Here is a 72,089-nt window from a genome sequence, read left to right as displayed (position 1 = left end):
ATAATATGGGGAAGGGAAAGGCAAGCATGGTCAGCAGATCATCCATTCATGAAAACTCTTTCCAGGGCTTCTCCCAAACTTTGGAAATGTGTGCTTTGCAAAGCCAGTTCTTCATCTTCTGGTTCATTATCCTCTAGTACTCCATATTCTACTGCAACCCTCTCCTTCCACACTCACCCCTCAGTCCCTCCCCTCCTGTGATGGTTAATTTTAGGTGTCAGTTTGACTGGATTAAGGAATACCTAGAGATCTGGCAAAACACTCTTTCTGGGTTCTGTGAGGGTATTTCCAGAGGAAATTAGTGTCTGAGTCTGAGCAGACTAAGTGAAGAGGACCTCCCTCAATGTAGTCAGGCACCATGCAATCAACTGAGCATCAGGATAGAACCAAAAAAGAAAAAGAAAATATGAATTGATCTCTCTCTCTCTCTCACTCTCTCTCTCTCTCTCTCTCTCTCTCTCTCTCTCTCTCTCTCTCTCTCTCTCTCTGTGTGTGTGTGTGTGTGTGTGTGTGTGTGTGTGTGTGTCTCCTTTCCTCCCCTCTCCTCTCCTGGAACTGGGATGCACTTTTTTTTCTCCTGCTCTTGGACATCAGGACTACATGTTCTCTGGCCTTTGGACTCTAGAACTAGCACCAGTACTCCTCTTGACACCCTCTTCCCAGGTCCCACAGGTTCTCAGGACTTCAGTCTCAGGCTGAAAGTTACACTATAGGCTTCCCTAGCTTCTGAGGACATTGGAGATCCAATGCTCCCAACATCCCAGGGTCTCTAACTTCCAGATGGAATGTTGTGGCTTCTCAACCTCTATAACCATAAAACCAATTCCCATTATAAGTCCCCTCCCCTATATCTCTCTATACATATGGTAGGTTCATGTCACTTTGAAGTACCCTGACTAATAATACCTCCACTCCTCACCAAGACTGTGCCATGTTGGAGTCCTTTTCTTTGACCATTGAACAGTTCCAATCTGGACTTTGAGAAGTTCACTCTCAAGTGGGTGAGGAAGTGAGCAGAGACCCCAGGGCCATTATTAAGTTCAAACAGCTATGCTGAGAATATATGGCCCCTTTTGAAATAGAAAACGAGGGTCACAACACAAAGGATGAGAGATCTATACATTTTGAAAGAGGTTAATCATAATATCTAAAGTGTTTTCCACATCATTACTTAGGTATTTAAAGTGTAGCTTCAAACATCTCTTTATAATTATCTTCTGTGGCACTCCAACAGACATGTGAACACACACTCTCTTTCCAAAGGGATTACTGATTTCATTTGACAAATGATAAATTCCCTGTTGCAAATCATGCCATTAAGTTAGCTGGTAAAATCAGGACAAATTTTAAAAGGATCTGACTTCACACAAGAAGAAATTCAGAAAACAAAAATAAGTATGTGCACAAGTCAAAATGCTGTAAGAGGCTGACTGGGCCTTTGGGGAAGATGTAAACCATTTGGCACCTTCAGTAGTGATTTCTGTTCTAAGTTTTGGCCAGGATGGATTTTCCAGGGCATTCATGCAGTTCATTAAATATGTTATTATGTTGGCTTATGTTTCTCTTTCAATTTAAAAACCCAGCTCCTAGAAAACATTTGCCTGAAATGAGTCCAAATAGTTTAGGCCTCAGAAACAAATCCATTTTAACTAATAAAAGACTAATTTTCTAAATAAAGCAAGATGGTTTTTCTTAAATGAAAATCAAATTGTGAAATCCTATATCCTTAAATCTAGCAAATTACTAGCATAGACATTTCTAAACCTATGCAACTTGGATCAGGTTTCTCATCATCAGAAAAAGAATAAATTCTCTACCATCAGAATTCAGAATGAGCTGGAAGAACATTTTCAATTGCCTCATCTGGCAATTACCTCTTGAAGTAAACAAATCCATATGTTGAGGCCCTTGCAAGATTTGGGTCTCTTCCATTACTTTCCCACCCTCCAACACCCCACCTCATCACACCATCCACCAGCCTGTCACTTTCCAATTCCTAATCAAGCCTTCTTGCCTGCCCTTTATTGGGAACTAGGAATGGTTCCTGTCTTTAATGAGATTTTCTTCCCTAAACTCCAGACACAAAACATTATTGTTCATATTTTCATGCAGAGCAGCTAGTCAGGTGTGACTGATCAACTCTCTCAGCCCTCCAGTCAGAATTGCATAAATTGACACACTCTAAAAAAATTAGCATGTAACATCTGGGTCTCTTTTCACTCAGAAATGCATCCATTAAGAATTAGTCTTCTGGCCATAAACAAATAACTTGAAGCACTATATCTTATAAGGGCAGATTCTGCCACTCCCTCCTTGGGGCAATGCCTTTGTCCCTTGCATCCAATCAGCCATAAGAGCTGATCATTACCCAGGATGCATCCTTTGAATTTTTGCAAGCATTAGCATTCCAGTTCTGTCTTTTTAAATAGAGCCAAGGCTAAATTCTTTCTTCAAACTACTAGAGTCACCTGTAGGCTATCTTGCAATGTGGCATTTAGATGACAAAAGCCTAACAAAGGGGAGATTTGTGTAATGAAAATAAACAACAGAGCAGAACAGAATTTGAAAAAATGTCAAGGCTGTGCACATTATTTCATTGCCATGAGACTCGAGGGCATGTGGCTATCCTAGACTTCTCAAAGTAAATTCCTTTGAGCAGATTCTGAAACCAAACTCTATTCACAGTTATTCCTTCTCACTCATGTATACATTCATTGAATAAAAACAAAATGAGTACTTTCTATATGCGAAGTGCTATATTAGGTGCTGGGGACAGGATGGCAAAATTATCAACCTTGGGAAGGTCATAGTCTAACAGAAGAGACAGTCAATTAAATAAGAATGAGCATGTGTTGTTGTAACAGTGGTCCACCTCATGCTTTGAATATAGCCATTGCTGCTTTGCCACCAAGTCTTATTTAAAAGGGATAGTTTTTTTTATTTTATGTACATAAGGTAATGATGTTTGTCTCATTCTATTATCTTTCCTTCCCGCCCCCCCCCCGCCACCTCCCCACCCCTCATTTTACTCTATACAGTCCCTCCTTCCTTCACTCTTGCCTCCTACCCACCCCCTGTTATATGTCATCATCTACTTATCAGAGAAATCATTCAGCCTTTGGTTTTTTATCACTTAGCATGATATTCTCCAATTCCATCCATTTATTTGCAAATGTCATAATTTTATTATTCTTTATGGCTGAGTAATATTCCATTGTATATATATATACCACAGTTTCTTTATCCATTCATCTATTGAAGGGCATCTAGGTTGGTTCCACAATCTGGCTATGGTGAATTGAGCAGCTATGAACATTGATGTGACTACATCACTGTAGTATGCTGATTTTAAGTCCTTTGTGTATAGACCAAGGAGTGGGATAGCTGGGTCAAATGGTGGGTCCATTCCGAGTTTTTAAGGAATCTCCATACTGCTTTCCAGAGTGGCTGCACTAATTTGCAACCCCACCAGCAATGTATGAGTGTACCTTTTTCCCCACATCCTCACCAACACCTATTGTTGCTCGTATTCTTTTCTTTCTTTCTTTCTTTCTTTTTTTTTTTGTGTTGGGGATTGAACACAGGGCTTTGTACTTGCGAGGCAAGCACTCTACCAACTGAGCTATCTCCCCAGCCCATTGCTTTTATCTTGATAATAGACATTCTAATTTGATGAGATGAAATCTTATGGTAGTTTTAATTTGCATTTCTCTTATTACTAAAGATCTTGAACATTTTTTCATATATCTGTTGATTGCTTGCAGATCTACCCCATTCGCAATAGCCTCACAAAAAATAAAATACTAGGGCTGGAGAGATAGCTCAGTTGGTAGAGTGCTTGCCTTGTAAGCACAAGTCCCTGGGTTCGATCCCCAGCACCAAATAAAATAAAATAAAATAAAATACTTGAGAATCAATCTCACAAAAGAGGTGAAAGACCTCTACAATGAGAACTACAGAACACTAAAGAAAGAAATTAAAGAAAACCTTAGAAGATGGAAAGATCTCCCATGTTCTTTGATAGGCAGAATTAACATTGTCAAAATAGCCATAATACCTAAAGTGCTATACAGATTCAATGCAATTCCAATTAAAATCCCAATGATGTACCTTACAGAAATAGAGCAAGCAATTATGAACTTCATTTGGAAAAATAAGAAACTCAGAATAGCCAAAGCAATCCTTTTGTTTTGTTTTCATTTTTTTTCCTTCTCTCTCCCCCACTCCCTAACCTGTGGGAAACAGGATTCCCTTTCTTCTGTATTCTAGGCTGAGTTATCTGTCCTAGAGCACATACTCACCACAGGACCCAAGTAATTCAGACTTCAGGGATGGCACCAGAAGATCAAAGAAATGACTATTACCCAAATTAACAAGTGAATCACAGTCCCCCTACAGGGATCACCTGGAATGGAGCCTTTGAATCACCTCTTTTAAAACCCTCTAATCCTCTTGATGGGCAGAATCACAGCTTCTGGGACAAGAGTCCCCAGTGTTTTTCCTTTGCTAACAAAGCAATAAAACTTCTTTTTTTCTGTTTTCTCAAAACCACATCCTCATTATTGGATTGGCATAGGGACAAGGACTGAGCTTTTTTTGAGATAAAGATTCTGATGAAATCAAGTGTCAGAGCTTTGGTAATGAAGAAAAGAAAAGAAGGAGCACCTACTGCATTCCTGCAGGAGATGACAATGTTCATTCACAGTGCTGACCAGGAGGGGTGTATACCGTGTAGTGAGTGGGAGCAGGAAGAGAGTGATGGAGGAGGTAGAGAGAAGAGTGGGCTGAGACAAGGCAACAGTATGTATGTATAAGGAAGCCAATGAAGAAAATAGAGAGGAGAGGTGGTGCAAAAGTAACACAGGTTTATTCGGGTCAAACCTGTGTAGGGGGGTCCAGTGGAGACTACTTAGCAGGGGTGGGTATTTTTGTGGTCAGACCATTGCTTGGGAGTCCTAGGGGGCCAGGGAAGGGTCCTTGTGGTGTCACCTTCCTAAGGTACTAGGTGTTTTCAGGATTTCAGTCTCAGATAACAATTCCCTTTCTTATGATTATAGAGTGTTTGGAATTTCTTTGCATGATGAGGGAATATTGTATAGGGTTTAAGGTCAGGCTGAATCAGTGACCCTGAGGCAACTCTTGTTCTAAGAGGTTTCAAATTGGCTTTGCCTATGTCATGCCTAACAGTATGAAGGCTTGAGATTGAGAGTCAGTAAGTTCCATTATTAGAACTGCAAGAGCAGCAGGAGAATAGAGTGAGGAGAAGGCAGTTAGGGGGAGATATTGGAAGAGAAGAAAATGGAAGAAATTAGAGAAAAACAGAGTGAGATAGTTTGGACTTGACTCTGAGGTCAAGGAAAAATGGAATTGATTGAATTATGGTAGTACCCCCTTATCCTCATTTTTTCTTTTCTGAGGTTTCATTTACCTCCTACAATATTTTGAAAGAGAGAGAGCAACCACATCCTCTTAATTTATGTTACAGCATATTATTAGAATTGCTCTCTTTTATTACTAGTTATTGCTATGAATCTCTTGCTGTGCCTAATTTAGAAATTAAACTTTACCATGGGCATGTATAAGAAAAAGCACAGTATATATAGGGTTTTGTTCCAGGCATCCCAGGGGGCTGTCTTGGAATGTATACTCAACAGATAAAATTATTACTAGATTATTTCCAATCTGTTATGGTTTAGATGTGTTGTTCTCTAAAAGCTTGTGTGTGAGACAGTGCAAGAAGGATCAGAGGAGAACTGATTATGTTTTGAAGGTCTTAACCCAATCAGTGAATTAACCCCCTGATAGGGATTAACTGAGTGGTAACTTGTAAGAAAAATGCAGCTCAGTTTGGGTCCCAAGGCAGCTCAGACCCTTGAATCCAGGGGAGCAGGCACTCTGGGATGCCCGGTCTGAGTCATGGTTCAGCAACAGCACCCAGAAAGCCACTCCAGACATGGGAACTCACACAAGAGATTTTATTAGGTAGATGACTAGAGCTTCCACTCTTGGGGCTGGGAGAGAGAGAGAGAATGGCGGGGGAGCGTCTGCTAAGTAATGGAATTTCATGGGCTAACAACAACGGACCAATGACTGAAAAGGAAGCTCGCAGGCTGACTAGTGGACCAAAAACTGACTAGGATGTTCACAGACTGACAATCTAGGTTGTAAGATGGAAGAGGGAGAAATGGCTGCAGTGCAAAGGGTGGGGGAGCAGCTTTATATTATATAATTGAAGGCCAGTAATACCTGGCTGGGCCCTGGGGGTGAGGCTTTGGGTATATATTTCTATCTGGTATATATTTCTATTCTCTCTCTCTCGCTCTCTCTCTCTCTCTCTCTCTCTCTCTCTCTCTCTCTCTCTCTCTGCTTCTTGATCATCATGTGAGCTTCTTCCCTCTGCTACACTCTTCCACCATGATGTTCTGCCTCACCTCTAGTCCCAAGGAATGAAGCCAACCTTCTATGGACTAAGACCCTGAAAGTGTGCTCTGTCAAATAAACTCCTCCTCTATAGTTGTTCTGGTCAGATCTTTTAGTTACAGCAGCAAAAAAGCTGACTAAAACACAATTCTTCACTCCATTCTTGCTACAAAGCTATCATTCCCTGTTCTTTCCCATGGCCTCCTGATGGTCAGAGTGTTGCCAAAAGCTCAGTCATTTTCCCCAATGCCAATCCAATAATGAGGATACGGTTTTGAGAAAAAGGAAAAAGAAAGTTTATTGCTTTGCTAGCAAAGGAGAAACACAGGGGACTCCTTTCCCAGAGGTTGTGATTCTGCCCATCAGGAGGATCAGGGGACTTTTAAAAAGGTGATTCAAAGGTTCTCTGATGGAGTTGTAATTCACATGCTAATTTGGGAGATAGTCATTTTTTAGATCTTCTGGTACCATCGTCTGGATTACTTCATTCCTGTGGAGGGTGTGTGCTCAAGGACAGATAACTCTGTGTAGGATGGAGAAAAAAGGTAATCCTATTTCCCTTGAGATTAGGGATAGGGAGAGATTAGGGAGGAGCAGAGAGAGAAGAAGAGAAAGAAACATGTCCATTTAAAAAATAAGTTGCAGTGGCAGAGCAGCAAGGGCTATATTCAAAGCATACAGTGGGCCACTGTTACAAGAATACACTTCCCTGCCCCTTGACTTTGGGTTTAGCAACATAATTTGCAGTAGTCAAAGGAATGTTAGCAGAGAAGACCAGTGGAAGCCATGAATGAGCAAGTGTGGTTTAGCTTCCTTTCTTGCGCCCCTGTGAGCTTCTAGGATAAGAATACTTTTCAGGTAGCTGTTGTCCTTTTACACTAGCCCCTAAAGTGAATATTCATGACTTATACCTAAACCAACCAGAAGCCAGGGGTCATATGCAGCTGGACCTTGCCTCAGTGAGCCTGCTGACCTGAAAGAATGAGATAAATATTCATTTTGTAGCTATTAAGATTATGGGGTGTTATGTAACAAAAACTGAAATGCAAAAATTCATGTATTTCAGGAAGCTCCCTGGATTTACTATGATGAACAGATTGAAGTCGAGAAGACCAGTTAGAGGAGGTCTTCTAATTGGAAGACCAATTAGAAGATGACTTTGTTAATCCAGAAAGAAATAATGGTGGCAATGCCAAGGGTGTCAGTGGCAAGCAATAAGTAGAAGCACAGATTCCTGTTCAATATTCCTTTAGGGCACTCTTCATTTTTGTGTTTTTTTTTCTTTTTAATATAAAGTCTGATTTCCTCTCCGACCAAGATAATCACAATCTCTCTAAACCATCAGACCTCAACAGTTCCTTTAGCAGTCCAGTCCAGCTTCATTTGTTCATTCAAGCATACATTCTATTGCCATTTATTAAATGCCTGCCATATGTCAGAATAATAAGGTAGGAAATTCCAGCTATCCAAAAGTCCACAACCCAGGAAAGAGAGGCAGACACATAAACAAATAATTGCAATAATATGTGGTAAGAATTGTAATGTACTGTAATAAAAGTGAGAATAAACCCTGGAAGAACACAATGGAGAACATGATAGTAAAGTCAGCCTTTTCACTACTAAGACCAAAAGACCTGACAAGAACAATTAGAGGAGGAAAAGTTTATTTGGGAGTTTCAGAGGTCTCAGTCCACAGATGGCTGATTCCATTTTGAGGGAGCCTGAGGTGAGGCAGAACATCAGGGAGGAAGTGTGTGGCAAAGGAAATCAGTCGGGACATCTCACCAGGAAGCAGAAAGACTTCCTTCACCATGGACAAAATATGTAGCCCTAAGGCATGTCCCTCCACGACCCACCTCCTCCATCTACACCCTATCACTCTACAGTTACCACCCAGTTAATCCCTATCAGGGGATTACTGTACTGATTAACTCTCATAACCCAATCATTTCACTTCTAAGATTTCTTGTATTATCTCACACATGAGCTTTGAGGGAGACACTTCATATCCAAACCATAACTATGACCCTTTATTTAATGTTTCCAGAGACATTTATATTCCTTTCATGTGGGCAGAGGTCTTTGTTTTATTCCCTGATGTATATCCCAAGTATCTTAAAAAATGTCTAGGACCCAGCAGATACCTGAAAAATATTTGGGTTTTGTGATTAGTTTTCTGAATTTTGGCTCGGATTCACCCTTCTGTCTCTTTCTGGTCTGGACTGCCATGAAGAGAGTAAGTAGCATCCTACTAGCCCCTCTGGCTACATGCCTATCCTCAGATAGAAAACCCATGAAATGTAATGATGCCCAGGTGTCCAGTAGTTTTGTGCAGCAGAGTGTACAGGATGAAGACTAAGGCATTGCACTGAGTCACTAGGAGGTTGCTTTTGACATTTATTTTTTTTGTACTGGGGATTGAACCCAGGGGCACTCAACCACTGAGCTATATCCCTGTCCTTTTCTTTTATATTTTGAGACAGGATCTCACATTAAGTTGCTGAGCTGGCTTTGAATTTATGATCCTCCTGCCTCAATCTTCCAAACTGCTGAGATTTCAGGTGTGTGCCACCACGTGTGGCTGCTATTGACTTTTTTTTAATGTTTTTTTTTTTGTTATTGTTGTTGTTGTTGTTGTAGATGGACACAATACCTTTATTTTATTTATTTATTTTATGTGATGCTGAGGATCAAACCCAGTGCCTCAAAAGTGCTAGGCAAGTGCTCTACCACTGAGCCACCATCCCAGCCCCTGTTATTGACTTTCGATGGCAGTTTTGATTAAGTATCAGGTTAAAAATCCACACTGCAAACACAAGCTTCCTCATGGTGCTTCTTCAGGTTCAGTATGGATTAGAATATGCCCCAGATGTGCTGGAGATATGAGAAGGAAGGCACACAACCAGAGGGCCTAGCAAGATTCTACTCCTTTCATGACATTGAGACAGGGACCAAGGACAGGTAGTCAGCATAGATAGTTGGAAAGGTGAGGGCTGATTATCAAAGAAAAGGAAATGAGTTACTAATAATGAACCTCTAGGGATTGTGCTTTCCCACCCCATGGGTTGCTAATACCTCCTATCCATGTCACTTCCCAACGTAAGGAATTATCCCTAGGCTGCTCCTTCCTGTCTTTAGGAAGTACACAGAAAAGAAAAAAAAAGGTGGTAGGGAGGAGAGGTTCTTGGAATCTATAAAAAAAGGAAGACACACCCCTCTTGCAGGCACTCAGTTCTGCGCCCTCTTCTCTCTGGAGAAGTCTCTGTCTTTCTCTTCAATACACTTGCTTTCTAGGCTTGCTTCAGCATTTCTTAGGTATTTAATCTTCAACAATGGGCTAATGAGGACCTGATCCTGATTTCCAATACCAGTATCAATATTTACCTTGAAGAATTCACCCTGATCTAATTCTGACCCTTGGTTGCTACAGTCTTTAAACTTTAGCCCGGAGATCTTGATTCACACTAAATCAGCAAGGACTAAGTGATATACTCCAGTATGCTTCACAATAAATTTTTACTGAGAATTATAACTTCCATATGTGTTTTTATATTCTTATCTGTCTAACCAGTACATTTTTTTCTTTAGACAAACTATAGGGAATATGTAATTATCTGAAGATAGCTTGAGGCTTATGGAATTAGAGCAAAGAAAGAGGACTTCAGTGTTAAAATAAAATCAGGTTTTATTAGCCTGACATAATTTCAGAATTTATCGAGACTGGCAGGGGACCCTGTCCCCAGGGCACTGAATAGAAAGGGATGGCCCATGCCTACCTAGCTACCTTGCTGGTCAATCCTTGTTTATGATTGTCACTTGGGTTCCCAAGAAGCCTTCCTAGGCAATTGCCTGCATCAAGACCATGGGGCCAGTTTTGAGGTAGAATGCTTTCAGTTTTTCACCATTTAGAATGATATTAGCCATGGGCTTAGCATAGATGGCCTTTACAATGTTAAGGAATGTTCCCACTATCCCTATTTTTTCTAGTGTTTTGAGCATGAAGGGATGCTGTATTTTATCAAATGTTCTTTCTGCATCTATTGAAATAATCATGTGATTATTGACTTTAAGTCTGTTGATATGGTGAATGACATTTATTGATTTCCTGATGCTGAACCAACCTTGCATCCCTGGGATGAAACCCACTTGATCATGGTGCACTATCTTTTTAATATGTTTTTGTATGCAATTTGCTAAGATTTTGTTGAGAATTTTTGCGTCAATGTTCATTAAGGATATTGGTCTGAAATTTTCTTTCCTCGATGTGTCTCTGTCTGGTTTAGGTATCAGGGTGATATTAGCTTCATAGAATGAGTTTGGAAGGGTTCCTTCCTCTTCTATTTCATGGAACACTTTGAGGAATATTGGAATGAGCTCTTCTTTGAAAGTCTTATAGAACTTGGCTGAGAATCCATCTGGTCCTGGACTTTTCTTTGTTGGTAGGCTTTTGATGACTTCTATTTCATTGCTTGAAATTGATCTATTTAAATTGTGTATATACTTCTGATTCAGTTTGGGTGGATCATATGTGTCTAGAAACCTGTTGATGTCCTCGAGATTTTTCTATTTTGTTGGTGGATCAAGGACCTTGGAATCAGACCAGAGACCCTGAACCTTATAGAAGAAAAAGTTGGTCCAAATCTTCATCATGTTGGCTTAGGATCAGATTTCCTTAATATGACTCCCAAAGCACAAGAAATAAAAGCAAGAATCAATAACTGGGATAGATTCAAACTAAAAAGCTTTCTCTCAGCAAAGGAAACTATCAGCAATGTGAAGAGAGAGCCTACAGAGTGGGAGAATATCTTTGCCACTCATACTTCAGATAGAGTGCTATTTTTCAGAATCTATAAAGAACTCAAAAAACTCTACATCAAGAATACAAATAATCCAATCAACAAATGGGCTAAGGAAATGAACAGACACTTCACAGAAGAAGATCTACAAGCAATCAACAGATATATGAAAAAATGTTCAACATCTCTAGTAATAAGAGAAATGCAAATCAAAACTACCCTAAGATTCCATCTCACCCCAATTAGAATGGTGATTATCAAGAATACAAGCAACAATAGGTGTTGGCGAGGATGTGGTGAAAAAGGTACACTCATACATTGCTGGTGGGGTTGCAAATTAGTGCAGCCACTCTGGAAAGCAGTGTGGAGATTCCTTAGAAAACTTGGAATGAACCCACCATTTGGCCCAGCTATCCCACCCCTCGGTTTATACCCAAAGGACTTAAAATCAGCATACTACAGAGATACAGCCACATCAATGTTCATAGCTGCTCAATTCACAATAGCCAGATTGTGGAACCAACCTAGATGCCCTTCAATAGATGAATGGATAAAGAAACTGTGGTATATATATATACAATGGAATATTACTCAGCCATAAAGAAGAATAAAATTATGGGATTTTCAGGCAAATGGATGAATATCATGCTAAGTGAGAAAGCCAATCTCAAAGAACCAAAGGACGAATGATCTCTCTGATAAGCAGATGATGATACATAATGGGGGGTGGGAGGGAGGCAAGAATGGAGGAAGGATGGATTGTATAGAGGGAAAAGAGGGATGGGAGGGGTGGGGGGAAGGAAAAATAACAGAATGAGACAAATATCATTACCTCATGTAACTGTATGATTACATAAATGGTATGATTCATGTACAATCAGAGAAACAAGTTGTACCCCATTTGTTTACAATGAATCAAAATTTAAAAAAAAAAAAGTCCATGGGATCCTGCATGTGGAATGATTCGATAGGAAAGGGTTGAATACGCAAATGTAAAAGTAAATAAATAAATAAATAAATCAGCAAGTGAAGTGCTGCTAACTAAATAAAGTGGCTGCCTTTTTTTTTTGTACCAGAGATTGAACACAAAGGCATTTAACCACTGAACAACATCCCTAACCCTTTTGATGTTTTTTATTTTGAGGCAGGGTCTTGCTAATTTGTTTAGTGCCTCGCTAAGTTGCTGAAGTTGGCTTTCAACTCACACACTCCAAGCTGCTGGGATTATAAGCATGTGCTGCCAAGCCTAGGCTGGCTCTTCTTATAAAGCTGGTTGTAGTGTTAAAATGTTCGCACACCAATTTTAATTTGGCCTATACATCCATGACAAAGGATGAAGAAAACCTTAACTGTCTTTGAACTTTTAATGGAACATGAAGTAGTAAATCATTGTGTCAGGTGTGGTTCTACCTTTATTTCTCCCCCAACTAAACCCTAGCTGACTGAACACTCTCAAGAAAAAAATTATACAGCCTTGAATAAAATGTAAGCACAAACATGTAAACAATATCCCCATAGATCACCATTCTTGTCAAAATTAGCCTGTGTGCATCTATCCCTGCTATTATTGCTATTCATGTTATTGGGATACAATAGAAGTTTTAGATGGGGAGTGTTATGTTTTGGATATGAGGTGTCCCCCAAAAGCTCCTGTGTTAATGCAGGTGGTAAAATTATTAGAATACAATATCTATAACCTATTCAGTGGATTAGTTCATGTGATGGCTTAATAATTTGAATGGATTACTGGGTGATAACTATATGCAAGTGGGGCTTGGGTGGAGGAAGTATGTATCTGAGGGTCCCTGGCTCCTTGTGCTCTCTCTGCTTCCTGGCAACCATGAGGTGAGTACCTTTCCTCTGTCACACTCTTCCACCATGATGCTCTGCCTCATCTTGGGCCCACAGTCAAGGAGTTGACTGACCATGGACTGAAACTCTGAAACCATGAGCCCCAAATAAAGTTTCTTCCTATAAGTTGTTCTGGTCAGATGTTATGGTCTCAGTGACAAAAAGCTGACAAACTCAGGGTTACTTCACAATCACCTTGTATGATGAGGTGACTGTCTCTTGCAAATTTCTACATCATAATCAGAAGGGGAAGTCCTTTCATATTTATTTAAAATTCTGACCTTGTTTTTTAGTATTTTAGCAAAACTGGTACATGGTTTCCAGTTTTTTGTTTGTTTGTTTGTTTTGTTTTTTGTTTGTTTGTTTTGAGGTATCTGTCATCTTTAGATGCCTGGTTATTTGGGCCTATGAACTTACATTCCCACAGAAATACAGGCTCCTTTGCCTCATATTATCTGCAGGTAATAGCTGAAGGCCAGGTCCTAATCTGGATCAGCTTCAAAGTTCAAGGCATGCAGCAGAAAGGAATCCTAAGTCTGAGAACCTCAAAAGTCAGAGTTAATCATTCCTACCAAACTAATTCTCAGCTCAAGAGCACAACTTTGAACCTTCAGAGAGTCCTCAGCACTTGGAGAAGGTGGCCCACATAGGTGGCACTCCGCCAGCTTGGAGGGTTTGTGAGGGATGGTGGTTGCCAGGATCAGGCAGTTCACTTTTTTAGCTGCTCCTCACCCTGGGAACACTTGGGCTCTGCCTAACATCACTCCCATGTCCCCCAGTGTGTTAACTTTTTGTTGCTGTGACAAATACTTGAGAAAATCAACTTAAGGAAGGAAAGATTTATTTTTGACTAAGTTTCATACGTTTCAGTACATGATCAGTTGTCTCCAAGGCAGAAACATCATGGCAAGACAGTGTGGCAGAGTAAAGCTGTCACCTCATGGCAGCCACAAAGCAGAGCTCAAAGAGAGATAGGTCAGGGACAAGACATACCCTTCCAAGGCACACCACCAGTTACCCACTTTCTCCATGAAGGCACCACTTCCTACAGTTTCTACCACCTCCCAATAATGCCATCAAATTATTAATCTCTTGCTGGGCACAGTGGCTCATGCCTGTAATCTCAGTAGCTCGGGAGGCTGAGGCAGGAGGATCTCAAGTTCAAAGTCAGCATCAACAACAGTGAGTCCCTGAGCAACTCAGTAAGACACTGTCTCTAATTAAAATACAAAATAGGTCTGAGGATGTGGCTCAGTGGTCGAGTGCCCCTGAGTTCAATCCTTGGTACCCCCCACCAAAATTATTAATCTCTCTATGGATTAATCCACTGATAAGGTCAGAGCCCTCATTACTTCCCAAGAACTCACCTCTAAACACTGTTGCACTTGGGATCAAGTCTTCAACACATGAACCTTTGGGGAACATTCCAGGTCCAAACCATAACACCCTACAATCCTAGTTTGGTCTGGCTTGAGTGTGTCCCTGAAGAGAAGTCCTACATTTGCCTTTGCCAGGAGCCTTAAATATATCCCAGCCTGGGATCATTTTTTATATCAATTTCTCAGCTCAGCATAGCCAAACCATGTAGATAATATAAATTCAGACAACAAATCAACAAAACACCTAGGAAAGATGATGGTTGCTAATTCTCATAGGTATATAGTTTTCACTCAAAGTTCAGGCAAAAGCAGACAGAGACCTTTCTTTTCACTCAGTTGTAGCCTGCCCAGGATTTTTTCTTGTATTATAATACTGGGGAGTGAACCCAGCACCTTACACATGTTAGGCAAGTACTCTACCACTGAGGTACATCCCTGCATCTCTCTCCATTTTGAAACAGCATCTTGTTAAGTTGCCCAGGCTGGTTTGAACTTGCTAACCTCCTGCCTCAGCCTCTTGAGTAGCTTAATAGCTTTGGGGTTCAGGGGACAAAGGCCTGGGCATAGACAGGGTGAGTATTTAGAACTAAAAATCTTTGTAAACTTGGGACCCTGGAGGTGGGTGTGGTGGCAATCCCAGCTACTCAGGTATGTGTGTACATTCTATGATATTCACATAAATGAAGGACACAAAGCCATGTCCTTAGGTGACCTGATTATATTTTTATATTTCCCTTACTATCTTGTTTGTTTGATTTTGGGGTTGTGTGTGTGTGTGTGTGTGTGTGTGTGTGTGTGTGCTGGGGATTGAATTCAGGCCTTATAAATGCTAAGCATGTACTCTACTGCTGAGCTATTGCCCCAACTATGCATTTAAAAGGATGTTTGCCCACACATGAAGACCAATGGAACAGAATAGAAGACACAAAGACAAACCCAGAAAAATACAGTTATCTCATAGTAGGCAAAGGCACCATAAACATACATTGGAGAAAAGATAGCCTCCTCGACAAATGGTGCTGGGAAAACTGGAAACCCATATGTAGCAGAATGAAATTGAACCCCTATCTCTCACCTTGCACAAACCTCAACTCAAAGTGGATCAAGGAACTAGGCATTAGACCAGAGACCCTGTGCCTACTAGAAGAAAAAGTAAGTCCAACTTTCCATCATGTCAGCTTAGGAACTGACTTCCTCAACAAGACTCCTAAAGTGCAAGAAGTAAAATCAAGAATCAATAAATGGGATGGTATCGAACTAAAATATTCTTCACAGCAAAGGAAACAAGAGCATGAAGAGAGAGCCTATAGAATGGGAGAAAATCTTTGCCAGCTGCACCTCAGATAGAACATTCATCTCCAGGATATATAAAGAACTCAAAAACGTAACACCAATAAATAAATAACCCAATCAATAAATGGGTAAAGGAACTGAACAGGCACTTCACAGAAGGAGAAATAAGAATGGTCAACAAATATATGAAAAAATGTGCAACTTCTGTAGCAATTAGAGAAATGCAAATTAAAACTAAACCGAGATTTCATTTCACTCCAGTCAGAATGGCAATTGTTAAGAACACAAATAATGATAAAAGTTGGCAAGGGTGTGGGGGAAAGGGTACACTCATACATTGCTGGTGGGACTTCAAATTGGTGCAACCACTCTGCAAAGCAGTATAGAGATTCCTCAGAAAACTTGGAATGGAACCACCAATTAGCCCAGTTATCCCACCTCAGTTTATACCCAAAGGACTTGAAATCAGCAAACTATGGTGACAGCCACATCAATGTTCATAGCAGCTCAATTCACAATAGCTAAACTATGAAACCAGCCTAAGTGCCCTTCAACAAATGAATGGATAAAGAAAATGTGGTATATATACACAGTGGAATATTAGCCATAACAAAGAATGAGATAATGGCATTTGCCGGTAAATGGATGAGTGTGGAGACTATCATGCTAAGTGAAATTAGCCAGTTGCAAAAAACCAAAGGCCGAGTGTTCTCTCTAATATGCAATTGCTAACACACAATAAGAGGGAGGGGAATAATAGAAGTTCAGTGGATTAGACAAAGGGGAATGAAGGGAAGGGAGGGAGAATGGGAATGGGAAAGACAGTAGAATGAATCAGATGTAACTTTCCTATGCTCATATAGGCATAGAAGACCAGTGTAACTCCACATCATGTACAACCACAAGAATGGGATCCTAAATAGAATAAATTATAATCCATGTTTGTATATATGTCAAAATACACTCTACTGTCATGTATATCTACAAAGAACAAATAAAAAAAGATGTTTGCCTTATTTTATCCAGCACTGCTAGGTGTTCTGATGTGTGCCTTCACTTAAGAACCACTGCACCAGAAAATAACAAGACTACATCATTATATTGTGCAAGAGAACTTTTAATTTTACTAGAAAGTAATCTTTTGAAATACGAGTTTTCAAAAGAAATGAAACCAGACTGGGGATACAGCTCAGTTGGTAGAGTGCCTGCCTCACAAGCATAAGGCCCTGGGTTCAATCCCCAGCACCGCAAAAAAAAAAAAAAAAAAAAAAAAAATGAAACCTTTATTGACATCTGCCTTAAAGATAGAGTACTTTTGCTACAGGTGATTGCCTTTTGATGGTTAGATAATTTTATAGCTAATTGAATAAAAAAGATTTTGATGGAACGATAGATTATTATATAGTGGGCAATTCCATTTTCCCAAAGAATAAGAAAAAAATAGATGTTTACTTCGTGTTTCCTGCATGAAAAAATTTCCTTGGCCAAAATTTTTTTGAGCTCTGATTTTAAAACTTTTGCAACATTTTGATTAAGTTTACTTGTCAATATGCTGAAGCCCAGTACCATTGCATTCAACCTTTGGCAGTTTTTAAAAAAGCCAGATGGATAATAATCCAGTAATTTTAATAATGCCACTATTAAATAAGTAAATAAAAAATTGCAAGTACCAAGTACAGCTACCATCTAGTTTTCAGTTCTTACCAAAACCCATTAAACCCAAATGCATAAAATGTCCATTGTGAATATGTACAGAATATTGGACAAGACTTACACAGAAAGTGTGCTAATATTTGAATGATGTTTTTCCCCTCCAAAACTCATTTTGGAATTTGTTTGCCATTGTGGCAGTGTTAGCAGGTAGAAGCTTTGGGAAGTGGTAGCTCTGTGAGGGCTTTGGCCTTATGGTTGGGATTAATGCCATGTTAAAACATTGAGTTCTACCCCCTCTTGCTCTCTAGCTCTATGTTCCACCACATGAGGGTGCAGCAAGAAGGCCCTCACCAGATGCCAGTACCTTGGCCTTGGATTTCCCAGCCCTAAGAACTGTGAGAAAATAAATTTCTGTTGTTTATGGGTTATCCACTCTGTGGTACTCTGTTATGGCAGCACAAAATGGCCTAAAGACAAAGTGTAAGCTAATGTTTTCAAATGATCTATTAGTTTCATTGTTGACACAATGGATGCTTTCTGCAAAATTAATAAAAATCAGAAATTTAAAAATTCAATTTCTGCCCCAGGCGTGGTGGTGCAAGTCTGTAATCCCAGTGATGCTGGTGAAGAGAATTAATCAGAGTCGAGTCCCATTTTCCCAGATGTTGAAGACTGAACACCCAAGAAACTCTGAGCAGGTGTAGAAAGCAAGTTTTATTTAAAGGATAGAAAAGAGATAAAATTCTCTGAAGAGAAGGGGTCCCAGAGTTGTCCTGCCCCTTTTATACATTTTAGATTTCCTTTGTTTTTATGCCCTCCTCCTCTTATCTTACCTAGTGACTAGTGACCAAAAGGTAGGAAAAAAGCATTCCAGGGATGCCTCTCCGTGTCTGCCCAAAGAAGCAGGAAAGGCACTTCCCAGGAGGTACTCATTAACAACTCCCACAACTCCCTGTATGGAGGAATAATTCCCTGCATGCAGGTAGTCTAGGCAACAGGTTGGGGGAGGGGGCTCTGGAGGAACCAGCATTTTATTTCCTTTTGAACTAGCCCTCATCTTTTCCTGTCTGACTCGGTCATTTATTACCTACATTGACTGTCTTTTTGCTCCCTGGCCTTACCAGCAACTCAGGAGACTGAGGCAGGAAAATCACAAGGATTGCAAGTTCAAGGACAGCCTTGGCAATTTAGTGAGACCCCCGTCCCAAAATACAAAAAATTTAAAAAAGGCCTGGGGATATAGTTCAGTGGTAGAGTACCCCTGAATTCAATCCCCAATACCTCAAAAAAGAAAAACATAGATTTCTGCAAGTTTCATTATCTTATTAGAAAATAGGTGCAATTTTTTAGTTATTTTGTTTTGACAATTTGCATTACATATATAACTATATTCTAACCCCAAATTGAAAAAATTAAAAATCCATATTCCGGTGGGCATGGTAGCACAGGCTTGCAATCTCAATGACCCCAGAAGATGAGGCAGGAAGATCACAAATTCAAAGCCTGCTTCAGGGACTTAGCAAGGCCCTAAACAATTTAGTGAGATCCTGTCTCAAAATAAAAAATAAAATGGGCTGGGGATGTGGCTCAGTGGTTAAGCATTCCTGGTCCAATACCTGGTACGAAAAAAAAATCCATATTCCATATACTATGAGAAGTGTTTTACAGGAGGAACTCGTACCTTGCAGAAAACACTCACTAACATCCACATTTTACAAGTGAGAAATTAATTTGCAAAATTGCATGACTTATATTGTAGTAGAGTTGCCATTTAAACCCAGGTTATCTAACTTTAGACCCTTGTGTTTTACAACAAAACTACACTGACTCTTAAAATTTAAAAACTAAAATCGTAAACCACCACAACAAATATGTCAGGAACATGCTAAAATCTCTCTTATGGTGTGGTCCTGGGAATAGCAGAAGTGGTATCACCTGAGAAATTGTTAGAAATACAGATTCTTTAGTCCCACCCAAGACCTGTTAAATCAGAAATTCTGCAGATGGGACTGGAAAGCTGTGTTTTAACAACTCTTCCAGGTGATTTGGTGCACACTTAACGACCATCCAACAAGAAGATGCATTCATTTAGTCTTTTGATAGATTTGCCAACCTGTCTTTACTGAACCATTTTTCCTTTAGAAGACACTCTTCTATCTTTATAGAATAAAGTTTGACCTTCATGAACACAGGGATTGTACTGGGCACACCTGTAGTTCCATCTACTCAGGAGGCTGAGGCACAAGGATCACTTACATATAGGAGTTTGGGACAAGCTTGCTTATATAGCATAGCAAGACTCCGTTTCAAACAACAAACAGAACACAGGGATGTGTGCTTGCTTCAACACCGAACTGCAATGGCAAACACCTAAACCCTCAGCGTGCCTATGGATTTCCCTAATAATTTCTAAGGCTTCATGTACCCACTCCATGCATAGAATCCTGTATGCTAAAGGAGAGTTTAACAACCAAAATAATTTAAAAGAATTTCAAATCTTTGCTTGTGAGCCTCAAAAAAAATACTCAAGGTCACTAAAATTAAAGGACTAAAAATATTAAGTCCAGGCAAGAATATGGAGCAACTGGAACCTCTAGTATTGCTCCTGGGAATATACATTGGTACATCCACTTTAGAAAACTATCTGAGGACAAATGTTAAAAATACATATATGCCCAGTGTGTGATCCAGGAAATCTGCCCAGTACCTGTGGTCAAAAAAATGAGTGCTTATGTTCATCAGCACATATAAACAAAAGTTCATAGTGCTGTTGTTCATAATAGCCAAACTCTGGAACACCCAACTGTCCATCAACTATATATAACTATTTTGTGAAATACTACATAGTGCTTTAGAAAAAAACTTATTTGTGGCACTGGGGATTGAACTCAGGGGTGTTCTACCACTGAGCTAGATTCTTAGCCCTTTTTATTTTATTTTGAGACAGGTTCTCATTGAGTCGCCCAGGCTAGCCTCAAAATTATGATCCTCCTGCCTCAACTGGAATTACAGGCATGCACTACTGCACCCAGCTTAAAAAAAAAAACAAAAACAAAAACACTTTTGCTACATAGAAAACGTTGCTCAATATTACACTTATAAAGTTGAGTGAAAGAAATCAGATGAGTGATTACTTCTTGGGGGAGAGGAATTGTTGACTAAGAAGGGGATGTGGAAGACATATACAGTGCTGACATGTTCTATATTTTGACTTGGTTGATGGAAACACAGATATAGACACATGTAAATTCATTGAATTCAACCCTTAATACTTTGTGACTGATTGTACATGTCAAAATAAAAAAAATAAAAGTAAGAGCATTAAAAGCCATCCAAATCATAATGGACAGCAGACATTCTAATGTCCAGCAGGGGGTTCTTCCTTCATATCTCCCTCCTTTCAATCTTAATCCCAGGCCTTTTGTTAGATCCTTTCCTCTTGCTCACAGCCTCTCAGGTCCATCTCTATGTCCATCATGAAAAATGCAAAATAGGATAGCAAAGAAAAAATTCTCTTTACTATGGAGAGAGAGGTGGAGAATGTTCAGCCATTATCTTGTCCTCTCTCCTATCATGCATCCTGTTTTGAGCTTTTCCAGGGAAAAACACCACTGTGTAGATAATTCTTTTTAATGATAATGTGTACCAGTACAAACAATGAACCCTTCACCTAAAATGTAGTAAGATTTTGTCTTGGTCTTTTTGGCGATATCTACAAGCCTATACCAGGTATTCCATTTAGAATCTTTTGTTATGAAGATCACAAAGGTAAAATTGGAGAGCAGCGTGGCATCTGGAGAATGACAGGAGAACCAAATTGCAGTTTCTCAAATATGAATTTGAGCAGTACATCTCAGCTTTATAAATATTATTTTCTTTGTTTACATAGTATTTACACATCTCAACTTTAAATGGCACTGGTCATGGGCACAGAGTAGAGCAGTAACCAATACCATTTTCCTAGTGTAATTCCATGATTTTAAATTTATGGTCTTTGACCATCTTAACTTAGGGTCTGAGTTATGTAGGGTTTTTTGTTTTGTTTTGTTTTTGTATCAGGGATTAAACTCAGGGGCCATTATCCCCTGAGCCCCACATCCCCAGCCCTGTTTTGTATTTTATTTAGAGACAGGGGCTTCCTGAGTTGTTTAGCACCTTGTTAAATTGCTGAGGCTGGCTTTGAAATCTCAATCCTCCTGCCTCAGCCTCCTGAGCCTCTGAGATTACAGGCATGCACCAACGCACTTGGTTTATCTTGGGTTCTGAAGATACATTCTCAAAGATCTGCAGGAACTCTTCCCATAAGCCAGGCATGGCGGCGCAGGCCTATAATTCCAGCAATTCAGGAAGGTTGAGGCAGGAGGATCACAAATTTAAAGTTAGCCTCAGCAACTTACTGAGGCTCTAAGCAATTTAGCAAGAACCTGTCTCAAGATTTAAAAAAATTAATAAATAAAAGGGGCTGGGGATGTGGCTCAGTGGTTAAGCACACCTGGATTCAATCCCTGGTGGTACGGGGAGGGAACAGGTTCATAGGAAGCTTCCAGGAGCTGGGGGAAGGAAGAATAGGGAGTTGCTATTTAATGGGTAGAGTTTCTTTTTGAAAAATGAAAAATTTTGGAAATATATAGTGATGACAGTTATATAGCACTGTGAATGTACTTAATGCCACTGAATTGTACACTTAAAATGGTTACAATGCTAATTTTAATGTTATGTATATTTTACCACAGTTCATAAAAACACCAAGTACATAAGGACTTCCATTTCCTGCAATATGATATATTAGCCATTCTGGTGGGGAAAAAAACCATGAGTACAAAAAAAAAAAAAAAAAAAACCGCCAGGCACAGTGGCACATGCCTGTAATCCCAATAGCTCCAGCTGGATATGTAGCAAAAACAAAAACAAAACAAAAACATTTTTTTTCTTGTACTGGGGATTGAACTCAGGGGCACTCTACCACTGAGCTACATCCCCAGCCCTTTTTATTTTGAAACAGGGTTTCCCTAATTTGCCAAGGATGGCCTCGAACTTTCAATCCTCCTGCCTCAGACTCCTAAGTAGTAGTAGTTAGGATTACAGGAATATGCCACCCACTTGGCAATCTTTGTTGTTTTAAGCTACTGGATTTTAGAGTTTGTTTCCAAAGCATATCCTGGCTTATCCTGATTGGTACAATTCAGTGTTATAAATGTAGAGTTTAATGACCCCAGAAACAGCTTACAACTGATGAGAAATAAACAGTCTTCAATGTAATGTCAAACTTAAAAAATTTGAATACTAACATTTTAAAATTGATAAATAAAAGTTGTATATATTTATCATGTATAGCATATAGTTTTGAAATATGAATATATTATGCAGTGGCTAATGAATACTAACATTTTCAATTAAAATTATAGAAAGATTTTTAATTTTTATATTTCACATATTCTTTTATCTTAGAAGTTTATTATAAAACAGTGATATTCTGCTTTAGCCAGATAGATTTGTAACATTCAGACAAAATATATATTCAGGGCCCCTCTAAAAATAATACACTAAATTAAAATGATATGAATAAAAGCTTGGCTGTGTCCTTTATTTAAAATACTAGTTACTTAACTGAAACCTGAAATGATTTGTAAATTAAGTCACAAATTTTTTCTGTGAAAAAATACCATGATTTTAAAGAAAAATTTGGAAGTTCTTTGCCACCATGGTACATCTTCTATCATGTCTCTTCTGCTGCCACCAGCTGGCTTCCAGTACTGCTAAACTCCAATAACCAGCAGGATTCAATCTGTGCTTTGTTTTGACTGCTGGGTTCCTGAGGAGTTGAATAAGTAAATTTTAGGCTGGGAAAAGAAAAGTACAATCAACTCATTTCCTCCTTATTTTAGGTTATCAGATAGCCAGAGGTAGCTGGTACTGGTCTCAGCAAGTAGTCCAGACAAAGCTTCTGGCTAACAAAAGAGTAGTCATTTCAATCCTTTAAATTACTATTTTCTTCCCAGGGAAGAATACCGTTAAATGTTAAAGTCTTGGGGCTAGGGATGTGGCTCAGTGGCAGAGTGCTTGCCTAGCATGCGTGAGGCACTGAGTTTGATCCTTAGCACCACATAACAAATAAAATAAAGGCATTCTGGCTACCTACAACTACAAAAAATTATAACAACATGTACACACATATAAACAAAGAGATATAAACCTGAGTCAAAAGATTTGTGGAAGCTTGAGAGACATGTTCCTAAGTGACTGAAACATTAAGAAAAGAATGGGAGAATGAGGTGAATTAGTAGCATTATTTGTGAAACAGTTTTCCTGTATTATACTACATTTTCATTTTGAAGGGGGTTGAGGATTCATTTGTATTTGTGATATTTGTCCTAAAGTTAGTATTAAGACCTTGATATTTCGGTATTAATACTATTGTTGCTAATGATGCTGTCACAGGAAAGCAAGGGGCTGAAACTTCAAGCCTCGGTTCTTGTGTTCCCATGAAAGAAAATTTAAAGTCAGACACCAAAAGTCATTCAAGAGAACTTTATTATAAATGAAAGTGAGGTGAAAGTAAAGTAAAAGCAATGTGAGGCTCAAGCAGAGAGCACTCTCGAGAGGGTGAGTCGTCTCCAAGCGCAGAACAACAAGGAGACAATGCTGTCTCCAAGTTTGATGTTTATCAGGAGAACCGGTGACCAATCAGGTACTCTGCCAAGCAGGAGTTTTTCACCTTAGTAGGTCCTCTCCAGAACTGTCATGGTGGCCATCGTACTTAGGGGGGGCTTCATCTACAAGTCAATCCCATGCTAATGTGGGTGCTGGGGTCAATAGCTGGTCAGAAGTTACCTTAGTGCTAAAGGAATCTTCCTTCCCAGACAGATGCAGACAATTCTAGGTATAATTCCTAACTTTACATCAACATCCAGTGGACCCGGTCAAGAATTAGTCCCATTAATCCTCTTCTCTTGCCTTGTTTTCCCATTAGCTACGTTATTTCTCTTTATTTTCTACAAATTAACTACCACCCTTTACTTTCTCATCTACTTTGTAAGTAGTTTAAAGAAGACCCTAAAGTCATTTAAAGAACACTTGTGACCTTGCCATCCATTTCACTGCTCATTGCTAGCTACTACCTAACAATGTTTTTCCAGAAAAGCTGAAACAATTAACTTTCAAAGGTAAACATTAAAAGAATGAAATGGGACTGGATAGAGCACTTGACTACCATGTCTGAGGCCCTGGGTTCCAGTATCGAAAAAAAAAAAATTAGTTTTCTTTCCCTTTAATAGATTGTCTAGTTCAGCAGTTCTCAACTGTGGCTCCACAGTGGAATAACCCCTGAGTTTACAATGCTCAGATCTTGGGTCCCATGGAGCTTTTGATTTAATTGGTCTGGGTTATACAATGGGCATCCAGAATTTTAAAGCCCCCGGGTGATCCTATTGTGCAGCCAAGGTTAGAAACACTGCTCTAGTTCAGTATATAATCAAGTACATGTCAATATAAAAATATGTGCAGATGTTCTGAGCTCCAATTTTTTAAAGTTTTTTTTTTTTAGTTTTCAATGGGCTTTTATTTTATTTATTTATTTATTTATATGTGGAGCTGAGAATCGAACCCAGTGCCTCAACACATGCTAGGAAAGCGCTCTAAACCACTGAGTCACAACCCCAGTCCCAGAGCTCCAATTTTTAATAGTAGCATCAATCTCAAATTTTATATGAAAGAGGTTGAAAAAAAATCAACATGGATAAATCTAAAAAAAATATGTCAAGCAAAATAAGCCAGACATAAAAGGCATGATTTTATTTACATAAAGTTAAAAAAAGAAAACAGAACAGGGCGGAGGGGTGGTTTCAGGGAATCGACTGAGAAGCACGAGAGGGAAATTCCTGAGATGGAAAAGTTCTACATTTTTTATTAGGATATACGGAAATATACATTTATTAAAATTCATCGAAATGGACAATTGAGATCTGTATGTATGATTTCGCCATATGTAAATTACACTTCGGTAAAAAGAACGAATAAGCCTAATTAACTTAAACGTGGATACCTATGACCAGGTCCGGGAGGCTGCGATGATAATTACTTCGGATGACACCCAAATCTTTCTAGAGTAAAAGGCACTACACAACCCAGATCAGAAACAGTGAGAAGGGAGAGCAGACAGCAGAGAGGGCCAGAACCTAAGAAATCTGTACAAAACTGGTAGTCGAAGACGGGTTCCTGAGATTGCGGCGCCTGAGTGTCACAAGAAAATAAGCCCCTACGCCATTTTCCGGTACTCCTAAGTGTGACCGTGTATCGGCACCGGAAGGATCCGGAGGGAAACGTCTCCACCACCTTAAAGGAACCGCAGGTAACTTGGTTCCCGCGCGGATGTCGGAGCTGTAAGGCGCCCGGCGGTCGGCGATTGCGGCTCACAGGGAGGAGGACTCTGGGGCTCGTCTTCTCTCCGCTGCCGCCATGATTCCAGTGTCGCTGGTGGTGGTGGTGGTGGGCGGTTGGACTGCCGTCTACCTGACCGACTTGGTGCTGAAGGTGAGGGCCTCGGGCCTAAGACCCAAGCCGGTGGTGATCAGGGCCGGAACGCAAGGTTCTGGGTCGCCCGAGGTCTTTTCTCTTCCCCTACCAAGAGCCTTCGGGGCTAGAAGCTGCACCGCCGGTGCCCACGTGCGGTCTTTTGCGTGGCGCATCCGCCCGGTGGAGTACGGCTGGCTGCGGGAGGGGTGTGGCGGCCGGTTTGGCGGCCCGCACGGCTGCCGCTGTCGCATTGCGGGCGACGGTCATCGCTGCCTTTGGAGCTTGCCCGGAAGGCGACAATGGTGGGCTGGGGAGGCGGGGCGGGCCTTGCTGGACCCTAAAGCTGCAGTGTACCACGGAGGAAAATCAAACGTCCGTTTAGGAAAGGCGTTGTTTTCCCTCATTGTTTTAAGCTTACGACCCTCTAGAGACTATGATATAGGAATGTATTTAAATCAGTCTGATTGAAATCACTGGTTTCAAATTCAGAGGTGCATACAATCATCAGGGGTTCCGGTTAAGATGCAGATTCTGATTCAACAGGTCTGGTAAGAGTCCTGAGATTATGCATTTCTAATCAGTTCCCAAGTGCTACCGATGCTGCTGGTCCCCAGATCACTATTGAAAGTAGCACAGTCAAGTATCAAGGATTTAGATAACCAGTTTTCTATTATATAAATTGTGATTTGCACCCTGCACCTTCTTCACACTAGCCATGCACCCTCTGGGTGCGCAGTCCATATTTGAGTTATTTGGGAATGGTAGCAAAAATTAGCAATAGTTGTCTGACCACATGCTTCAAGAATCTTTTTGAATTGAATGTTAGGGGGTGAGGGTAACCAGATGTGGAATAAGATTATATACATTCTAAAGGGTTTAATGAAAATTCCAGTTATGAACAGGAAAATCTTTGTTATGAATATTGTTTTAAACAGAACATTGTAGTATTTCGTGTCTTAGATATAACAAAATGAAATGATGCTTTTTCTTCATTTTTAAACTTGACAAATGCAAGAGATTATGTACGTAGTTCTTAGGAGAGCTGGGTGCTGCCACTTCCTAACCATTTTGACTGGGCAAATTACTACTTGTGCCACAGTTTCTCATCTTTAAGTAGGAATAATAATAGGAAGGACTGCCTGAGATTATAGGGGGAATACATTAGTGCATCCACATAAAGGCTTGCTACTCAACCTGAGGTTTAAGGACCCCATCTCAAAAACTAAAAGGACTAGGGATGTAGCTCAGTGGTAAAGGTGCCCTGGGGTTCAATCCCCAGTCCCACCCAAAAAAAACCAACAACAACAAAAAAAAAAAAAAAATAGATTCAAACCTGTACAGCCTTTCGTCAAGTGTGTGAGGTGATCAGGATGTCTCTTGAATTTTAGTGACAGCCCTCAACTCCCTAAGATCATAAACCCCCAATCAAAAGACATAATGTTTCATTCAGTGTCTGCCTGGTGAATGGAGAGACCTTAACTTTAGGAGCCTGGACCTTCAGCTTCTCTGTTTCTAGCTTGGTCTGCTGTTCCACTCTTAGTTTTTCTAGCATTTTTGCAGTAGACATTTGCAGGAGGGGTATGTTGCTCTCCTTTCAAAATCCTGGAAAACTAGGAGGTTTAAAAAGCTACCCAAAGACTGAGATCAGAGAACCTTAGATATGGATATTCAGACTCAGGTCACTTTTTAATGACTGTGATAGTGCTGAAATAACCTTCTAGGACAAATAAGTCTCACATAGGTGAGCATCAGTTATAACTACTTACAGTCCTTACTGTAACTGTCAGATGTATAATGTAGCCTTATGTTATCTGTAAGCCTGTATTAGTCAAGTACTTCGAACTCTGCTCCACTCAGTGTCCTCTGTGCAAAACCCTTGGGGGACAGGGCCTGGGCCATTTTCAAATCAAATCATGAAAAAACAGGGGCTACATTTCTTTGTCACAAGCATATGGAAGGGTTAACCTGACAGGGGTGCTTTTTTAAGTCTGAAAATTAATTGTTAAATTGGTATTTTATCTCCCAAAGATAAGGCTCTTATTGTAACTGTGTGTAAGCACCTATCCCCACAACCCCTAGAGAATTTAAGAGATATTACTGAGACCAAGATGGCTTTAGGTAGGCTTTGTACTTTTACATGTTGAAAGTTGGCCTAACTTAGGGCTTTCTCAGAAGATAGAAAGCACAGATTCCAGCTGGGCATGGTGGCACGTATTTCTAATTCCAGTTACTTGGGAGGCTAAGGCAAGAGGATCACAAATTTGAGGCCAGCATGGGCCTGTCTCAAAATACAAAGTAAAAAAGGGTTGGAGATCTACCTCAGTGATAAAGGACCTCTGGGTTCAATCCCCAGTACAGCAAAAAGAAAATTAAAAATAAGGAAAGCACTGATTCTGACTAACCTGCCCCTTGTGTTAAAATGGTTGGGGATCTCTTAAAATTGTAACACAAGGCCTCTCCTTTCTATGATAACAAGGAAACCTGTGCTGTCCAATATGGTAGTTATTGACCACATGTGACTATTGAGCTTTTGACATGGAGCTAGTCTGAATAGAGATGTACTCTAAGTGTAAAATTGACACCAGATTTCAAAGAATTAACGTCAAAACAAGTATCTCAATAGTGTATTATACTGATTACATATTGAAATGATATCTCAGATATTTTAATCTCCTTTTGATTACTCCTTAAAACTTGACTGCTAGACGATTTAAAATTATATATGTGGCCTACATTAGTGGCTCACATTATATTTCTTTTGGACAGAAAACAGAGGTCAGCAAACTTCTTCTGTAAAGGATTTTAGGCTTTGTGGGCCACATAGGGTCTCTGTCACACATTCTTGTTTGTTGTGGTTTTTATAATCCCTTAAAAGTGCAAAAACTATTCTTAGTTCATAGGCTATACTAAAACAGGCTGTAAGCCATATTTGGTGTGTGGGCCATAGTTTGCCAGACCCTAACTACAGCAGCTCAGACCTTTAATTCTCTGAAGAATAAACAGAAAGCTTTAAAAGATATTTAAGCAGTTCAGCATCGTGATTTCTTATAGAAAATATCTTTTTTTTTCTTTTTATATGTTATAAATTGTTTTTCAAAATTAAGTAATGTGAAACTGGGGGCCGGGGTTGTGGTTCTGGTAGAGTGCTTGCCTGGCATATGTGAGGCACTAGGTTCAGTTCTCAGCACCACATATAAATAAATAAAAATAAAGGAGCAACAACAACTAAAAAAAATTTTTTTGTGTGTGGTGCTGGGGATTTGAACCCCGGGCCTTGTGCTTGTGAGGCAAGCACTCTACCAACTGAGCTATCTCCCTAGCTCAAAATATTTTTTTTTTAAATTAAGTGATGTGAAACTTTTTCTTTCTCTTATAGTCATCTGTATATTTTAAACATTCTTATGAAGACTGGCTGGAAAACAATGGATTGAGCATCTCCCCTTTTCACATAAGATGGCAAACTGCAGTTTTCAATCGTGCCTTTTATAGTTGGGGACGGCGGAAAGCAAGGATGCTTTACCAGTGGTACTCTTCATCTTCTCTTTTGGTTTAAATTAGTCATGTTCATGAGCAATAGCTTGTTAAATTAGTCATTTCCATCATTTTTTGATCCAAGTTTTTAAATATTGGCAGTAGAAAAATTTTCTCGTTTTTTATAACTTTATAGGATTGTGTTGTCGTGCTTTTACATACATTAAAGATCATGGTTGTACAACTGTAATGCACAAATAAAAATGGGAGAAATATTGTGTTTTATGGTTTGGGGTTTACAATGACCTCTGGGATACCCCAGATCCTGACAGGTTCTGTAGTTGAGAAAATGTGGGGTTAGAGGGTGGTCTGGATTCCTTTTTGTTAAAAATACAGCTCCAAATAGATCAGAGCTAAATGTAAACAATTAAATCATCAAAGAGTTTACAGAAAATGCAACAGCTAATCAAAGTATATAGTAAAATGAAGGAAATAATAAAGAGCAGAAATCAGTGAAATAGAAAGTATACAGTAAAGAAAATTGACAAAACCAAATTTTGATTTTTTTTTAAATATGTTTATGTATTTTTATGTGGTGCTGAGGATCAAACCCAGTGCCTTACATATGTGAGGCAAGTGCACTACCACTGAGCCCCAGCCCCAGCCCCAAAGTTTGGTTCTTTGAAATGATTAATAAAATAGATAAACTCCTATCATGAGTAATCAAGAAAAAAAGAAAATGAATTAAGAATTAGAATAGATGAATGAAAAAAAGGAACTGTGGTATATATACACAATGGAATATTACTCAGCCTTAAAGGAGAATAAAATTATGGCATTTGCAGGTAGATGGATGGAGTTGGAGAATATCATGCTAAGCGAAATAAGCCAATCCCCAAAAAAAACGAAAGGCCAAATGTTTTCTCTGATATGTGGATGCTGATCTATAATGGGAGGGGCAAGGGAAGAATGGAGGAACTTTGGACTGGCAGAGGGGAGTAAGGGGAGGGGAGGGGGCATGGGAGTGGGAAAGATGGTGGAATGAGATTGACATTATTACCCTGTATGGTATAACTACATCATGAGCAACCAGAAAAATGAAAAGTCGTGTTCCATTCATGTACAATGAATCGAAATGCATTCCGCTGTCACATATAACTAATTAGAACAAATTAAAAAAGAAAAAAAATCAGAATTAAAAAGAGGATGCAACTACAGATTCTATAGACATAAAAGAGACTATTATGAACAAGTCTATAATTATGAATTTGACAGTTTAGATGAAATGAACAAGTTCCTTGAAAAATGCAACTTATCAAAAAGTTAGAAAATGAGCTGGGTGTGGTGGCACACACCTATAATCCCAGCATCTTGGGAGGCTGAGGCAGGAGGATCTCAAGTTCTAGGCCAGGCTTAGCAAGTTAGCAAGGCCCTAAGCAACTTAGCTACTCAACTGGACCTGTCTCTAAAATTAAAAAAAAAAAAGGCCTGGGGATGTGGCTCAGTGGTTAAACGTCCCTGGGTTCAATTCCCAGTACCAAAAAACTAATAATAATAATAAATAAATAAATAAATAAATAAATAAAAACTTTGGGATACCACTCAGTGATTAAGTGTCCTTGGGTTCAATCCCCGGTACCAAAAAAAAAAAAAAAAGTCAGAAAATGGAACAGATTATTCTCAACTATAGCATAGTAACTTCTAATTATTAAAAAAGTAGAAGAAAACCAACTATTAAATCTTACCATATTAATATTTAGACTAATTTATCACAAAGTAAAGCTAAAATACAATGCAGACAATAAATAGGTGAAAAACGATTGTCTATAATGTCAACAGCTGTCCTATGTTCCAACAAGATCAAAATAGAGCTATGTAAATGAGCAAATACATGAGAGGAACCCAATTTTTTTTTCCAATTGGGATCAGTACTCAGCTTCTTTTGGTACCAGAAAATTGTAAATTATGATAACTGCTTAAAGTAACTAGTGCCAGTGCTTCAGTAAAGTATTTGAAGTTTAGTAGGAAAAAAAGGCAGAGTTGTTGAACATATTTAGCTATTATTTTAAAGTTGTGAAGTGTGGCTGGACAGTGAATTTGTTAGTCCACAGATTGTGAAGAGTTGTATATTTACATGATTTTTTTCCTCTCGACAGGTTCAATTTTGGAATGGTCTTTGGTGTAATTGCCATGTTTAGCTCTTTTTTTCTTCTTGGAAAAACACTGATGCAGACTTTGGCACAGATGATGGCTGACTCTCCTTCCTATTCTTCCTCTTCCTCTTCCTCCTCTTCTTCCTCTTCCTCTTCTTCCTCTTCTTCATCCTCTTCCTCCTCTTCCTCCGCTCTTCACAATGAACAGGTGTTACAAGTTGTGGTATGTACCTTCTTTTTGTTTTAAATAACTGTTGAAATGTAGATACAAGGTTTCTTTCTGACCAGTATACCTACTATCCATAATATAAACATGAAAATAAAAGCCTCAAAATTTTTCTAATTACCTGTTTAAATAAAAAATACTAATCAGAACAAATAAAAAATAATGAAAAAATACTAATTAGTAATTAGAAGGAATTGTAATATTTGGTGATAGTAGTTATAATCATAGCAGTAAACAAATGGAACATTGTCAAAACTGTCAGCAATTATAAAGATATTCAGCTTAATTCATGTTGTCATCTTAAGGTATTAAGTGATTATTGCTTTCAAGGAATAAGCATGCTGGCTTAAGATTTCTATAATGTATAAGTAAATTGCATTAATCTTACATCAAGTGTTTCCCTTTACTTTTGATGGCTTTCAGAGTATAACCAATAATATATTTTTAATTAAAAGTATAGCCAGATGTGGTGGCACATGCCTGTAGTCTCGGAGGCTGAGGCAGGAGGATCAAGAGTTCAAAGCCAGCTTCAGCAACTTAGGGAGGTGCTAAGCAACTCATTGAGACCCTGTCTCTAAATAAAATACAAAAAAGGACTGGGGATGTGACTCAGTGGTTAAGTACCCTGAGTTCAATCCCTAGTACAAAAAATTTTAAAAATATATAATTCCAGGGTTGTTGGGAGTTGCTCAGTGGTAAACTGCTTGCTGGCATTTGTGAGGCCCGAGGTTCAATCTCAGTACCACCACAAAAAAAAAAAAAAGAAACAAAGGTATAAGACCTTTTTGAACCATCACTGTGATTTTTTGATATAAAGAATAATGTGCTGAATTGTGCTCCTTTGACTGTAACCTATTTATAATTCTCACATTAAAGCACATGTGTATATGTATACCTTACTATTTCCCATTTCCATAGTGGATAGGAGGACTTGAGATTGGTTCACTTTTTAAATTTTTTTTTTTTTTTTTTTTTTTTTTTTTTTTTTAGCAGTACTAGGGATTGAACAACCCAGGTCCTCAGGCATGCTAGGCAAGCACCAGAGGCAAGTACTGTGCCACTGTGCTACATCCCCAGCCCTCACTGATTCACTTTTATTTCACATTTTTACATTTATAGTTCCTATTCCATGAAGCATGGATGTTGAGTTTTTAACCATGTTTTGTTAATGGAATAGGCTGTTTAAGGGTCAATAACAGTTTTCTTTGCAGACTGGGTTTTGAACCCAGAGATGATCTACTACTGAGCCACATCTGTAGTCTTTTGTGTTATTTTTTCATTTGAGATGGGGTCTGGCTAAGTTGCCTAGGCTGGCCTCAATCTTGTGATCCTCCTGCCTCAGCCTCCTAGAAGTAGCTGGGATTACAGTTATGCCCACCATGACCGTTCCCTTTTTCTGTTTGTTTGTTTGTTTGTTTTTTAACCTTTCATGATCTCTGCTAGGCTCAGTAATTATGGGAAGATTTAGAAGTCATTTATGGAGAACAATAAGATTATTGCTGGGCCCTATTTATGTGGGGGACAGAAACCCAATCCTGTCATTCATGGACCTTTTAGAAGGAGAGCTTCTATGATTGTACTACAGTTGAACATCATACAAGGTGCCATGGGAACAGTATAGGAATGCAAGTTGAGTCTGGCACTGGGAAGAGAATAAAAAGAGAATTTTAACAAAATAATGAGGAGAGTTCACATTTCCTGGGAAAGAAAGATAGAAATTGAGCATCCCAGTAATGGAACAATATTACATAGAAGGGAATAATCATAGTAATAATAAGACCTAGTTAACATTCAGTGCTTTCTGTGCCTCCTTTATTTTATTCTTATAACTGTCCAGAAGTAAGTATTGGTGTTCTCCCTGACTTACAGATGAAAAAAATCAAGGCACAGAGATAGTGACTCTATCTGTGGTCACAGCTAGTAAATAGTAGATCCATCATCACTGACCTTAGAGCCACACACATTATTCTGTATTCCTCTGGAGGGAAAAATGAGTCAAGGAACTATAAATAATATTGACCTCTATCTATGAATTATAAGGTGGAAGAATGGGTAGGAGTGTCAGCAAGAGAACAGGACAGTGCAGGAGATAAGATGGGAAATATAGGTAGGGTCTAGGTTAGGAAGAACCATTCTAGGAAGTTACAGTTTTACCTATACATAATAGATATGTGCAAAATGGAGCAAAGTTGACTAGACCAATGACAGGGAGACCATTGAAGATGGTTTTTAGAAGTGATAAATATCTAAACTAAATTAGTGGTAAAGGAAAAGGAAGATATGGATTCAAGTGATCCTTTTTTTTTTTTTTTTTCCGGTGCTGGGGATCGAACCCAGGGCCCTGTGCTTGTAAGGCAAGTACTTTACCAACTGAGCTATATCCCCAGCCTCTCAAGTGATCTTTTGGAATACAGTTTTCAGACTTAGTGTCTGATTGAATGTGAGGTTGGAGGGAGAAGGAAGAGTTCATAATGACTCCCAGGTTACCTGACTGGTTATTATTCCCCAAAAAGAGGATAGAATGAAAAGAAACTGATTTGGAGAAAACATAATCATTGACAGATATATCTACTTGCTAGATTTAGAATGGCAAAATGTTGTGTGGAGAAGAAATTATTTCTTCTTTCTGCTTTTCAGTTTATTCTAGTGTTGACAAAAATACTCATTCTATTTGACAAACTGTGCTTTGGAACCATTAAGTTAGCAGGCAGCTCAGGAGGCTGAGGCAGGAGGATAATAAGTTCAAAGCCAGTCTGGGAAACTTAGTAAAATCCTATTTCAAAATTTAAAAATAAAAGACTGGGGATATAGTTCAGTGGTAATGTGTCCCTGGATTCAATCCCTAGTACCCATCCCCCACATACACACAAAGAAGTCAGCAACCCTGTAGCCTATTTATATGTAAATGTTATATCTGTTGGGCAGTGTGGTACATGCCCATAATCCCAGCAGTTTGGGAGACTACTTACAGCAGGATTGCAAGTTCAAAGCCAGCTTCCGCAGTATAGTGAGACCCTAAGCAATTTAGTGAGACCATGTCTCAAAATTTTAAAAAAGGGGTAGGGATGTGTCTCAGTGGTTAAGTGCCCCTAGATTTAATCCATGGTACTCCCACAACCCCCCAAAAAAGGATATTTTGTCTCCTGAGTTTGATATAAACCATGGTAGCTTAAAGAACATACTTTCTATTTACTCTAAAATTCCCTACAGCCTTGTTCAATACTAATTCCGCAAACCCTGGCACTCTTGTGTCATTGAGAGTATTCTGGATTCAGTATTCTGGTACAACTAATACCCTGTGTGATCACAGCAAACAGATGGGCCATTTTGTTCGGTTGCCAGCAAATAAGACCTACCATACCATCTGTTGATATAGTCACACACTAAAATTCTTACCTTATCTCACTTATTACATCCTGAAAACAATAAAGAAAAGGAACGATTATTCTATTGGATCAGGCTTTCTGGTTTATTTGAATGAAAGGTAAGGCAACCGGGGTATTTTGTGAGATAGAGGATATTTATGAGAGTTAATCTTAAGTACATAAATTTAGAGAAGGGTCAGAGAAAACTAAGCTAGAGAACTAAACAGACCTCTAACAACATGAGACTGGAGCAAGTATGTAAGAAAAGGGATAGTTATAATTGTGAAGAAAGTTGCTCAGTAGGGTCTAAGAGAACTTCAGATAATGAGATATTATGCATAGATTAAGAAGGATGATGAAATGAATTTCATAGCCAGAGAAAGGAGACATGGAATCATTGGAATTGGTGGGAAGTGATCGAAGTAGCATTCTGTGAATCTCTTCTTCAGTTAGTAAAGGAGGCTTAAAAAGTCAAAAGTCCTCTAGAACTGTGGAGGAGCACTTGTCGAGCATGCACAAAACCCTAGGTTCAATCTCTAGTACAAAAAAAATCCTAAAAAGTGAAACTCCTGCTGAATAAATTCTGAATGAGTTGGAATTAAAACTTTAAATCATAAAATACTTTGAAAGAAAAAAAACCTCAGGTTATTGTTATATGAACACAAAATGAAGGCATAAAACTAAGATCAAAAGTACGAATTTTTTGTATAATAGTAGCACCTTTTTTTTTTTTTTTGCTCGGTGCTGGGGATCGAACCCAGGACCTTATGCTTGCAAGGCAAGCACTTTACCAAATGCACTATCTCCCCAGCCCCACCTTTTTATTTTTAAAACTGTTATTTTTGTAGAGCAGTTTTAAGTTTTCTGGCAAAATTGAGATGAAAATACTGAGGTTTGCCATATACCTCTAAACCCTTACACATGCATAGTCTTTCCCACAATCAACAGTCTTCGCCAGAGGATATTTGTCACAAGTTTGAGTTAGCCTCAGCGACTTAGCTGACCCTCCCTCAAAATGAAAATGAGAAAGGACTGTGATGACCATTTGACCCAGCTATCCCACTCCTTGGTTTATACCCAGAGGACTTAAAATGAGCATATTACAGTGATACAGCCACATCAGTGTTTATAGCAGCTCAACTCAAAATAGCTAAACTATGGAACCAACCTAGGTGCCCTTCAACAAATGAATGGATAAAGAAAATGTGGTATGTATATACAATGGAATATTACTCAGCCCTAAAGAAAATTAAATTATGGCATTTGCTGGTAAATGGATAGAGCTGGAGAATATCATGCTAAGTGAAATATGCCAATCCCAAAGAACCCAAGACTGAATGTTTTTTCTGATATGCGGATGCTAATTCACAATAGGGGGATAACTAGAACAGAGTTCCTTTAGATACAGGTAGAGGGAAGTGAAGGGAGGGGAGGTGTATGGAAGGATAGTAGAATGAGTCAGACATTATTACCCTATGTACATATCTAACTATACAACGGGTGGGATTCTACAGCATGTGTAACCAGAAAAGTGAGAAATTATACTCCATTTGTATATGATGTATCAAAGAGCATTCTACTGTTGTGTATAACTAATTAGAACAATTTTTTTAAAAAGGACTGCAATGTAGCTCAATGGTAGAGCACCCCCGGATTCAATCCTCAGTATCAAAAAAAAAAAAAGTTAACTCTTGGTTTTGTAGGAAATGATGAATCTTGATAGAATTGACTACCTAAAATTTATTTGTAAACTAAAAGCAAAATAAGTTTACAAGACAAACTAGGGAATACATTTTAATGTATTACAAAGGACTGATATTTGAAGTAATCTTAAATATTAGGAAAAGATAAATATTTATTTATTTATTTATTTTGGTGCTGTGGGTTGAACACAGGGGTTCAGATATATTAGACAAGCAGTCTGCCACTGAGCTACATCCTTCTCCCCAAATATTAGGAGAAAAAAAAGGTCACAGTAGGTGACTTACAAATGACAAAAATATGGAAAAAGAAGGAGGGAAGTTCAGTTTTACTAATTAACAAAAAAATGCAGGTCACATTGCAGATTTGAAAAAATGAGGTTGCTCAAGCTTGTAGAAGGGTCTGCTTTTGGAGAACAACTTGATAGCATGTACCAAAGTTGTTATGGCTTGGATATGTGATGTCCCTCCAAAACTCCTATGTTAATGCAGGAATATTCAGAGGTAAAATGAATGGATTGAGAGCTGTAACCTAATCAGTTCATCCTAGTTTCAGTAGACTGAATGATAACTGTAGGCAGGTAAGGAATGACTAAAGGAGGTGGGTCACTGGGTGTGCCTTGGAAAGGTATATCTTCCCTATAGCCCCTTCCCCTTGCCCTCTAGCCCAGAGCAATGAAGTCGGCTCACCATGGATGAAAATCTGAAACTGTGGGCCAAAATAAACATTTCCTCCTCTAAACTGTTCTTGTCAAGTATTTTGGTCATAGAGACAAAAATCTAACACAAAAATACTTTAAAGTTTGAGAGTAATTGTTACTCTTCCTGTGAGCAATAATGTTAAGTAGTGGACAAAAATTAGCACATTTAATCCTCAAAATACCCTTTTATGCAAATTTGGTTATTTCCAATTTAATGATATGAGGAAATTGAAATGCTGAGAAATAATATGCCAACTTCCTCAAGGTCATTTAGGTACTTATTGATAGAGTCAGTACCTTGAACCCAAGCAATATGCCTCCAAAGCTGGTGCCCTTAACAATTATGTTCATCTAAGAATTCATCCCCCCAAAATGTTTGGGCATTTATATCCAAATATCTTTATCACATTATTTAGAAGAGCAGAAACTTTTTAAATGCACAGCAGTCCATTTCATAGACCATAATGTGGTTATTAAAACCCATGTTGAGCCTGGTGTGGTGGTGCACACCTGTAATCCCCACAGCTCAGGAGGCTAAGGCAGGAGGATGGCAAATTCGAAGGCAGTGTCAGCCTTGGTGAGGCTTTAAGTAACTTAGCAAGGCCCTGTCTCAAAATAAAATATTTTTTAAAAGAAAGAGCTGGGGATGTGACTCAGTGGATAAACAACCCTGTGTTCAATCCCTGGTACCAATAAAAAGTGGGGGTGGCGGGGCTTGAAGGACTTAGGAAAACATTGAGAATTTTGTTTTGTTTTGTTTTTATTTGGGCAACCTGATTGTGGATTTGAAATTTTATTTAAGTTTTCCATCTTTAAACACTCAATTAATATAAAATAATAATAATGAATAAAAGATGGTATTTTCTCCAGAAAGATAACTTTTGGGTCCCAACTAGACCGTGAGAAATAGGTGCTTATTATGGAAATTACAGAATCTCCTTAAAAGATAGTGTAACTTGGGAGTGATCATTTACCTTAGTAGAAGACTGTGGACTAGCTAAAAGAATGTTATACTATCCAGCCCTTACAATAGCAAACCTTTATATATGCATCAATATTTACATGCACATTTTAGGAGCACATGATTGCAAGACAACTCCTGTTCCCTGAGTCCATAATGTAGCTATGTTCCAGGTGTTTTAATTTCTGCATTTAAATTCAATTTACATATATGTGTTTTCATTTCTGCACTTAATTTCAATTTATATATATATATATATATATATATATATATATATATATATATATATCTTTTTGGTACTGTCTTCTGACCAATATCAACAAGCTGATGGAATAGAAGCAATAATGAAGGGCATTGTTTTCCCACACTGATCAGATGCTTTATTATACTAGTTTTCATTACCAACTGCCCTATAATTCAAGAATATTAAAATGAAACTCACTGATTGGGGTGTGGGCAGGTGTCCTGAATCATTCCATTCATTCCATATAAGTGCTTGAAACTATGCAATAACAATTCAGAGGAAAGACAATAATTTTTTTAAGGACTAAATTTTAACAAATATCCTCAAACCAAGTGTCCAGCCCTTGAGGATGGATCAACTGATGCCTCCTTCACTGTCACTCTATACTCCCTGGCACTTTTGTGGGCTTTCATTCTTTTTTTTTTTTTTCTGACTGCATTTTGATTCATTGTACACAAATGGGGTACATCATTTCATTTCTATGGTTGTGCATGATGTAGATTCATATCATTTGTGTAATCATACGTGTACATAGGGTAATGATGTCTGTCTCATTCCACCGTTTTTCATTCCCCCTTCCTCTCATTTCCCTCTATGTAATCTAAAGTTCCTCCACTCTTCTCTCACTCTCTTACTCCCCACCCCCATTATATATCATCATTCACTTATCAGGGAAAACATTTGGCCTTTGGTTTTTTTGGGATTGCCTTATTTCATTTAGCATGATATTCTATAGTTCCATCCACTTATCAGCAAATGCCATAATATTATTATTCTTTATGCTGAATAATATTCCATTGTGTATATACCACATTTTCTTTATATATATTTTAGTTGTAGGTGGACACAGTACCTTTATTTTTATGTGGTTCTGAGGATCGAACCCAGGGACTCACGCATGCTAGGCAAGCACACTACCACTGAGCCACAACACAAGTTGCATACCACAGTTTCTTTACCCATTCTTTCCCATGGCAAGGACTTCAGGAAGCTAAAGTTGCAACTTTTTAACCTAGTATCTCCTATTCTCTTTGTGTTGGTGCTATACTCGTTCCAGAGAAACTGTCAGTTCAGAAACTGGTATTTCTGCTTTTTATTATGGTATAGAGAAGTGAGTCATTAATGGTCATATTGTCTTTAGTGTACAGAATATGCAGTTTAGATGTTTAAACTTTAATACAGAGTGAACATCATTTCTCTTGGTGCCCAATTAGGGCTCCCTTGCACCTCCACTGATAGTTACTGCTGTTATCTTGTCTATGAACAGGTTCCTGGAATAAATTTACCTGTCAACCAGCTGACCTATTTCTTTGCTGCAGTTCTCATTAGTGGTGTCGTACATGAAATTGGACATGGGATAGCAGCTATTAGGTAATGATACTTACATTTTTTCTTTTCTACTACATGCAAAGAAGCTTTTCATTTAAGAGGGTTCGTTACTAAAAATCTGTTCTATTTCTACTATTTGTCTTTCTCTGGATATTGCCCAGTGCATATCCTTCATGTATTACTTTGAGGTAGCTCCTCTTTTATAGATAAGATTAATATATTGATGAATGTGCTGAATTAATCATGTGCATATCTATAATTTTGGTCTTTCTGTCTTTTCTGGCATGGCTGTGACCTCATGATGCTTCAAGGTTTTTCATCCCATCTTGAAAGCTAATCTTTCTATTTGTCATTGGGTTAAAATGATAACCATTGCAGTCAGTCTTTACACACACTTTGGTACTTTCTTTTTTTAGTTGTTGGTGGACCTTTATTTTATTTATTTGTTTATTCATGTGGTGCTGAGAATCAAATCCAGTGCCTCACCCATGCTAGGCAAGTGCTCCACCACTGAGCTACAGCCACAGCCCCCACCTTGGTACTTTCTTTGGCTTATTAGCTGAAATAATTTCCTGCATCTGGTCATGTCCAGTACTGGTTAGAGCAAAGAAACTAAAAATGCTGGGTTTAATAAATATCATAGCCTATCATAGTCTTCTACCCAAGTGGAAGATAAGAAGAGAATGAGACCTAGGACTTGCTTTGAGAATCATGTCTTGGTGGTCTTTAATACCCAATCATATCATTCTAATTATACCTGAGTAATTAAAAGCCTACTAAATTATAAAATCATGATGGAGCCAGGCAAGGTGGCACACACTTGTAAACCCAGCAGCTTTGGAAGCTAAGGCAGGAGGATCACAATTTCAAAACCACCTTAGCAACTTAGTGAGACCCTGTCTCTAAATAAAAAATTAAAAGCCTGGGAATATGGCTTAGTGGTTAAGTGCCCCTGAGTTTAATCCCTGGTACCAAAAACAACAAAAATCATAGTGGGAAGAGGGTGCATTACAACTTCCTTGTCACTCTTCGGATAATTACTGCCATAACCAGAAGCATGCTGACAGGAACATGTTTTATCCTTTGACTATACAGATGAGAGAAAAGGCAAACCACTGTTCTAGAGGAGAGAATTTGATTGCTTCTTATTATTTTCCAGTTGCTTATGAACTAGAGTCTATTCACTGGCAACAAATCCTCATCTTGACAGAACATGCTGTTGCACAGGTGTGCATGGCAGTGACTTAATGGGACAATTAACTTTTATTTTAACTCTCACCTTTGCTTCCATGTTTTTAGTTTTGCAATCTTTTAGGGCTTACATATAGAGGTACTGTTATTAACAGCTTAATAGTATAACTTGGGTAATTAATTTTTTAATAAAAATCCCAATTACCAACAAAAGTAAATTGTTTTAGTTATCTTATATATTTAGTATTAAGTGACAGCACAATATATTAGGGTGGAGCTTTTTTGTTTGTTTTAGAGTAGCTATTTGGTCTCATGAGACTATTATATAAATATGGTGTTTACTTTAGAAAATGAAGTGATAAAAATAGTTCTCTTAAGGACAATCTGAGCATTTTACATTTTCAAAAATACTTAATATTACCTCAATAGGAATATGCTTAGATAAATCTCTACCACTATTTATAATAGCTGAGACAATTAGAAGTATTTGATAATTTACTTGAATTATATATTCATCTGTATCCTCTGAAAATAGTTCTTAGGAAGCCATAAAAATGTTTATCATTTAATTTCTCATAGCATTAACCATTTATTTGTATGTATGACTAATTTCAATTATTATTCAGCATATTAAAGTGGTTAGTCTTTTTCAGAATGCTATTTATCCTACAATTTTTAATTTCATAGATAACCAAATATGTACTATACTATTCTAACATCATGATTATATATTGTATCAATATAGTTTTTTAGCTGTCCAGGGAGACTTGGTTTTTAAGCCAAAATTTGAAATTGAGTGAGTTTTTAAATTACGTAAATTATTAATTTGACTACTCCAATAGTATTAGTAAATTCCTTTTTCTCTTGTGATTTCTTAGGGAACAAGTTCGATTTAATGGCTTTGGGATTTTTCTCTTCATAATTTATCCTGGAGCATTTGTGGATCTGTTCACCACCCATCTGCAACTTATATCACCAGTCCAGCAGCTAAGGATATTTTGTGCAGGTAATAAACTTCTTTTTTTTTTTTTTTTAACATTCATCTGTGGTTTTGGTTTTAGTTTTCTGTGCTTAGTGGTTTTATGGAAAGCACTGACATCAAAAATTATATCTGGTTAATAAATTCAGATAATAAGGCTTCCTTAAAAGTAGTATAATAAAATAATTTATAATAGTTTCTTTAAAACCCACTGAAATAACACAAATGATTAAATTTTTAAAAATAAAACACAGAAGAGAACTTCATTTTTACTCATGCAAAAAATGATCAAGGGTGGGGGATATATAGCTCAGTTGCAGAGCACTTACCTAGCATGTACTGTGATCCCCAACACTACAAAATAAAAGAAAAACAGAATCTGCAAATTATAAATAATGTTACCTCAGCTGAAATATAGGGGCAGTTTGCTCAAATCAAAAGAGAACTTGAAGAATCAACCAAGAGATAAAGGAATTCAGAAATGGAGAAAAGATGGCATTCAAGGATGGGCAGGATGGGTGATATGACGTCTAGCATTGTCAGAGTTGAGAGAAACAGAATCACTTGGCAATATATAGCTACATAGGAAGAAATTCTGGGATACACAGATTCATCTGAGTTAAATTGGTATAAGACAAATTCATCACAATTCTGCACCTCTTTAAAAGGAATAATTCTAAGCAAGAATGAAATTAGAATTCTTGAACAGACTGTGAATATACAGCAACTATCAAAAAAACCTGAAGGTGAGTAAAGTAAAAATAGGAAGTCAAAGTACTAATTTCCTCAGCCTCATCATAGTGGAAAGAGTCTGCCTTAGGTTGATAAATCAGAAATAAAGGCTTCACTGTATCACTTAAATGTAAACACTGCAAAATCTAAAGACACACATAAAACTTATAATAGTGAAAGCATGAAACAGGTCAGAAAATGATTTTATTAAAAGAAAATAAGGTAACAATCTTTAAAAAAGATAACATTTTTCTGGACAGTATATATATAAATGAAATAAATTTTCCTGTTAAAAGATAGTGCCAGACTGGGGCTATTTCAGTGGTAGAGCACCTACCTAACATGCAAGGCCCTAGATTTAATCCCCAACACTACAAAGGAAGAAAAAGCAAAGAAAGAAAGAAAAATTCTTTTAGTTTGGATTTAAGTATATCCCAAATTTGTGATATATAAAAAAAGTCCATCTAAAAATTATTCAAAAATATATAAAGTAGGGCAGGGGATATAGTTCAGTTCATGTAGCACTTATCTAGCCTGCTTGAGGCCCTGGATTTGATCCTCAGCACCACACACCCACACACACACACATAAAACAATTGAGACTAAAAGGATGAGCAGGACATACCCTACAAATATGAATAGTAATAAAACTAAAAGCATTAAGTTAAACATAGAGGTCATTTAATAAGGAAATAGGGTACAGTGGCACATTCGATTCGCATGTAATCCCAGCTACTCCAGAGGCTCAGACAGGAAGTTCACAAATTCGAGGTCAGTCTCAGCAACTTAGTGAGACCCTGTCTCAAAATAAAAAGTAAAAGTGGTTGGGGATGTAGTTCAGTGGTAGAATGCCCCTGGGTTCACTACCTAGTACCAAAAAAAAAAGGGGGGGGGAGGGGCGGGGAAAGGAAGGGAGGAAGGAAAGAAAAGAAAAAATGAAATGGAGGACTGGGACTGTAGCTAAACAATAGAACACTTGCCTATAGCATATATGAAGTCCTGGGTTTGATCCCTTATACCATAAAGAAAGAAAAATGGGCCTGGAATTGTAGCTCAGTGGTACAGTGCTTGCCTAGAACGAGTGGGGTACTAGGTTCAATTTCAGCACCACATAAAAATAAATAAATGAAATAAAAGTATCATGTCCATTTGTGGCTAAAAAAATATATAAAAAGGAAAGAAAGAAAGATGCCCTTAGTTTGGATTAAACACATATCCCAAAATTGTGATATATAAAAGAAAGCCATCTAGCTAAGTGTGGTTGTCCATGTCTGTAACCCCATAGATTCAGGCGGCTGAGTCAGGATATTCATAAATTCAGCCTCGGCAATTTAGCTAGACCCTGCCTCAAAATAAAAAAAATAAAAAGGGCTGGCAATGTAGCTCAGTGGTAAAGCATCCTTGGGTTCAATCCCCAGTACCAAAAGAACAAGGAAAAGAAAGGGAAAGTCCACCTAAAATATTCCTCAGAAAGATTGGAAGTATAGCTGGGGATATAGCTCAGTTTATAGAGTACTTGCTTAGCATTCATGAGGCCTCAGCTGGGTTTAATCTTTAGCACTGCCAAAAAAAAAAAAAAAGTGAGTGTAAAATGACAAGCAGAACATGCCATGAGCAGCAATAAAAGTTAGGCATAGGGATCATTTAGTAATAATAAAGAATATAAGCTAACATGAAAACATAATAGTGGCGCTGAGAGTGTAGTATTGGCCTAGTGTGCAGAAGCCCAGGGCCCAATACCCAGCACAAGGGGGAAAAAAAAAGAGAAAAAGAAAACAGTAGTTATGAATCTTGCTGTATGAAGTAACAAACCATCAAAACTTAGAACAAAAAAAAAAATTGAAAAGGCACAAGGTGAAACAAATGTAATAAAGATATTCATCTTTCAACACAGAATGACAAGTATAAGACAATGTATGGTAGCTCAAATTAGTAAGATAAAAATAGGTAAATCAAATTCTGTACCATAAACACAGAAGACAGTTTTCTTTTAAGTGCCCATGAAATTTACCAAAAATGACCCTTGATTAGTTCACAAAGAAGTCCTCAATAAATTCCCAAAAGTAATAGTAGGAATTTAAGTAAAACTACCTGAGTTTTGAATTTTGTTTTAATCATATATTAGATCAACTTAAAACCAGAACTGCAGTATAAAAATGATGATAAGTGCTGTGGATATAGCTAAGTTGGTTGAGTGCTTGCCTCGCAAGCACAAAGCCCAGGGTTCAAATCCCCAGTACCGCAAAAAAAAAAAAAAAAAAAAAAAAATTAAAAATGATGATAAATCATTTTTACTGAAATAAGTTGTGAAATTTTGCTAAAAGGAAAATTCACTGCCTTAGGTAATTATTATGCAATCAAAAATGGAAATGAATCAGTTAAGTATTCAACTTTAGTATGAAGAGCTAGAGTGTAGCTCAGTGGTAGACCACTTGCCTAGCGTGGGTAAAGCCCTAAGTTCAGTCCCTAGTACCAAAAGAAATGAAGAGTAGGAAAAGAGCAATGAAATGGTTTTTAAAATGAAGAAGTAATAAGAATATAGGCAGAAAATAATAGAAAAAATAAAATTAGAACTGTTAAATCCAAAGAGTTATTTGAAGGAAAAAAAATTAAATGACATGTGGCAGCATCTATAGATAGAATTAGTTGGTGTGGGAAATGACAGCTGATATAGAGAAAATTAAAATAAAGTTGATGAAGAATGCCTCTGTAAAATTCACAAGTAGAATTCTTTCAATATATTTATTTTTTAATATATCAGGGATTGAACCCAGGGTTGCTTAACCTCCCCAGCTCTTTATTATATTTGATTTAGAGACAGGGTCTCACTAATTTGCTTAGGTCCATGCTAAGTTGGTAAGGCTGGCTTTGAACTCCCAATCCTCCGCCTCAGCCTCCAGAGCCACTGGGATTACAGGCATGTGCCACCCTCCTGGTTCTTTCAAATCTTGAATGTACAGATTTCTTTTCTTTTTTTTCCTTTTTTGTACTAGGCATTGAACTCAGAGGCACTTAACCACTGAACCATATCCCCAGCCCTTTTTATTTTTTTATTTTGAGACAGAGTCTCACTAAATTGCTGAGGCTGGACTTGAACTTGTGATTCTCCTGCCTTGATTTCCAAGTTGCTGGGATAACAGGCTTGTGCCACTGCCCCCAGCAAAACTAAGCTTTTTTGTTAAAAGACAGTATGCCAATGATACATCTTTCGTGGTAACCACGGAAAATCTACAGACATAAAGTCTATCTCAAGAATGCAAGGATGGTTCAGTATTAGGAAATCTATTTGAATGCTGTAACTATTTTTCACCATTAAGGAAAAAACTTTCCTCAACTTAGAAGATATTAAGACAGTGTTTAACAAAATTCAAAATCTGTTAATAGTTTTGAAAAAAATGAAGGTATGAATAACTATATTTCCTAATGGCTTAACATTTAGAAGCATTTCTATTAAAGACAAGGAATTCCACTATCAACTATTGCTAATACTATTAAATGTTGATCTGTAAACGTGTAATTAGAGGAAATAAAGAAGTTTAAATATTAAAAGTGAGTGGGATTCTTTTTTTCCCAGATACTATTATAAGCCTGGTTGGGGAGGGGTTTACAAAATCAACCGAAATGAAATGCAGAAAAATTCAATAAGGACCCTGGCTGCAAAATTAATATTCAATCAACAGTAGGCGGCAGGGTAGCCGGAAGTCCAATATGAACACGTGAGCACAAGCACGTGGGTATAGACGTGGGCACGCACTTGCTTGGCGGCCGGAAGTGCATGCGTGTCCTGCCCAGGCGCATGCGCCTGGTGTTCCCAGAAGAACCTGCGTCTTCTGACTCAACCGCCTGTGCTTTACCTTAGAGCCTGCGCTTTCCTCAAGCACGCGCCCTTTCCAAGCTCGTGCCTTCTGCAGTTCGTGCTTTTCTACCTTAGCCTGCGTTCTCTGCCGCTTCCTGGTCACGTACCAGTTGCGGAGTAGCTGAGACCACTGCAAAGCCTGCCATGTCCTCAGACAACGTTATCTACATTACCACAGAAAATTTGGAGATGCCTGTAGATGTTGTAGAACTGCACCAGGTTAATGTGGAAACGGTTCCTGTGGAGACTATGGCCATGCAAACCATCGAAGTGTATGAGGATATCAGCGGCAACTGGGTCCATGGTGGCCACCACCACCCGCCGCTAATTGCGCTTCAGCCTGTGGTCACTACCAGCGCCATCCACGGAGACCACGACCAAGAAATGATCATGGTTCAGACCCAAGAGGAGGTGGTGGGTTACTACAATGCAGACAACCTGCCAGCCAACAATGAGCTCGAGGGCCAGATGGTTGTTCCAGTCAGCAGTGAAGACGTGGGCTTCCAGCAGACCCTGCCATCTCTCTCGGCCTCTACAACGTCCTCAGCCTGCGATCACAGTAGCGGGAAGTACAGCAGCCGCAGTGGCAAGTGCAGCAGCGAGAACGCCAGTAGTGAGGCCAAGGAGGGAAACTGCAGCCCCGACCCAGGTCACAAGAAGTGGGAGCAGAAGCAAGTGCAGATTAAAACCCTGGAGGGAGAGTTCTCCGTCACCATGTGGTCCTCAAATGACAAAGGAAAGCAGGAGATGGAGGTTGAAGGACAGACTGAAAACTCACCTCCTGATTATTCTGAGTACATGACAGGGAAGAAACTTCCTCCTGAAGGAATACCAGGCATCGACCTCTCAGATCCCAAGCAGCTGGCAGAATTTACCAGAATGAAGCCAAAAAAACCCAAAGAAGATGGCCCAAGAAACATCGCTTGCCCTCATAAAGGCTGCGCGAAGATGTTCAGGGATAACTCTGCTATGAGAAAACATCTGCACACCCACGGTCCCCGAGTCCACGTATGTGCAGAATGTGGCAAAGCTTTTGTCGAGAGCTCCAAGTTGAAGCGCCATCAGTTGGTTCACACTGGAGAGAAGCCCTTTCAGTGCACCTTTGAAGGCTGCGGGAAACGGTTTTCCCTGGATTTCAACTTGCGCACCCATGTGCGAATCCACACTGGAGACAGGCCCTACGTGTGCCCTTTCGATGGCTGTAATAAGAAGTTCGCTCAGTCAACCAACCTCAAGTCGCATATCTTAACGCACGCCAAGAACAAGACCAGCCAGTGAAAAAAAGATCCTTCCCAAACTTGGAAGTATCTTCCACTGGTATGGTTGAGAATATGCCTCTCCTTTGTTGTTCGTAGGGAAAAAGTTTATTTTCCAGGAAAAAGGAAATCATAACCTGAATTCTAAAGTCATGTTTTGATAGAGTAGTAAAAGTTAAAAGTTTCCTGAAAAAGCAAAATTTTATGTAGCGTAATATTGCTAAGATGCACTGCCTTGTTCTGTAATATTGCTAAGATACATTGCCTTGTTCTGTAATGATATTTTTGTGAAGTTTTTTCCCTACAGGACAGTGATGAGTCTTACATCAAAGGACAGTTTGTACAGGCTGAGTTAAAAATGAGACTTTTGTCTTAAAAGTATGAAGTTTACTTATTCCTTACAATTTATTTAAATTTTTTATTTTCCAGCTGTTCATGTTTATACTTTTAGAAATACATTTGGTAATGCTGTTTATGGTTTTATGGAGGTGGATAAGTTTGAGTGCTGAAGGTTTTCTTTAAAAGAATGACATTTATATGCATACATATTTTCCTGCTGAAGAAAAGTACCTACGTTTTATTTGGTGTCTTAATTTTGGTTGTATTCTTTGATGTTAATACATTTTGCATAACTGTCTTTTTTTTAAGCTGCATTGAATTGTGTAGTATTGAACATTAAATGATTTGGTAGCATTAGTCAGTTCGAACCTATTTTAGTCATTTTATTTTCCCCAAAATATTACCAGATGTTATTATCCAGTGTAATTTCTTTGCTTGTTCACTTAGAGTAGTGCTCAGATGGAGAATATATTGTTTGCTTATTGACTTTCGACACACATTATATATATCCTGTGTAACAGAAAAAAACAAAAATAAAATAGCTGTTCAAAAGAAGGAAAAAAGCTTGCCTGTATAAATACAGTGGCTAAGAAATGTAGGAAAAGTGACGGGTGCTACTGGCATCTGATGGGTATAGGGAAAGAGTACTGCTAAACGTCCTGTAGTGCACAGGACAACCCCCCATGACATAGAATTATCTGGCAGAAATGCCAGCAGTACCATGGTTAAGAAACTTTCTCTAGACAAAGTCAAAGTTGTAACACTCTTTCAGATCTGTGCTTATAAACGGATCATTAATGGACGAGAGGTTTAGACAAAAGAAATTTGTTCCACCACCCCCATTGCCACTTAGCCATTCAGAATCTGGAGGGGTGAACTGGTACCAGCTGCATGCCTGGCAAAATATAGGAGACCACCAGTAGAGTAAGGAATCTATGCAGCTGTAGGTCCTTACCTCCATTCCCTGTGTTCATGCCCTTTCTTTGACTAGCACTATCACCGTGGGGGTGGGGGCAGGGAGGAAGGGGGATAAGGGGATAGACACAAGGCAGGGCTTGAAGGAATTCTCCTGGGAGAAGGGAGCCACAGAGGGGGAGGGGTGGAAGGGGATAGGGAGGTCATGGTGGGGGGACGGAGAGTGGGGCGAGGGAACCTGGAGCCACGTGGGCAAAGTGAAGTCCTGAAAGTGGGGGGAGGCTGGAGCCATGGTTGGAGGTGGAGCCGCGGGGGAGGGTGCGCACCCTTCCCCACCCTCTCGGTATTCCGAATTGGTTTCCCTAGAGTGCATCACAGAATTTAGAGGGGTGTTTTGGTTTTTAATTTTGTTAATGAAGCTATGAAAGCGGTACAAGAAAAAACGTGAGTATCTTTTGTAATTTTAAAGAGGAAAAGACTACAAAGGAACTAATTGACCATACCAAAACTTAAAATGCCCATATATGCAAAACTACAAACCATGCCAGAGAAACTCAGAGAAAATTATAACACCTGTTACAAATGACTAAATTCCTCTGTATATTTTATAAATAATAATGTATGCAAATTAGGTTTTTAAAGGAGACCCCTTAGAAAGTGACCAAGGATGTACACAGGCAATGGATAGAAATACACAACTCTCTGAAGAACCACAAATAGACTGTAGAATGTGTAGGTTCTCTCATAAGAAACAGAAATCAAACCAGGTGTGGTGGCGTGGGCATGTATCCCAGTGGCTCGGGATCCTGAGGCAGGAGGATTGTAAATTCAAAGCCAGCCTCAGCAATTTAGGGAAGCCATGAGTAACTTAGCAAGCCCTGTCTCAAAAAATAAAAAAGTATGGGGAATATGACTCACTGCTTAAGTGCCCTTGGGTTCAAACCCCAGTACCTGCAAAATGAAATAGAAATCAAGACAGATTTCGCTTTTCAACCAGCAGGTTATCAAAGACTAAACTTGATAGCATCCACTTTATTGGGAGGGAAGGGAAACATGTCAAATATGGGAACATAAATTAATGTAAATTTATCGACGGTTAATTTTATTGCACATACTTTTTTGATCCAATAATTCCATTTCTAGATTTCCATCTCCTTGTAGATGCATGCTTAATTAGATGCATAAAATAAAAGCAAAGCTGTTTTTTGCAGCATTGTATGAAAAGGTTAAAACAATCTTAAGTGATCATTAGTAGGAAATCCTATAATAAATTAATATATTTACAAAAAGGATTATACCAGATAAAAGAAATGGGATAGTGTACACCTGTAATCCCAGTGGCTTGGGAGGCTGAGGCAGGAGGATCAAGCATTCAAAACCAGCCTCAGCAATGGTGAGGTACTAAGCAACTCATTGAGACCCTGTCTCTAAATAAAATACAAAAAGTGCTGGGAATGTTGACTCGGGTTGAATGCCCCCCTGAATTCAATGCCAGAAAGAAAGAAGAGAGAGAGAGAGAGAGAGAGAGAGAGAGAGAGAAAGAAAAGAAAGAAAAAAGTCATAACTTCAAATGTGGGAAATGGTCTAAGATAAAGCATATTAAATAATTTAATGCCATTGGTAGGGTTTTTTTTGTTTTTGTTGCTGGAAATCAAACCCAGGGCCTAGCACACACCAGACAGCTACTGTACCATTGAGTCAAATCTCCAGCCCACCACTGGTGTTTTTAAGAGATGTGTCCATATGTAATAGAAAATATCATTTGCCCCATAAATTCTAGAGCAGATTTACTCTGGATATTTCTAGAATTTAACAACTTAGAATACTTTTTTAAACAATTTTGCAGGTAGCTACGGTGGCACATACCTGTAATCCCAGCAACTCGGGAGGCCGAGGCAGGAGGATCATGAGTTCAAAGCCAGCCTTAGCAACTGAGCGAGGTGATAAGCAACTCAGTGAGACCCTGTCTTTAAATAAAATACAAAAGAGGGCTGGGGATGTGGCTCAGTGGTCAAGTGCCCCTGAGTTCAATCCCTGGTACCAAAAACTAAAAAACAAAAAACCAGTTTTGCCATGTGAACATGGTAAATGGAACATATGTTTACTAGGTATATGACTGCTTTAATAACTAAACATAACACTGGCCTAAATAATCATAAAACATTCAAAATATAAGCAGTTCAGCGTTGATATGATAATTCTGTGATTTGGCAGACTTTGGGGCTCTTCCTGTCTTGTTAGCTCTTCTATTCCCAGCATTCAGCTTCTTTGTCACAGACTCGAGTCCAGCTCCATCATAATACATTCTAGCCAATAGGGTAGAGTTGTTCCCATTACTTCCACTCATGCTAATAATGCTCCTAACCCTAGTTCTAATAATGCCCCTAACCTGTCACATGAGAAAAACTGCAATGGAAAAAGGGAAGACTGGATATAGGAGGAGAGTATGCTAGTGAATGTTTAACTCCTGGCTCTGGAAGGTAGGCTGTGAAGCACTGATAGTAGCATTTGCTGGTTACTATGGTGTAAATACTCCCACAATGACCAGTTTCAAGTTACTAACATATAGTTCCTGAAGAAAGAATTGGGAAGAAGTGTACACATTTGACCTTGGCAAGCTGGTAGTAACAGTTCTACCACACCATTGAGTTCATGTTACCATCTCTGCCACAGGATAAGATATAAGTCCTAAGAGAAAAAAATGAGTTTAAAAAACTATAAAACAGAAGGTTGGAGTGTAGCTCAGTGGTAGAGCACTTGCCTAGCATGCACAAGGCCCTGGATTCCATCCCCAACACTGCAAAAAGAATATGTTAGAATCTGAGGGTATAGCTCAGTAATAGATCTTGTGCTTGGCTTGTGTGAGGCTCTGGGTTCGATTCCTAGCACCAAAAAAAAAAAAAAAAACAAAAACAAAAACAAAATAAACAGAAAGAAAGAAAGAAAAAAGGAAGGAATAAAAATAAAAAAGCCTAACATGCTAAAAATATAAATAAATTAAAAAAATAAAAAATAAAGCCAAAAATCTGTATCTAGTTTATTTTTTTAAATTGTTCTTTTTAGATATACATGACAATAGAGTATATTTTGACATATTACATATACTTGGAGTATAAATTCCCAATCTTGTTGTACCTGATGTGGAGTTACATTGGTTATGTATTCATAATGAACATGGGAAGTTATGTCCAATTCATTGTACTGTCTTTCCTATTCCCATCCTCCTTCCCTTTCCTTCATTCCCCTTTGTCTAATCCAGTAAACTTCTATTCTTCCCTCCCCCGCCTTTATTGTGTGTTAGCATCTGCATATCAGAGAGAACATTCAGCCTTTGGTTTTTTGGGGATTGGCTTATTTTACTTAGCATGATATTCTCTAGTTCCATCCATTTACTGACAAATGCCATAATTTCATTCTTCTTTATGGCTGAGTAATATTCCATGGTGTATATATAACACATTTTCTTTATCCATTCATCTGTCAAAGGGCACCTAGGTTGGTTTCATAGCTTAGCTATTGTGAATTGAGGAGCTGCTATAAACATGATGTGGCTGCATCAATGTTGTATACTGATTTTAAGCCCTTTGCAAAAGCCTGTATCTTAGAACACCTTTTATTGTGCTTGTATACATGTTTCCAGATACACAAAATGCATCATAACCTATAACTAAATACCACATTCATTCTTCAATAATTGGAACAATGCAAATTTTTAAAATTTATTTTTATCGTAAATAAATGGGATACATGTTGTTTCTGTTTGTACATGAAGTAAAGGCATACCATTTGTGTAATCATACATCTATATAGGGTAATGGTATTTGATTCATTCTTTTATTTTTTTCCTTCCCCCCATCCCTCCCACCCCTCTTTTCCCTCTATACAGTCCCTCCTTCCTCCATTCTTGTCCCCCTCCCACCCCCCATTATGTGTCATCATCCGCTTATCAGCGAGATCATTTGTCCTTTGTTTTTTTGAGATTGACTTATCTCACTTAGCATGATATTCTCCAATTTCATCCATTTGCCTGCAAATGCCATAATTTTATGGCTGAGTAATATTCCATTGTATATATATGCCACAATTTCTTTATCCATTCATCAATTGAAGGGCATCTAGGTTGGTTCCACAATCTGGCTATTGTGAATTGAGTGGCTATGAACATTGATGTGGCTGTATCTCTGTAGTATGCTGATTTTATGTCCTTTGGGTATAGGCCTCGGAGTGGGATAGCTGGGTCAAATGGTGGTTCCATTCCAAGCTTTCTGAGGCAAATTTTATTTTATTTCTTTTTTTTTTTTTTTTTTTTTTTTTTTTGAACTGGGTGTCGAACCCAGGACTTTGCGAATGCAAGGCAGACGCTTTGCCACTGAGCTACATCCCAGCCCAACAATGCAAATTTTAAATGAATAATTTTCTTATGAGTCTTTTAGCTGACAAGTCATGGTGGTACATGCCTGTAATCCCAACAACTCAGGGGGCCAAGGCAGGAGGATTGCAAGTTCAAGGCCAGCCTCAGCAACTTAGTGAGACCCTGCCTCAAAAAAATAAAAAGGACTGGGGATGTAGCTCGGTGGTAGAGCCCCCCTGGGTTGAATCTCCACTACTGAAGGAAAAAAAAAAGTCTTTTAAAATTATCCTTAAGTATCCATAAAGAGTTATTAGAAAACACCCTGATTTTTTCTTTTGAATAAGTAAATATATACATAAATATATATACTCACATACTTGCTAGCATGGGCAGAGAAAATTTCTGGAGGGAGAAGAGGAAAATGTTAAATATGTTAACTGTGAGTTGTGATGCTGGTAGGTAAAATAGGGATTTTTATTTTTTATTTATTTTTTTGCAGTACTGGGTATTGAACCCAGGACTTCACATATGATAGGCAAGTACTCTACATCACCAACTAGGTCCAAAGAAAGTTGTATGTCCCCACCAATAATTGGGTCCACATATCTCCTTCAGAGTTTATTAATTGGCATAGTACTAACTAGTCCTGCTGTCTATGTATCACCTAACCCATTACCTTCTTTTGCCCAGTTGGAAGTTGTCAGCCTAGTAAAGAATGAAGTGGCTTTGCTCTGCCATCATTCCCAGGTAGAGGGATAAGGAGGGGTAGAGTGGGGGAGGTGCTCATTTTGCCCAGAAATCAATAGAAAGCAAATTCAAAGATTTAGAATTATCTGTGGGAATGGATTAGTATGTCATTCTCTGCTAAATGGTTATTGAGCTGTGAGTTCACCTTGCTGCTGCCATCAAAGTGGAAATGTTCCCCATATTTGGGGGAATATACATAAATTACGTATTTAGAGAGAGAGATACAGATTCACATGCACATACTGCCTAACATGTTGATTTTAAACTTAACAATTTCATTGCTTCTGAAATGTCTTCCCACTTCCATGTAAAAAGTCCACATATCACTTATGTTAATCTACTGAAGAATATCTAGTTTTATAATGGTTCTTTTAAAGTGTTGCATGTGTAATAACTATTGTTTTTGGTTTTGGTTTTTTGGTTTTTGTTTTGTTTTGTTTTTGGTTTTAATACCAGAAATTGAGCCCAGGGTTTCTTAACCACTGAGCCACATCTCCATCTCTTTTTATTTTATTTTATTTTTTTGTTGTTGAAACAGGGTCTTACTATGTTGCTTAAGTCCTTACTAAGTTGCTTAGGCAGATTTTGAACTTGCAATCCTCTCGCCTCAACATTCCAAGCCACTGGGATTTTAGGCATGTGCCACTGTGCCCAGCTAATAGCTATTTTTTTAAGCAATGAAATACATACTGATTTTGAAAAGGAAAGTGCAGTAGCCATATATCTGAAATTTGGTGAAGAAGAGAGATGAGATAGATATTTCCGGAGCACATTTTATACAAAGGTCTTTAAATTTTGAATTAAAGTGTAAAGAATTTTTAGAAGGGAGATTAAATAGTACCCACTATCCAGTCCTAAGTGAAGAGTAAATTGCTTTTAAAAAGTTCTTGGAACTGGGCGTGGTGTCATACACCTGTAATCCCCGAGACTTTGGAGGCTGAGGCAAGAGGATCACGAGTTAAAGCCAGCCTCAGCACTTTAGCAAGACTACCTCAAAATGAAAAAATAAAAAGGGATAGGGATGTGGCTCAGGGTTAAGCACCCCTGAGTTTCGGTTCAATTCCTGGTATCAAAAAAAAAAAGTTCTTGGGCTGGAGGTGTAGTTCAGTGGTAGGGTATAGTCCAGTGGTAGAGTGTTTGCCTAGCATGTGTGAATGTGTGAAGCCCTAGATTTGATTCCTAGCACTGGCAAACAAAACAAGCAAACAAACTAAACCTCTATGCCTTGTTGCTAAAAATCACTTTAAATAATGAAGACAGTTTGACCATTCTGTCTCCATACTTAAAATTTTTGAAATCTTAAATATTGAAAATCTTGTTTATATTTATATCAGCAAGTTGAAAGTTATTTAGGGGGTCAAGTAAAAATTTTAGTGACTCTGAAAATGATAATGTAATTATAGTAAGCAGTAGTCTTGCTAAAGTCATGGTTTATATTCCTTCAGATGTAACTACTATTCTGATGATGTAACTGATGGGTGATTCTAGGAATAATAATGTGAATTGATATTTTTTACCTATTAAGTCATCTTATGTCCTGAAAATCACTTCTATGTGTTTGAGAAGTGAGGTAGTTGTGTTTTGTTTATTATTTCCAAACTATACTGAGCACAAGTAGGGCTTGATTGAAGTAAACCTTAGCTTTCTTCTAATAATTACCAGCCTCAAGGCAGTGGGTACCTTGCTGCTTTGATCACAGCAATGGATTTTCTTTTCCTTTGATCTACAGTCTTGTACTTAAGCCCTGGATCAGCCATGCTCAGATTTTTCTATTATTACCCTGGTCTCATTGCTTAGTATATAAACCAGAATAAAATTGGTTGTCAATTCCATCTAATCCCTGATGTTTCTTGTTTTGTCTTTTATTACAATATTGAAGAAAGCTAGAAAAGACATGCCCTCACAACTATTTAACATTGTTCTAGAAGTTCTAGCCTAGCCACTGTTACAAGACCAAAATAGTTGAGATAGGGAGGAAATAAGTTACCATTATTAGAAGAATTTAAAGACCATGCAGTCCTAAATGTAAAATTAATTTTGATGGTTAAGGAAGTAAATGAGTGTAGTGTTCCTTTGTTTCTGAAACAACCCAATAACATAATGGGAAGAAAAAATCCCATTCAGAAAGTTATGTACTATATTAAAAAAAGTTATCTTTTTTTCAAGAAATATATAGGGCCAGTGTAGAGAAAACTACAGATCTTTACTGAGAAATATAAAAGATTTGAGTAAATGTAGCTATGCCGGGATTGTAGATTAGAAACGTAAAATTGTGAATTCACCCCTAGTTATTGTAGTGATGTTAGAAATATTCCTTTGAATAATATTTAGTAGCTGTAAAAATGATTCTCAAATTTGTCAGAAAGAACAAAGGAGAAATAACCAAAATAAACAAAATAAATTGAAATTATTTACTTAATAAATACTGCAATATTATTACTACCAGTAATTACGACTGCTTTATTGTCACTGGAATAATCTGAACAGTGGAAAAGAGTGGAAAATTCAGAAGCAAATCAATGAATGGATGCACCTATAGTGTAAATTAAAAGTAACATTTAATTTAGTGAGGAAAGAATATTAGACATTTGAATAAAATTATATTTATAAATCACACCATACACACAAAAATTCCAAATGATAGAAGACTTAAATGTAGAAACAAAACTATTTAAGACCACCTTCCTCAACAGAAATAGTAATTACTAACATAATATTAGGGATAGGAAAATCTTCTTTTGCATGGCTGCAAATGTTGACTATATGATGGAAAAAATCAACAGATTTGTCTGTATAAATATTACCATTTTTTCTGCACTTTTTCTTTTGTGGTACTGAGTATTGAACCCAAGTCCTGATATATGCTTGGCTGGCACACTACCATTGAGCTACATCCCCATCCCTAATTTTAGTTTTTTTTTTTTTTTTTTTTTTTTTTTTTTTTTTTTTTTTTTTTTTTTTTTTTTTTTTTTTTAAGAAAGACCCAGCTCCTTTATAAAAGATCTGTTGCTTTATCGTCTGTGACATGATGTAAGATACATAACTAGTTGTTCCACTAATATTGCTCTCTGTAATAATTTGATTCTTATATTAAAACAATCTTTTTTTCTAAGTGCCATTTGGGATTTCATACCCCAGTTCAGCAAGAATTTTCTTTATTTTGTCATAACTTTCATTTGAATATATTTGAGATTTCTTTCAAAGATCACAAGTATGTTCAAATTAATGATGTATAGATTTTGTGAAAGAATATATAGTTAGTAGAAGATATTAGTTCTATTGTTATTAAATCATAATAGCATGTGGTCTTTCTAATGTGGTATTAACATGCCCGTTTTATTTTTATTTTATTTTTTTTGCGGTGCTGGGTATTGAACCCAGGGCCTTTTGCATGCAAGGCAAGCACTCTACCGACTGAGCTATCTCCCCAGCCCCAACATGCCCATTTTAGATATTGGTATCTGAAATGAAGGCAGCCTCTAACTGAACATCTGTTTGCTATATTAATAAGTAGCTCTCTGCTTCACAACTTCTTCAGGTCACTTTACTAATTTATCAGAATGCCTACATGTTGTAAAATCCACCTACCTATATAATTCTTGCCCCAGTTGAGCTTACTACTTTTTTTTTTCTCTCTTTTCAGGTATCTGGCATAATTTTGTTCTTGCCCTCTTGGGTATTTTAGCTCTTGTTCTACTCCCGGTAATTCTCTTGCCATTTTACTACACTGGAGTTGGGGTGCTTATCACTGAAGTTGCTGAGGTAAATAATGGATTACTGGTACTTGGGGCATTCTTTCTCCAGATGTTGTGATATAATACTTAGCATTTAATGTCAGGCATTTTATTCAAGTTTTCATACAGAATGCTTAGTTTCTTCTGAAGAAATTACTGTAATCCTCTCAAATCTAAATATATAATGTTGGGAAATACATTGACTTTTTCTTTTCTTTTTTATTGTGGCAATAGGATTCAATACAGGGCACTCTACCACTGAACTATATCCCCAGACCCCCCACCCCTCTTTTTTTTGAGACAGAGTTTTAAAGTTGCCCAGCTTGGCCTTAAACTTCTGATCCTCCTACCTTAGTCTCCTGAGTTTCTGGGATTACAGGCATGTGCCACCAGGCCCAGCTCTTCCTGTTCTTTTAAGGAATTTTAAAATGTGTCTACCTGCTGGGGTTTTTTTTTGTTGTTGTTGTTTTGCACTACTGACAATTGAACCCAGGAAAGCTCTACACTAAGCTACATCCCCAGTCCTTTTTATTTTTTATTTGGGGATAGGGTCTCACTAAGTGGCCTAAGACTTGTAATTCTTGTGCCTCAGCCTCTGGGATTACAGGCATGCACCACTACAGCCAACTTACATAAAGGTTTCAGAATACTAATTTGAGTATCAAAAGCCTTTGACTTTTTAAAAATGCCATGGAAATTATTTTTGTTCTGAGTTACAAAGATAATATCAAGATTATCCCCATGTAGTTTGTTGATTAAATGCATCGTTTACCTTTACTGTTAATTTTATTTATTTATTTATTTATTGTGGTACGGGGATCGAACTCAGGGCCTTGTGCTTGCAAGGCAAGCACTCTACCAGCTGAGCTATCTCCCCAACCCACCTTTATTGTTAATTTTTATATCTCTGCTTTTGAGTCAGGTGTCTTTTCTCCCAAGAAGTAAGAAAGACGAAACCTAAGCTATCCAGATAAAACATTTCATAGGAGCTTAAGTTAATGTCTTCAACTTTGTACTTCATTCCCTCATACAATGACTACTATGATGGCACCAGATCCTCTTTTCAGACATTTTTAAAGGGAAAAATTGCTTTTGTGGGCAATTGGCTTACCTGTTCATAGTACTGATGGTATTGTCTGCATATTTGGGACTGTGTTTATATAAGGACTTATAAAAGGGTATATCTTTTGAGGATATGGGAAAGTTTCCCCCAAACCTGGGGAAAGCTGTATGTGTGTGTGTATATGTGTGTGTATGTGTGTGTGTGTGTGTGTGTGTGTATATGTGAGGGGGGGGAGAGTGAGAGAGAGAGAAAGAGAAAGAGAAAGAGGCAAGAGAGAGAGAGAGAGAGAGAGAGAAAATGATGCTGATATTGAAACCAGGTCCTTACAAATGCTAAGAATGCACTCTACCAACTAAGCTATATCCCTAGCCCTAATTGTTGAATTTTATTTTGGTAATTTTCTAGGACTATAGGTTTAGATTAAAATCTGGAATTTTTTTCTGCATTTTAAAAATATTCTATTTAATTAACTTAGTGTTTTTTACTATTACTTGCTCAAACTAGTCATAGCTTATCTTCACATATTGTCTGATTTGTTTTTTCCCTCTTCCCAAGGACTCACCTGCCATTGGACCTAGAGGCCTTTTTGTGGGAGACCTTGTCACTCATCTGCAGGACTGTCCTGTTACTAATGTGCAAGATTGGAATGAATGTCTAGATACCATCGCCTATGAGCCCCAAATTGGTTATTGTATAAGTGCATCAACTTTACAACAGTTAAGCTTCCCAGTTAGAGGTATGTCTAATACTTTAAATACAGCTACCTTCTATTCACTAACCCTTAGACTATGTAGATTTATTCTGTTCTAATATTTTTAAAATAAGTCAGTAAAATAAACATGCCCAAACGAATAGTTATGTTTGGTAAATTGGATACTGAATATATAGTTACTTCTACTGTATAGTATCGTTGAACTTCTAACTATTATAATATCGTATTTGACTTTTAGAGCTCTAGAAAATTCTTTCTGTTCATATAAAACTTGCATTAGGCTGGGTGCAGTAGTGCACACTTATAATCCCAGTGACTCTGGAGGCTGAGGCAAGAGGTTTGCAAGTTTTAAGCCTCAGCAATTTAGCAAGACCCTGTCTCAAAAAAAAAAAAAAAAAAAGGGTTGGGGACACAGCACAGTGGTAGAGTGTCTCTGGGTTCAATTTTCAGTACTCTACGCCCTCACCCCAGCACATGCCTATAATCCCAGCTACTCAGAAGGCTGAAAGGAGTATCATAAGTTCAAGGCAAGTCTGGGCAATCTAGCAAGACCTTGTCTCAAAATAAAATTTAAAAAATGGGCTGGGGTAGCCAAGTCATGGAACCAGTCTAGGTGCTTGTCAGCAAATGAATGGATAAAGAAAATGTGGTATATATACTCAATGGTGTTCTACTCAGCCATAAAGAAGAATGGAATTGTGGTCTTTACTGGTAAATGGATGGAACTAGAGAACAATATGCTAAGTGAAATAAGCCAGACATAGGAAGTCAAGGATTGAATATTCTTTCTCACATGCAGAATGTAGACCAAAATAAAGAGGAAAAATGGGGGTCTCATGAAATTGAAGGAAGATTGTTGGAGCAGAGGAAGAAGATTGAGGGGAAGGAGGAGGAATAGGAAAAAAGGGGAACAGTGGAGTAGAGTAAGGGGAATGGGGGAGGGAAGTGGGGAGGGAAAGAGAAAGAACTAGGGAATGAAATAGAGCAAATTATATTCTATATATATATGATTATGTCAAAATGAACCTCAATATTATGTATAAGTATAATTCAACAAAAAATTTGAAATATGGACAGGGGATATCATTCAGTGGTAAAGTACTTACCTAGCATGTGTGAAACCCCGGGTTCAATCCCCAGTACCATTAAAAAAACAAAACTTGTTAAATCAGCACTCGAACTCAACCATATCAATTAACTAAATTTCAGTACTTAAATATCCTTTAATATATCTTTATGCATGTATGGAGATATATAATAGTATCTTCATTTATATGTCTATAATTTTGAAATTAGTTTAAGTAACAAGAAGCAATTCTCCTTTGCGTAAACTTTCCCTTACATATTCTGGCTAAAATATACCAAAACTTAACCAATTCTCATGGTAGCTATGTGTGAATGGTGGCATATCTAAAGCTCTTTGGGGTGGAGTTATTTTATATATTTTATGTGATAGAAATCCAGAGAAGTTATTTTGGCTTATGGAAATACCACTTGAGGTCAGATATGTTGTCCTGTACAGCAGATAACAGGACTGAAGTAAGTTTCTTCTCAGGACCCACTAAACATTTTGAGTTCTCTTAGCTTTAAAAAGTCAGCAACTTGACTCGGTGCAGTAGTGCACACCTGCAATCCCAGTGAATTTGGATGCTGAGGTAGGAAGATTGCAAGTTCAAGGCCAGCCTCAGCAATCTAGTGAGGCCCTAAGCAACTTAGTGAGACCTGGTCTCAAAATAAATAAGTTAATAAATTGTGTGTGTGTGTGTGTGTGTGTGTGTGTGTGTGAGAGAGAGAGAGAGAGAGAGAGAGAGAGAGAGACTGTTGGGGAGAGAGAGAGAGAAAGAGAGGGAGAGGGAAGAAGAGGAGAAGAGAGGAGAGGAGAGAGAAAAGAGAGAGCACTAGGGATGTAAGTCAATAGCAAAAAGTATCCCTGGGTTCAATCTCCAGTACCCCCCCCCCCAAAAAAAATCAGCATTATTTTTTTTTCTTTCTGTAGTACTGAGTATTATTGAATGCAGGGGGCAATCTACTATTGAGCTGTATGTATCTCCAGCTCTTTTTAAATTTTTTTTAATTTTTAGACAGATTATCACTAAATTTTCCAAACTGATCTTAAACTTGGGATCTTCTTGTTTCCACCTCCTGAGTTGCCGGGAAATCATCTGTACTCTATACAAAATTGTTGGGCCCAAATTTTAAAGTGTTCCAAAATATAAATTATGCTCACAGCCTTTAAGTCAAGAAATCCCTAGATATTTGTCCACATCTACTGGTGTGAGTAAACATGATTAATGATTGATAATAATTTTACTAAAATATTGTATGCAACAAAGGCAAAGTAGTGAGAACAATTTTTAATTTTTTTTCAAATTTAGTCTTCCATATAACTTTATTTTCAGTGCTTGGGTTTGAACTCTATCATTAAGCTATATTCCCTGCCCTGTATAACCCACTTTTTAAAAATTTTTTAAAGTTGTAGATGGACAACAATACTTTTACTTTATTTATTTATTTTTATGGGATGCTAAGGATCAAACCCAGTACCTCACACGTGCCAGGCATGCGCTCTCCCACTGAGCTACAACCCCAGCCCCTGTATAACCCATTTTTAAGAACCTTTATTTTAAAAAAAAAAGAACCTTTATTTAAAAATAAATAAATATATAAATATATAAAAGTCCCAGCTTTAGCAATTAACCAGTGTTTTGTTATCTAACCAGCCCACTTTTGGTGGGAGTATTTTAAAGCATAGCCCAGGCACCCTATCATTTCACCCATAAACTTAAGCCCCTCTTTATAAGGTGATTACTCTTTAAACATGACCACAATACCATAATCATACCTAACAAAATATCTTGTTGCTGTTTAGTTTTCCTTAATTTTTTTTAATGGTGCTGGGGGGTTGCATCCAGGGCTTCACATATACAAGGCAAGCACTCCCACCACTGAGCAGCATCCCCAGACCCCTAATTTGTTTTTTATACTTGATTTAATTTGATTTCTGAATCTCTTTTAAGTTGTTAGTAATTCCCTGACTGTTTTTGAAATGGTATTTGTTTATTGAAGAAACTGAATCCTTTGTTTTATTAAACTTCACGTGTTCTGGGTTTTTCTACTTATATCTTATTCTCATGATATCACTTATATGTTCAAATGCCCCCAGTTTCCCATAAACCAGTGGTTAAGTCTAGAGGCTTGATTTGATTCAGGATCCTCCTTGTTTTTTCTTTTGGCAGAAATGCTTCATAGGTAGTACTTGGTATTTCCTAATAAGTCATACCAGAAGGTATTTGTATTCTCCCATTTAGTAATGTTAAGATTATTCAGTGGACCAACCTGATTCTTGAAGGTTGAAATATTTGTCAGTTTTCCCTATTCTCAAGATTTACCATCTTCCAAAACCTTTCAGAAGTAGTTAGGCCCTTCTTCACTACTACTTCAGAAAGGGCCTTGGAATTATTATTACAAAACCTACTGAGACCCTTTAACTCCAACTTTATGGGTGGATAAGTTTATGAGGACAGCTTACCTAGCGGTAAGTGCCACTTGTGATTTCAGATTGAATGGATTGCTTTTTGTAATGTAAAATCAAACTGCAATAAGTAGCTGTCAAGCTAAACACTGAATTATGCAGCTTCCAGATTCATATGTCATTTTATTTACTTTTCATCTTTAAAAGGCTATTTTTTTACATAACAGATTCTAATAATCAAATAAGCACTGTTTCTCTTTAGCATACAAACGGCTAGATGGTTCCACTGAATGCTGTAACAATCACAGCCTCACAGATGTGTGCTTTTCCTACAGAAATAACTTTAATAAACGTTTGGTAAGTTGCCCTGAGGCAATCTTGCTTGTCTGATATAATTATTACAAAATAAATATAAAAAACTATAATGGAATCTATGAAAACTTCTACCTTTTTTCTGTTTACTTTGTATCATTTTATTAATATCTACATTTCAGATGTTACATTTCATCTGAGTCTGAGAATCTTTAAAAATTTTATAGGACTGTAGTATCTTGTATGGTCATGGTGGGATATTGAGAGCTAATTTATAGTACATGCACATAAATAGCATTTCTTTTATATGAAGAGTCACTCCTAATATACTAGATGACATGAAAAATATTGACAAAATGTGACTTGGATTTAATAAATCAGTAAATCATTTTAATATTGACTAATTAATGTTTTATTCACAGCATACATGTCTACCTGCCCGGAAAGCAGTTGAAGCCACTCAAGTTTGTAGAACTAATAAAGATTGTAAAAAAAGCTCAAGTTCAAGTTTCTGCATAATACCTTCTTTGGAAACTCACACTCGCTTAATAAAAGTAAAGCACCCACCTCAAATTGATATGTTGTATGTAGGACATCCACTGCATCTTCACTATACAGGTGGGTATTATTGTTGTAGACCTGTAGGAAATTGTTAAGATTGCCTGTATTCTCAGTGTAAAAATTCAGTAGAAGTTCTTGTATTATTTTTTTATTATAAATTTGATCATTTGTCAAAGTTTTATTTACTTGTTCTTAAGCATCAAATGGCAGTAGGCAATAGGAAGTTAATCTGAATTTCTGAAGCAAGAAAGAGCCTGCCTATGAACAGTTATGAATTTTTACCTCCCCACTATTTATGTCTAAGTTAAATAGGTGATCTCTTAGAGATGTTCTCTTGAGAGTTTATTAAATTTATTCAAGCTCCCCAAAACAGTGGCAAGAGACCCATACCCTAGACAATGCATGGGCATGTATGCATGACATGTGAATCTTAGTACGATTTCAAAGCTGGGCAAGCATAGTCATTTTACCAGTGGCAACCTGATTGGACAAAATACATAACTTCTCCATATGGCTCATATAGTCTAACTCATTTTATTGTGCAAGATTCCTAATGTTATTTTTTCTTACAACAATTTATCAACAGTTCACACTTTTAAAGTGTACAAATTAATGATTTTTAATATGTCCCTGTCTCAAAATAAATAAAAAGAGCTGGAGATATAGCTCGGTGGCAGCATGCCCCATACCAATTAAATAAATCCCCAGCACCAAATAAATAAATAAATATAAGACTTTTTCGTTGCTTCGTAATCATATCCTGAGAAACAAATCTGGGTCATTTTTCTTACTTATTCGTTTGACACTAAATGACTCTAGACTGCAGTGACAGTATACCCTCAACACATGAAGACATATCCCTAGTTGGGATAATTCAAAAGCGTGTACTATGGGTTCTGCCTAATTACAGGATAGGTTTTAGTGTTTAAAACAAAGACAGGATTTTGTAATCCACAGAATAGGAAAGACTTTAAAGATCCCCTCATCTTAATCCATGTTTTAGCAATGAAAAAAGACCTGAGACCAAAAAGAGGTTAAATAGCATAATAGTTGTAGCAAATGTGATTTTAAGGTTATAACTCTTTGAAAGGATAATAGCTCTTCAATGTGAATTATAGAATATTTTTTCAGTTAAACTCTGTATTTAGTAATCATATTTCATATATAGTCAGTTTTAGCTTATTCTTGCTTTTTCAATTATAAATACATACTGGGACATGAATTCTTTCATTCCATTAATTTTATTATCTGTTCTGGAATAATTGATTACTTTTATATGAGAGGCATATAGCCTGCCTATATATGGTTAGGAAGGGCTTTCTCAACCAGTTTAATAGGCTAGCCTAACTTTTGACCATATGATAAAATTTATAATGCTTTTATTTGTCTGATATGAATAATATTTGTTATTCCTGGTTTCTCCTTTTTAGTGAGCATCACCAGTTTTATCCCACGTTTCAACTTTCTAAGCATAGATCTGCCAGTGATTGTGGAAACATTTGTCAAGTATCCTTTCTGGTGTGAAAAAATGTTTTTAAAGTGTTTGGGGGCTGGGGATATGACTCAGTGGTAGAGAGCTTGTCTAGCACACGTGAGGCACTGGGTTCAATCCTCAGCACCACATATAAATAAATTAAAGATATTATGTCCATCTACAACTGAAAAAATATTTTAAAAAGTGTTATTTAGAGCTTGGTCAGTTTTACCTTGAATAGAGTATTGGAATTTTACAAGTATCACTTAATTACTAACAACTAAAAAAACTCTTTAAAGAAGTTGAAAGAGCGCAGACTGTACCTGGAAGGGAAACAGTTGGAGAAAAAAAATTGGTCAGGAAGGGAGAAAGATAAAGATGTGAAAGGTGAGGAATCCAGAACTTAAAAGACGGATTTACAGATCTAAAACCTTTTAGTATATAAAGGATGAAAGCTTCAGTTACTAGTGAGATGAAGAATTCTGCCCCATCTGAGCTTGTTAGTTTTGACCAAATGGAGGACAGTTCTTACATGAATAACTAGGAATTATGTAAATGCATTCCACTGGTCCATTAAGGAATGCCTAAGGAAGATCAAACCAGTTTACATTACTAAAATAGCAATTCAGAGGACAAAAATCTCATGTAGTCTTTAGCATATCATGTTTGCATATAAAAAGTGAATTTTTAAAAGAAATTATTACATAGTTGGAAGACTTCTTTATTTTTGACACTTTAAATCTTTAAATTTCTTTCCTTGGTGATTTTGAACAAAATGAAATAGAGAACAAATGAGCAGTTACTAAAAAGAAATGTGTATAATCAAGATCACATCTTGGAGACTGCAACTTTGTCACAGAGATACTTAATGCTATAAACTTATAGATGATAATAAAATAAAGCAAGGCTCAAGGGTCAAAAGCTTTATTTCCTCATATGAATGAAGTCTTTGTAAAAACCAAAAAAGTAATTTTGGGACCGAGTGTATAGCTCAGTGGTAGAGTGCTTATCTAGCATGTGTGAGCCCTTGAGTTCCATCCCCAGCACTGTCAAAACAAAATGAAAAAAATTTCCCCCATCTCCTATTCCTTCCACATTCCTTTCCCTGGTGTCATTAAAGGATTAGAAAGACTTAATCTTCCTAGGAGTTCATTATAGATTGGTTTGTCTATAAGTAGTTTGCCTTATTTTTCTTGTCAAGGTATCTAAGAAGGAATGACAGAAATGTAAAGAAAGTAGAGAAATCTGTTGTAATATCAAATTCAGTCCCCAAACTGTATCTTCTTCTGACTCAAATAAAGATGGTTTCCACTCACTCAAAGCTGGCTCCTTAACTGATTTTAACCCAGGTACCTGATTTCCCTCTCTGGAGCACTGGCTATTGTTAATGCAGTGCCCTGCTTTGCTTTGGATGGTCAGTGGATTTTAAACTCTTTCCTGGATGCCACCCTTACCTCAGTAATTGGAGACAATGATGTCAAAGATCTGATAGGATTTTTCATCCTACTTGGTGGCAGTGTTCTTTTGGCTGCCAATGTGACACTAGGACTCTGGATGGTCACAGCACGGTAATATTTGCATTCATCTGACAGGTCTCTGAGTTACAATATACAACTATGTGGTGATGTTCATTGCCATTGAAATCTTTACTTGGTATGAAATGTAAAGTGTTTCCTTAAAATTACATTTTAGCCTACATCTTTATGCTCCTCCTATATCCAGAGTACCCAAACTCTGGTGGAGGATGAGCAAAAGAAATGAAAGGCATAGTCCCTGACTACATTCTAGTTTTAAAGACTGAATGTACACACTTCACATGCTTGTGGAACAATTTATAAACAATTGCAAATTCATTCTTGTAATATCATTTTGTGTGACTACATATTGTCTTGAAATAGTATAAAGGAGAACAGAATTGGGTGAAAATAATTGAAAAAAACTTAAAAGCACCAGTAATCTGGATTTGAAGGAGACCAGACTTTGGCCAAGTGGAAGGGTGAGTGTGTTCTTGGCCTATATCTCATGTCCTTTTTCTTGTTTCAAAAGTATTTTACAGTTTATTGGTGTATTATTTTTGTACTTTGAAAACTGTGAGGAGTCTGATTTTAAATTAATAAACTTCTATAAAAGAAAAGAAACTGCTTACATGAAAGGGAAAATCTTTGTCAAATGATACCAAATAAAACCAAAATTGGAAGCAGGGCCAGTGATATGAGATGGTTTTGTCCCACAAGCATTGTTTCATTGATAACGTGTCTCCACATCCTCATGATGAAGCACTAACCTTGATATTCAGAGCCAGCTGCATAAAGTGTCTCACACCAGCAGCTTGTGAGCTGAGGCAGTTAGGACCAAACCTCAGAGCTCAACTGGGTCCTCTGACAGATCACAAGATAAACCCAGCATCTTCAGTAGACCTGGTTACCCTTCTCTTATAGAGGTTTGAAGCTTGGAACTCTTCCAGGGTAGACATTTTTTCTTGTGCTACTAAGGCCATCTGGGGCCTATCTTTAAGAAGCAACAACCCTAAATCCTGAGCCATACTCTGTCCTCACCAGCGGCTCCCATGTTTCTCTGTGTTGGGTGATTAAACACCTAGTCCTTGCTTTCTATCTCTCCCCTAAGCTACCTCTGTGGGTCCATAGAAGACTTGGTAGTATAGTGAGAATGGCTGCATATGAAAGGATACGAACTTGGATTTGCCAGAGCCTGGGAACAGACTCTTGAATCTGAAAGAGCCATACCTGGTTTGAGGTCTTGTGGAATGAAGCTGCATCCCTGGGAAATTTGGGAAGTCGACAGGCCAGTGTGAAGCTGTTGGTCTTTGAAGTGTATGAGCATGCTGGTTCTTTGATGAGAAATGCACACTTTTCTCATACACTCAAGAGGTGATAAAAGGCAATAACTTATTAATAGCCATGTATCCAACTTCTTCACTAAGTGAGGTACTCTATGGGTTACCTTTTTCAGATCATTAGTTGCTCTTTCAGCACTAAAACTTTAAAATCATTTTTAAGAAACTTTTTAGATTTTATTAGAATTTTGCCTTCCTTCTTAAACAGAAATTATATTTTGAATAATTTTAATGTTTTATTAATAACTTGGGTTATCAGTTAATACCAATGCTAAAACCATACAAATTATTGGTTATCCCAGAAAAAAATGGCATTTGTTCTACTCTTAGGTAGAACAGTCATTCTGGACCAAAGTGTATTAGCATATGCTTAGACCTGTTTTGGTAGTACACCTTAGAGACTGCACATGAAATACTTAGGTAATTAACTTGTTTACATTTGAATTAAGCAGTTTACTAATGAAAATTTATGTGTACAAGTCAATTTTTTTAAAACTTAGGAAAAAAATTTGTGTGTGTGGTGCTGGGGATTGAATCCAGGGCCTCATGCATGCTAGGCAAACACTCTGCCACTAAGCTATATCCCCAGGCCAAGAAAAACATTTAATACAGGAAATCCTATCCATTAACTTCTATTTCTGGGTAAAAGCAAAAATGCAACCTCATTTTATTTTAGCTTTTAAACACCTTGCTCTGTTGATCCATAGGGTCAGGATTTGGGAACACGGTCACAAGAAATTGAGCAGATTAGTACCATTTATATAGAAATGGCCTCATTGTATAAGAAAGGAAATGTTATGTGTTGTCTTGTTAGTTTGACTGTGGGCTCTTCTAGAACAAGGACTATGTCATATTCAGCTCTGCATCCCTGGCACAGTGCATGAGACATCATAAGTACTTAATTAATGTGGTTGAATGGATGGTGATTAGTGTTATTTATGGATTAGAAAAGCATGTTTCTATTTAAGTAAGCTGTAAAGTATTATTGAATATTTACTGTAAATATATGTTAACATAAAAAAAACTTGGAAGCCCTTTATGTCCTTGGTGTATTATCATCTTTCTGGAAAAAATTCATTTTGATTTCTGTAGAATGATTAGAAAACATTAATTATTTTGAGGATTTGAAGAAAGTGTTCTTTCTGTGTTGTCACTTTGTTCAACAGTTAAACTTTTATTCTCAGTGTTCCTACTCTGTATTGTTTACATTTTTGAAAGTTTTTTTAATCTCCTACACTCTGTAGAGAATGTATATATTCTTTTTAGCATCTCAGTTTGAAAAGACCTGCAATTAAACTTGATCTTTTGATAATAACTCTGCTAGGTTGTTGTCTGTTCTAACAGCAAATTATAAACTTGTGATTCATGGTTGTGTGACTCTTGGTCATCATTTTGTCCTGGGATATTTATTGAATGTCCACATACTGATGGTGCACAGGTATTTTTTTTTCTGTAGATCTTTTGACTGTTCTGTAATTCATTCTTAAGCTTTAACTTGAAGATATCATAATTGCCAGCATTTGGTGTTTAGCAATAAAAGAATTAATGTTTATCAGCATTTTATGTTTGTCACCATCTATGTGTTGTCTCTAAACAATGTCTCTGTTCTGTCAAAATTGTTCTGCTTACCTGGAGTAAGATCTTAGTCGTTTTAAAATTCCTGATCTAATATCAGCCTTCAGTTTTCATTCATATAAGAGTTGTTGCAGGCCTTGGAAAGAAGTCTTCTAAATAAGGTTCCCGTGTTCTCACTACTATCTTGGAAATGACTGGTTTATGGATGAAGAAAGAAGACTATCATGTTTCCTTAGTGTGGACAGAATTCTGTAAGTTCACTTGGGTTCTGAGAATTCCTGAAAGAAAGTATTTTAACTGTAACATTTGGTTTCTTTGTGACCTTTTGTGCCAGTGCTTCCTCCCTTCTTCCTAGGTCAACCTTCCCCCACCCCAGCCTTCCTTCCTCTGTCCTCACGTGTTTGTGTGTGTGTGTGTGTGTGTGTGTGTGTGTGTGTGTGTGTCTTTCTCCCTCTCTCTTTCATTCATTTCCTCCCTTGTGCCCAGGGCCAGCCTCTCTCCACCCTTGCCCTTCTCCCTCTCTCTTTCTCTCATTCATTACTAAGAACAAGATAAATCAGCTGGGAATTTAGCCCAGTTCCTGATTAGCTAGCCTCATTCCACTCCTTCTCACCTCTGATCATGTTATACTACAGTTAAGAGCCACAAGATTAAATGACCGGTTATCTAAACCACTTTGTAAACACCTTTATTGATAAATACTATAAAATTCACCCATTTGAAAGTGTATGATTCAATGTGAAACCATTTTTCTTTTAGTGTCTGATCAAACAATAGCATACATATGTGTTATGGTTTGGATATGAAATAGCCCCAAAAAACTTCTGTTAATGAAGGAATATTTAGAGGTGAAATGATTAGCTTGTGAGAGCTGTGACCTAATCAGTTCATCCTAGTTTAAATGAACTAACTGGGTGGGACGTGACTGAAGGAGGTGGGTTGCTGTGGTCATGCCCTTGGGGATTTTATTGTTTTCCCCTGGCTTCTTTCTCTTCTTTCTCTGCTTTGTGGCCACCATGAGCTGAGCAGCGTTTTTCCACCACACCCTTCAGCCATGATGCTCTGTCTTACCCTTGGGCCCACAGCAGTGAAACTTGCCAACCATGGACTGAACCTCTAGAACTGTGAGCCAAAATAATTTTTTTTTCTCCTTTAAGTTGTTCTTTCAAGTATTTTTATAGCAACAAAAACCTGACTATGTGCTTTGGTATAATCTAAACTTCTAAGTACATGTACTTGTGATAAAACACTGGGAGGAAAAAAATTGTGTTCAATTATTTCACAACTATATTAACTCTGGGGTGGTTTTAGTACTGGAATAAAGTTGAAGTAAAGGTAAAATATGTGAATGTACTTTCTTTGAGAACAGCCTTTTTAATCAGTATATTTGCAAACTCCTCTTGTTATTTAGGAAATATTAATTTGAATAATCCATTGTATATTTTATCAGGCCATGTCAGATGAATTCAATGAGAGGAAAGACTATTTTGGAATCTAATGCTACAATACGATATACTCAGGGTGGAGGTAGAGAAAAATGTCTAGAGGAAGTTGTAATTGTAATTACAAAACAGGTCAATAATATCGTATATTTCAATTTCCTACTAAAGAGGGGGGAAATTCCTTATTTATTTTACTTAGCTAACTATTAATAGATAATCCATAATTGCCCCATCTTATTAACTGTATGTTTCTCAAACTTTTCTACTGACATGTTGCATTGTAGTGCAGGGAAAACCCTGAAGGATCTAAGAACAAAATTCTGTAATTAACTCTCCACAGTATAAAATTGAAGTCTTACTTTATCTTAAATTCAATTGGATTTTGCATTCAATCAATCGGCTATCATAAAGCCATTTCTCCTCTTACAGGTATGAAATACTAAACTGTCAAAGATTTAGATTGTAAGAATA

At 37.7% G+C, this 72,089-nt stretch overlaps 1 protein-coding gene across 2 annotated transcripts; it reads left to right on the top strand.

Moving 5' to 3' along the window:
• Window positions 1–25,725: 25,725 nt before the first annotated feature.
• Window positions 25,726–70,159, top strand: Mbtps2 (membrane bound transcription factor peptidase, site 2). 2 transcript variants are annotated; one of them, XM_047536309.1, is made up of 11 exons: window positions 25,729–25,921; window positions 29,280–29,428; window positions 31,531–31,750; window positions 39,992–40,095; window positions 42,123–42,250; window positions 58,063–58,181; window positions 59,772–59,952; window positions 63,663–63,757; window positions 64,135–64,330; window positions 65,704–65,779; window positions 67,097–70,159. In XM_047536309.1, the coding sequence occupies exons 1-11, from the start codon at window positions 25,847–25,849 to the stop codon at window positions 67,317–67,319; spliced, it is 1,566 nt and encodes a 521-aa protein (XP_047392265.1). In that variant the 5' UTR covers window positions 25,729–25,846; the 3' UTR covers window positions 67,320–70,159. The 2 variants fall into 2 exon arrangements, with proteins under 2 accessions (XP_047392264.1, XP_047392265.1); XM_047536308.1 differs by lacking the exons at window positions 58,063–58,181; window positions 59,772–59,952; window positions 63,663–63,757; ... (1 more) ...; window positions 65,704–65,779; window positions 67,097–70,159 and adding an exon at window positions 46,990–48,947 and having other exon boundaries at window positions 25,726–25,921.
• Window positions 70,160–72,089: the final 1,930 nt, after the last annotated feature.

Source organism: Sciurus carolinensis, chromosome X (genome assembly GCF_902686445.1).
Source record: "Sciurus carolinensis chromosome X, mSciCar1.2, whole genome shotgun sequence".
Lineage (NCBI taxonomy): Eukaryota > Metazoa > Chordata > Mammalia > Rodentia > Sciuridae > Sciurus > Sciurus carolinensis.
This window is presented reverse-complemented; position numbering and strand designations above follow the sequence as displayed.

Coding starts and splice junctions, on each gene's coding strand:
- Mbtps2 (XM_047536308.1), top strand. CDS start 25,847: ATGATTCCAGTGTCGCTGGTGGTGGTGGTGGTGGGCGGTTGGACTGCC. Junction 29,429..31,530: donor GCAAGGATGCTTTACCAGTG/GTACTCTTCATC, acceptor TCCTCTCGACAG/GTTCAATTTTGGAATGGTCT. Junction 31,751..39,991: donor AACAGGTGTTACAAGTTGTG/GTATGTACCTTC, acceptor GTCTATGAACAG/GTTCCTGGAATAAATTTACC.